Genomic DNA, 72,089 nt, shown 5'->3' on the forward strand with positions numbered 1-72,089 from the left:
CCAAGGACTCATCAGATTTTCACTTTGTAAAAGCCAAAAATAGAAAAAAAATTCTTATTTTATTTATTTATTCTTATTTAATTTTATGTTAAAGTAGTTAAGGATAAAATTAGTAAATTCTATGTAGATAAATAGGGCCTTAATTTACTTAGGAATGACACATCTAATTTTACATTCTGATTTCAATTTGGATTTGACTAGAATTATTTTCTTTTTCTTCCAATTTGGGCGTGAGCATACTGTTGCTTCCATTTACATTTCTTTGTTCTTTCCAAAATTGGTCTAATTTCTTTCCAAGTACCTTTCTTTCCCATTCTTCACCATCATCATCAAAATCACCTTTCAAAACCTACAAGCATGATTAAATCCATGCTTCACTAAATTCCATCTTAGCTTTAGGCCGGTGTTCTTTCCGGTCGGGAATCGTGAGATACGTATCCATGCTAAAAATCCTTTAAATCAGTACTCACATTTTTCCTAAGTATCGGGAATGATAACTTATCCCTTAAAGTTAACTAGATTTCAAGTCAAAAAGTGCACGTTGGATTGGAGTTGTGTTTGCTGACAGTTGGAGAAATGAGTTAGTCGTGCTGTATTCGAATCTCCGAGAACAAATCGAGGAAGAAGTGAACGAGTTTAAATGACCCACGCAGTTGAGGCCATTAATTCAAGTTGGGTTCTTTAGAGTGCAAAGCTGGCAGAATCTTGAATCGAGAACGCGTGTATCTCGGTTAGATAATCGGTAAGGGTTGGTTTGCAGGTCGTACTAGGACTAGCTACGGGAGGAAGAATTAGTGGTTAGGAAGTTCTTAACTGCTATAACCAACTTATCGTTTGGAGGAGAAGATTAATTTTCGAGGATCGATTCAAAAATCTAGAATCCACCGAGTCTAGGGCTAAGGCTTATTATCTTTGATTACCAAATCCGAGTTGAATTTCCAATTTAATTTCTAATTTATTTAATTATTTATTTATGTTGTTTCAATTATTTAGTTTCTAGACATTTCAAAACTCCGCTAATTTATTTGTTTATTTTTCAGCAGGTCCGTTTGGAGTCGTGGGCACAACTTTTGCCATGAATTTCGACACGACAAAAATTCTAATCACAAGTTAAACACGAAAGTTGATTATAACATCCAACCTTGTGGAATCGAACCTACTACCATTATTTACTACTATTTAAAGTTACTTTGTATGAATTATTTTTGGTGGTTTTGATGCTCATCAAATTTTGGCACTATTATCGGGGATTGGAGATATTTTCTAATTTTTGTTTGTTTACCTTATTACCATATTAGAATCAGGAACTCTAAAGTTTGAACCAGAAATTGAGAAATTAACCTGACAACAGCAGAAAGAAGCCATTCGATGCGGTAAATGACCAAATCCCAGATTCAAAACCATATCTTACATCGAGGAAATTTTCTCATTTGACGAACCAAACGATTTGGCCGAACAGGCGATACGCCAACTTGCAACGGTACGAATGAACAACAACCCTTATGTATAACCTATTCAGTGGGAAAAACGTTGTTTGAGTTAAAGTCAGGTTTGATCCATTTATTACCCACTTTACGTGGAATACAGAACGAAAATCCGCACTCCCACCTTAAAGAGTTCCATATGGTGTACACCAGCATGAAGTCTCAGGGGTAACCAAAGACCAAATCAAACGTTGTGCTTTTCTTTTCTCATTAGCTAACTCTACGAGAGAGTGGCTATTTTATTTACCTCCAGGATCTGTCAACACATGGTCTGACATGTCTCGTTTGTTTCATGACAGGTTTTTCCTTGCAACTCGAGCGGCCAAACTAAGGAAAGATATCGTGGGAATCCATCAAAATGAGATTGAATCGCTCTACGATTACTGGGAGCGATACAAAAAGTTGTGTGCCAGTTGCCCACAACATGGAGTGACAGAACAGTCACTCTTGCAATATTTCTATGAAGGATTGCTCCCGATGAAAATGAAAATGATAGACGCTGCAAGTGGAGGGCCTGTAGTCAATATGACTCCTTAAAGAGCACGAGAGTTGATTTCAACAATAGCTGCTAACTCTCAACAATTCTGCCCGGCCACAGAACCCACAAGATGGGTTCGTGGGTCCTTAAAAGATAAAATTGATAAGCTAACTAACGTTGTTCAAACTTTGCTTACAGAGAAAATAGGCCTAACACAGTTGTGCGAAATTTACGCTAAGCCAGACCATCTGACGGGCTCATGTGCGATTTTACATGAGGATTTGACAGAACAAGAAAATGTTGTCGGGAACTTTTTAGGACCGCCCTAAAGGCGATTATGACCCTTACTCGAACTCGCATAATGTGGGGTGGAAAGATCACTCGAATCTAAGTTATGGGTCGAATCCTCGGTTCAATTAACTTTACCAATAAAGGCTGCTTCCGAATCAACAATTACCTCCCTCAAAGCCATCTTTGGAAGCCATAGTGAAAAGGTTAGCCAATAGTACAGAGAAGTTTTAGCTAAAAACTGAAATGCATTTGCAAGAGTTAGATAAGCAAGTGAGCAAGCTTGCACCCACGGTTGGTCATTTGGAATCCCAAGGTAAGTTGCCGACCCAAACTGAGCCTAATCCTCGACACAATGTAAGTGTTATAACGTTGAGGAGTGGTAAGGTTTTGGAGCCCATACCTGGCATGAGTCGTGCCTATTACGCTGGTCGAGATAAGAAGAGACTTGACACAGAGGCTCCAATAGAGTCAGCACCACAAGAATCATTTGCAGTACCACTTCCATTTCCTGGAAGAATTATCCAATACAAGAAGGAGCGAGAAGAGAAGGAGATCCTCAACACCTTTCGAAAAGTAGGAATTAACATACCTTTTATTGATGCGATTAAGCAAATTCCACGGTATGCAAAATTTTTAAAAGAATTATGCACAGATAAGAGTAAACTTCTAAGCAATGAAAAGGTGAGTGTCGGAGAAAATGTCTCTGCCGTTTTACAAAGAAAAATACCACTTAAATGTAAAGACCAATGTATGTTTTCCATACGTTGAAAAATAGGTAGTCTCTGTATTAAAAAAAGTCATATGTGACTTAGACGTATCAATTAATGTTATGCATTTGTCAATTTATAAACTACTTAATGCGAGTCCTTTGAAGGAAATAGGTGTAATTATTCAACTTACAGATAGATCTGTAGTGCATCTGAAAGGAGTGCCGGAGGATGTTCTTGTTAAGGTAAACGAACTGATATTTCCTACAGACTTCTACATTATCAACATGGAGAATGAAAACTCTACTAATTCATCTGACAGACTTCTTGGGAGGTCATTTTTTAGTACCGTACAAACAAAAATTGATGTACGAAGTGGGATACTCACTATAGAGTTCGATAGGAAAGTGGTGAAATTCAATTTCTATGAGGTCATGAACCGCCCTAGCATGATTTTTAATGTTTCTAATATTGATATAATCGATCCTTTAACTGAATTACATTTAGAATATCATGACGAGGATGAATTACGATCAGTTCTTTTTAAAAGTCTAGACTTTGATGCCATAGAGGAACTAGAGGAGTAGATAACCTTTGAAGAGTCTGTTCGCGAAATAGTGGCTTATATGGAGGCACTGCAATTACGGAAAAATTCAGGTAAAATTCTTGAATTTTCTTGGTAAAAGAAATACCTTACCGGTAATAATCTCGAGTAAACTCTCGAAGGTAGAAGAGGAAAACTTGGTACGAGTTCTTAGAGACTATAAAGAGGTAATTGGATGGACGATAGCCGACATGATGGAAGTGGTAAGGAAGGAGGTTCAAAAGTTACTTGATACTGGGATGATCTATCCTATTTTTTTTACAGTAATTGGGTTAGCCCAATCCATGTAGTACCGAAAAAAATTGGCGTGACCGTAATTGACAATTCGACAGGTGAGATGGTTCCCACTCAGGTCCAAAACAGGTGGAGAGTTTGCATCGAATATTGGAAGTTGAATTCCTTAACTTAGAAAGATCATTTTCTACTTCCTTTTATTGACCAGATGTTAGAACGTTTAGTTGGGAAGTCTCATTATTGTTGTCATGATCGTTAATCAGGGTTTTTCCAGATTCTAGTGGCACCGGAGGATAAATAGAATATGATGTTTACGTGTCCATTCAGTATGTTCGCTTACAGACGGATGCCGTTCGGACTTTGTAATGCACCAGCCACGTTTCAGATGTGCATGGTAAGTATATTTTCTGACTACGTCGAGAAAATAATTGAGGAGTTCATGGACGAATTTACTGTGTATGTTGAGTCTTTTGAGGTGTGTTTGTCATTTCTTTCAAAATTTTTTGAAAGATGCTTAGAATTTAATCTTGTTCTAAATTATGAGAAATGCCATTTTATGGTAGATAAATGATTAGTTTTAGGTCATATCATTTCTGCTGAGGAAATTTCTGTCGATAAAGAAAAAAATTGACATCATTAACTCACTGCTATACCCCACAATTGTGAGAGAGATTTGTTCTTTCATTGTTCATACAGGTTTCTATAGGCGGTTCATTAAGGGTTTTTCAAAAATTGTGCAGCCGCTTTGTAATCTCTTATAGAAGGACAAGGAGTTCGAGTTTGACCAGTCATGCAGAGATGCGTTTGACACGCTCAAACATAAGCTCATTTCGGCACCCATCGTTCAACCACCAAATTGGAATTATCCTTTCGAAATAATGTGCGACGCAAGTGACCATAGCGTAAGAGCAGTCTTTGGGAAAAGAATCGAGAAAGAACCACACATTATCTTTTACGTATCTAAAACTTTGGATGCTGCCCAAAACAATTACTCGACTACTGAAAAAGAGTTTTTAGGTATACTTTTTTCTTTGGAAAAATTTCGCTCGTATTTATTAGGACTAAGATTGTTGTTTTCTCTGATCATGTAGCTTTTAAATATCTGATCAAGAAAAAAGAAGCAAAACCGAGGCTTATTAGCTAGATATTACTTTTGCAAGAGTTTGATCTCGAAATAAAGGATAAGAAAGGACTCAAAAATTTGGTAGCTGACCATTTGAGCCGAATTCCTCCATCGCATGATGTAACACAACTTAAAGACGATTTTCAGGATGAAAGCTTGCTTGCTACTTAGATAATTTTCTCTTGGTACGCAGACATGGTGGATTACCTTGCTACATGTACTATCTCTTCTAATTTATCGTGATCTGAAAAAGATAAGATCAAACTTGAATCGTGATATTATATTTGAGACGACCCCTACCTTTGGAAATACTGTTCCAATCAGGTAATTCGATGGTGCGTTGCAAAAATTGAGGTAAAATCGATTCTATCTTTTTGTCATTCTTATGCATATGCTGGACATTTTGGCCCTAAACGAACTATGTATAATGGATTTGAATATAGATTATATTGGCCACATATTTTTTGAGATGTATATTTATTCTGTAAAACATGTGAAAAGTGTCAAAGTGTAGGAAACTTGAGCCGGAAAAATAAAATGCCTCTAACCCCTATACATGTCTGTCAAAAATTTGATATATGGGCCATTGATTTTATGGGACCTTTTGTCTCATCATACGGTAGCTTTTATATTTTACTTACTGTTCACTATGTGTCAAAGTGGGTGGAAGCAAAAACCACACGTCATGCTGACTCCAAAACAGTAGTCGATTTTCAAAAGAGTTATATTATTTCCAGATTTGGCATACTGTGAGCATTGATCAGCGATCGGGAACACATTTTTGTAATAAGGTAATTGACACATTTTTTGAATAAATAAGGGGTAGTGCAACGAGTCACTACGACTTATCACCCTCAATCAAACGGTCAAGCGGAAGTGTCAAATCGAGAAATCAAGTTGATTTTAGAGAAGATTGTTAAGCCGGATAAAAAAGATTGAAGTTTGCGACTAAATAATGCACTGTAGGCGTGCCATACAGCTTATAAAGGACCCATAGGTATGTCTCCTTATTGACTAATTTTTGGTAAACCGTGTCATCTTCCAGTTGAGTTAGAACATAAAGCGTTTTAGACAGTCAAGCAATGCAATATGGAGTTGGAAGCTGCAGGTAAGTATCGTAAGTTACTTATTCAAGAACTTGAGGAAATTCGACAAGAAGCATATGAAAATGCCCAAATTTATAAGGATAAGGTCAAAGCATATCATGACCAAAATATAACCTATAAACAATTTATAGTAGGGCAGAAAGTATTACTTTATGACCCTACATTAAGAATTTTTGCAGGTAAGCTTCGGACTAAGTGCTTAGGGCCTTTTGTTGTTACTCACGTGTTTCCACATGATGCAGTCGAGGTTAAAAGCGAAGAATCTAAAAAAATTTTCAAGGTCAATAGACAATGATTAAAGCCTTTCTACGAAAATTTTCAAGTCCACATAGTTGAGGAATTAGTCCTCGAAGAGCTGGTTAAATAAATTTGCAGGTTTTCGAGCGTCGTTAAACAAAAGCTCTTTTTAGGAGGCAATCCAAGTTTATTTGCATTTATTTAATTTTAAGTTTTAGTAAGATTTAGGTTGTAAATAAATAAATTTTTATTTAATCCAGTTAATTTGATGTTTCTAGGAACATAATGAATTTTTTCCAAAAGTCAAATAATGATGGTGGCGTGGGCACAACATTCTAAATGGTGACGATTATTTATGTACAAATAAAAAAACTAATACCCTTAACCTTTATAAAAACCCCCAAAACCCAAATCAAATAAACACTCCCTAACCCATTTAACCCACTTACCCCATACCCAAATACCAACCCAAACCACACAATAAACCCAAAATAAGCCCAACACACAAACTAACCCAAGAAAAAAATGAAAAGGAAGAAAATGGGCCGAATAGCCTAGCTGGCCCAAAGTGAAGAAAAAAAGAAATAACCAAGGAGGCTTAACTAGCCACAAAAGAAAAAAAAGGAAAAAAAGAAAAATAAAACACCAAAATCCCTAAATCCTCAAACCCTATTTTTTTCCCTTCATATTCTTCAAAACAAAAACAACCCTAACCCTAGACCAAAGCTACGCCGCCGTCGCCGCCCCTCATCACCAATTCGTCACCATCGACAAGTCACCACCAACACTCCTCATCACCAATTCATCGCCGCCCTCACCGGTCACCATGACCCTTTTTTTCGACACCATCGACAAGTCACCACCAACACTCCTTTTTTTTCCTTTTCCTTATTCCCTCTCCACCCGAAACCATAATTCAGTGACTGTCTTCACCACATCAACGACGCGCCGCTGCCGATTGGAATTGTCACCCCACGCTTTGATACTCCTCTGTCCCTAAACACCATCTCATCTATTTTTTCTTTTTCTCCATCACCAAACACCCAAACCACCCTCCCATTACCTTAACTGACACCATACCTCAAATCCCACAATTACCCTTAAAAAAATCAACCAAAATCGTACCGTCTGCGATTCGTCGCCACCGTCATTGTCTTCCACCGCCGTAGCAAGAAAAATCATTTATTCGTGCAACTTGTAAGGAAACCATAGTTGGAACTCGGAACCAAACAACCGATAATATTCTGGTTTCACTTAATCGAAGTCGACATCGATTTTCAGCACCTACAATCTTCGATTTAGACGACGATAACTCAAAACCTTCTCCACCTCCTACAAGACGTATGACCGCACCAGTGAGGACTTGTTGCTGACAGAGTCCAACTCCGGTCGAAACAGAACACTTGAACAGCAGCCCCGTTACTCCCGAAAGGTCGACTCCTGATCCTCAACCTATTTTACCTTTACTAACGTATTATACAGGTTACTCAGAAGAGGTCGGGACCTCTAACGACCATGTAGAAGGTCCCTTAACTAAGAACAAGTGTGTCTCTCAACGTCGAACACGATCATCTAGCACTCGAGCCCGTCGACGAACGACACATGAGTCAGTGACACCCCCACACAGCAGTACTGACGCTGCTGAAAATTCAAGTCTACCACTCGACTCGCCTAACGAATATGTTCAACCATCACGAGACGATCAACGTAATAGACGAGATCGTACAAACACTATTCCTACAGAAGGAAAATTATAAGGGTTTCTAAACTTTTTAACTTGGGAGTATCGCGCAAGATACGATAACATCCGACAACGTCCGCTCTTGGTCTGTAAGTAAATCGATCTCTCCACTCTTCATATGCTAAATATTCACGACGCTGTGATTGGCTATTTTGAAGCTGTTGGTTGGAATTCACTTACAAATATTTCATGTAGTGCATATTATGAGTTGATTTATGAATTCTACACTACATTTAGCTTCAGTATTAATGCATTATGGACTGTTGAAACACAAAGCATTATCTATTTTCGGTTACTTAGCAAGGACTTTAGGATGTCGATTTTTGAATTTAACATTGCCATGGGTTTCGTCGACCTTTACAAAATTCAATCCGATTCCTATCATACTGCTTTGTTAGATATTCCAAGTAACTTTGATGCTCAAGATGTATATTGTGCTTTAACTCATTCTAATCAACTTTATAATTCGAAAACCACAAAAGACTTATTGGTGCATTAACCCACTTTAAGATATATCCATCGATTTTTAGCCTTTAGTTTTTCAGGACGAAATAATTCGTCATCTGTCCTAACTAAAATTGAATTTTTTTTGTGGTGTATGCATTCTGGATTTAAAGTTAATTTAGGATATTGGTTTGCACAAAACTTTCATGATGTGTTTGTGATGTAATTGTCCACTAATACTTGGGTCGTATGGATAGCCTAGATAAATATTGTGGTGTATGCATTCTCAACTTTTTCCCTCTGAAGTCGATTTCTCATCTTTAACATGTGCAAATAGTATGGATAGCATAGATAAATATTGTTTGGATTCTAAAGGTTTGCTTGTCGGCACCCCTACTGCGTGTTATTTTGTTCCTCTAGGTACACGGGCTACTCGCGGAAATATAGTTTTTCGCCAACGTCCACATTTCAATACTAGGGAGTAAGAGGAGCAACCTCTATCTGTGGAGGAACGTTTAAGCTGAATCAAAGCTCGACTTGGAACAATGGAAACCTACGTCTTCACAATCCTCGACATCTTGCAAAGTCATTACCCCCAACACCGTCAACTTTATTAAAAGACACATGGGGAGTATTCTTAACTTTTCTTTTTACCTTTTATTTGGGCTACTGTCTTTTATTTCATATGAAACATGCTTGAGGACAAGCATAGTTTAAGTGGGAGGGTTGAAATGGTAAGTAAATGGTAAATGTAATGTCCTAAAATTTTAATTTTGGGTATTGTGAATGTGTGACACAAATATCTATCTCCTTTAGTGGTTATGTGTTCTGAGTGTGTATGGGAGGTTCCAAGTTCAAGCCAGGACTTGGGAAAATTTTGGTATTTTTATGAATATGCCTTATCTTTGGTCAGTAGGCTTTTAAGTAAAAGTTGACAAATAATTAACAGAATGGGCTGCTGGTTTGGTGGATAAGTCGACTGTTGGTGTAAGGGAGCTCATGGGTTCGGATATTTGGGATGAGATTGTATTTTTACTCTTAATTTTGGCAAGAGTTGTGCTGAACTGGCTATCTGAGTGGTGGATGTGTAGTGGGAAGTGAGGGAGCGATTTAGGAGTGAATTAGGGGATTATGGGGGAGAATATCTAAAATCTAATCACCTTTTCCTTTTTCAAAAAAAAAGTCATTTTTCTCTCAATCTTTCTGATGTTTTCTCTCCCTCATCTCTACCAAAATTTTATTCTTCTTTGCTTCTTACTCGATTATCTTTTCTTTTCTTTCCTCTACTACTGTCGAAATTCCCTTGTTTCCCCTAAACCATTCTTTCCTCTTGATTTCGTAGCATTAAGCAGAACTTGTGCAAATTCAGTAAGTTGTTGGGTATCATTTTAAGATATTATTTTGTGTTTAATAGTCTAATTCTGGGGTGTTGGCAGTAGTATTTCGCGAAGATTAAGGCTCTCATTGTGATTTTCGTAAACATACCGATTTGAAGTTTTGCAGTAAGTGTTTGTCGTTTTATGGGTAAGTATTTGGTTTTGGGATTTTTATTAATCGTGAGGTAAGACTGATTATGGTGTTATTTGTTAAAGACTAATTATGGTGTTATTTGTTCAATTATAGGCTTTGGAGTGCTCGGAGACTGTTTTAACATCGAACAAAACCAGGTGTGTACCCGAAACACAAAAATAAAGGATTCGGCAAAAAGCTGAAATTGCTTGCTATTTGGACAGCAGTAGTCGGCTAAATTTGAAAAATCACCATAAATTGTGGAAATCAAATTATAGGATTAAAAAAAACATGAGATTAAATATATTTGAGTCTAGTTTCTCATAAAAGAAACGAAGTAAGTAAAAGAATTTCATATTATAAGATATTTGATTTTTAGTGAGACAGAGTTAGAATGATTTCGGAATCCCCTGTCTTGACTTTGGAAAATTATTAAAAATTGTATAAAAATAATTATAGGTTAGAATTTGTATGTTTAAAATCCTGAAAGAGTACTTTCAATAGAAACAAACGAGAACATCATCCGAATTCTGTACGAGAAGATAATTAATTTTTAGTGCAGAAAGGTTGAAACTGTTAGATAGTAGAATGGGGGAAACTTTAAAGAATAAATTATACTTATTGGCTGAACCAATAATTTTAAAAATTTTATGGTAAGAAGATATGTGAGTCTAGTTTTAGGAAAAATTTACGGATCTTAATTTAGAATTTTGTAGCTTAAGATACAAATAATTTAGTAACAGTGACTCAAGTAGATAGCTTTGAAGGATCATATGAGTAATTGTGGAAACACATATGAATAATTAACTAGCACGGGTTACATTAAAATGGATCATGAGGCCAATGCCAATTTGGGTCATGTTGGTCACACGGGCGTATGGGCCCACACGGGTGAACATTATGGGCTTGTTGGCCCATTTTCACTATTTGACTGATAAGGTTGCATGGGTCGCCCAAGTCGACTGTGAACCTACTGTAGGGTCGGTAAGCTTACCTAGACCCCTAATTGACTGAAATGATTGTATGACTGATATGATAAAGCCTGATGATCCCACTGATTTGATACTTTATGCCATGTTTACATGCATGATATTATGTTATAGCATGTCATATCTATATATTGCATTGCATTGGGTAGGGGGATTATAATGTTCGGAGGAAGTGTACTGAAAGGCCTCGAGCTTAATTTACTGGCAGCTTAGTTGCAAGCTACTGTCTCGTGCCGTATTCGGTACTACTTGGAGTGTAGGGATGGGTGGGTTGATTATATCCTCACATAGAGTGTAGTGTTGGACGGAGATGGTGTGTAGAGGCTGGATGGGTAGGATTTTTGTGACTGCATATATGTTATTGCTACTGATAGTGTGATGGGCTAAAGCCATACTGCATGACTGTTTTTGTACTGGGATGGGCTAAGGTCCAAACTGGATTGATACTGATACTGAAAAGTGTTAAAGCCCAAACTGTGATTATCTATTTATTATTTGTTCATTTGTATGAGGATTACACACTGAGTTTACGTAAACTCACCCCTTCTGCTTAATTTGTATGGGTAATCCCCAAATATAGGCGGATTAGTGCCGGAGGACTCATTGGTGGCCACACGACTTCATTTACGCTGTTTATTACCTATTTATAATTTTACTTTTATTTGGGAGTATTTTACTATAATTATGGCCTTTACGGATTTTGGTTTAAATTTGGTTTTTATACGGTTTTATGATTTAAATCTACTAGTGTTAGGTAAAACTCAGGTTTTCAAATGAAATTAATGTTTTATCAAAAAATACTACGAATACGCAAACTATTTAAAAGCTTCCGCAATAAAAAAAATTTGAAATTGAATAACGATTTGTAAATGAATAATGTTTTGGAAACGAACAACATGATTTGAAATTAACATAAGGTAATGAAAAAAAATTGTTAAATAGAAAAGGGAATTTAGCGACGACATATTTTTCGAAAAGCACTACACTGTAACATCGTCAGATTCGGCCATAACGTTTAGGCTGGGTTTGGGGTGTTACAGTAAATATGCATGATTTTTGCTGCATGTCCCTCTTTTGCATATGTTCAATCTTATGTTAGAATTATTCGATAGTTTATTCTGACATTTAGCATCTAATCTCATTACTTAGTCAATTTGAACAATTGGGCAAATTTTGAAAGTGTTCAAGTATTTAGATTAGTCGACATTTGTGTTTTAAGATTGATATACGTAACTAGATTTTTCATATAAATTGATTGTCTGGAAAAAAAATATTTGCTTGTACATAAATAAATAAATAAAATGAAAAATAAATAAATAAATGTTCAACTTATGAGTGGAAGTTTCGAAAACGTGACTGAATTTAGTAACCGGGGTGAGGTGTTTGGGTTATCATTTCATCTCGCGTAAAAAGGTTCAAGTGACAAATCGAGAACGTACAAACACTCCGCTAACCAAGCCTCAAAAAAAGAAAAGACTGTTTGAATTGAGTAACCGAGATAGGGTGCTTGGGTTGTCATACTAGTTCTCGTAAAAAGGTTTGACCGTGTCTAATTTTTTTATTAATGCGTAAGTAATTTATTTATTTTTTCCTTACAAATTTTGGATTCAAACTCAATTTAGTGAAATGATTTAGTTCACATATTTCAGTTTTATGACACTTGTTGATCAAACTATATATTCTGAGCATTTATTTATTTTTTCCTATATTGTTTGCATTGATTATGGATGCGGAAAAGAGACTCAATTTTTAATAAATTGTAGAATAATTTCTAATGTTTAAAGGAACAATATGCTTGAGGACAAGCATGAGCTAAGTAGGGGGATTTGATAACATGTTAATTTGCATGACATTTTGTGTTTAATTCAGTTTATTTCTGAATTGATCCCTGCTAAATTAGTAATTTTATGTTTTAATCTTGTCAGGGATGCAATTGGGACGCTAAGAGACAAACGAGCAGAAAATGACCAAATTGAAACACAATCAATGAAATAAGGCCGAATAAAAAATGTGGAGAAAACCAAGGACTCATTAGATTTTTTGACTTTGTAAAAGCCAAAAATAGAAAAAATCTTATTTTATTATTTTATTTATTTTATTTATTTAATTTTATGTTAAAGTAGTTAAGGCTAAAATTAGTAAATTCCTTGTATATAAATAGGGCCTTAATGTACTTAGGAAAGACATTTAATTTTACATTCTGATTTCAATTTGGAATTGAATAGAATTATTTTCTTTTTCTTCCAATTTGGTCGTTAGCATATTGTTTCTTCCATTTCCATTTCTTTGTTCTTTCCAAAATTGATCTAATTGCTATCCAAGTACCTTTCTTACTCATTATTCACCATCATCATCAAAATCACCTTTCAAAATCTACAAGCATGATTAAATCCATGCTTCACTAAATTCCATCTTAGCTTTAGGCTGGTGTTCTTTCCGGTCGGGAATCGTGAGATACGCATCCATACTAAAAATCCTTCCAATCGGTATTCACATTTTCCTAAGTATCGGGATTGACAACTCATCCCTTAAAGTTAACTAGATTTCAAGTTAAAAAGTGCATGTTGGGTTGGAGTCGTGTTTGTTGACAGTTGGAGAAACGAGTTGGCCGTGCTGTATTTGGATCTCTAAGAACAAATTGAGGAAGAAGTGATCGGGTTTAAACGATCCACGCGGTTGAGGCCGTTAATTCGAGTTGAGTTCTTTAGATTGCAATGCTGCCAGAATCTTGAATCGGGAACGCGTGTATCTTGGTTAGATAATCGGTAAGGGTTGGTTTGCAGGTCGTAACGGGACCAGGTACGAGAGGAAAAATTGGTGGTTAGGACGTTCTTAACTGCTATAACCAGCTTATTGTTTGGAGGAGAAGATTAATTTTCAAGGATCGATTCAAAAATCCAGAATCCACCAAGTCTAGGGCTAAGGCATATTATCTTTGATTACCAAATCCGAGTTTAATTTCCAATTTAATTTCTAATTTATTTAATTATTTATTTATGTTGTTTCAATTATTTACTTTCTAAACATTTCAAAACTCCCCTGATTAATTTGTTTATTTTTCAGCAGGTCCGTTTGGAGTCGTGGAAATGACTTTTGCCACGACTTTCGACACAACAAAAATTCTGATCACAAGTTAACCACAGAAGTTGATTATAACATCCAATCCCTATGGACTCGACCCTACTACCACTCTTTACTACTATTTAGAGTTATTTTGTAGAAATTATTTTTTGTGGTTTCGACGCCCATCATTAAGGTTTCATATGTTTCTGATTTAGTTCTGGATCGTTCCTAAAGTGTTTTTAAGGCCTCAAGGGCTCGAAAAAGGGACGATATGCATGTGTTTGAATGGATTATGAAATGTTTAAAAATGAATGTTTTTAAATTAATTTTTTATGGTAATGCTCCATAACCCAATTCCGGCGACGAATACGGGTTAGGGGTGTTATAAATAGAACCTCAAAGAAAGTGACATTGATACACACCTCAAAGCCTTCATTAATTTCTCATAAGTTTATTTTTATCCTCACGCACCAACAATTTTAAGGTTCTATTTTCGCAATTTATAAGAAATTAAAGAAGACTTGTTTGTTTACCACGCATTCACATGCCACTATAAGCATGGTACTATGAAGATGGATATCTACAATTATGGTTGCATGAAGATCAATGATTTTTTCAAATTTTGATTTAGAAAAATCTTTCTTGCAAGAAAAGGTATGTCAATTTTTTTCTTGGGGTATGTCAATTTTTTTCTTGTTTTACTCTTATTGCATAATTAGATTTCAATTGTTATGTGTTTATTGAATTACATTATGCAAAAGATGTGTGCCTCATGCATCAATTACTTGGCAAAAAAAAACAAATGCTAGTTAATTGTTTGCATTATGCTAGTCTATTAATGGATCGAAAAGTTACTTTCTTTTTGAATGGTGATTACATTGTCCAAAAATTAGTTGAACATGCTTCTATTCAACAGAAGCATTATGACCATTCGGGTGAGCCTTTCCAAATCGAAAAGTTCATCACTAAGTCCAAAAAATACTTTTAAAAGGTTGGGTGAATAGTTTCTTAAAACCAAAAGGTGCAACTTAAAAAGCAATATCTTTTTAAATAATTACTTACGCACCTATCAATGCTTTATAAATAGAAATTAAGTTAGGAGAAGTGAAATATAACTCGTTCCATCTAATTTGTGAGTGAAACTTTTATTATTTTTTCTTGTTGATATATATTTAACTTGAGATATGAAATTATTTGTTTATTCAAATCATGGTATTAGTAATTAACATTTGGATTATATTGATGAAACATTATTTTCATTGCTAAAAATGAAAGTTTGTAGATGATTATATAATATAACTAATTTTGGTTGTTGTTTTTTCTAAATAACCATAAGCTAAATGGGTTTTATATATGATTACACATTTTTTTTATTCTATTTATAAAGTTTGGACTAGAAGTGGTTTTCACTAGAAATGAAATAAGTCATATGCATATGCATGGTTACTTTTTCTAGTCAATGCAGAATAGTGAAAAAAATCAGCTTATATAATAAGATCACTATTCTGGTATGAAATCTTATAGTGAGAATATATAACGTGATAATCATATCTTTGAAATCGAGATCATACTGTGCATATTTACGATTATGCATGTGGTTTTTTTATATATGTCTTAGATATGATCTATAATCTCGTGGTTCTATAAAATTTTGGGATGTAGTAAATTTTGAAATTTACTATGGAAGCCATGAATTAAAGATCTCGTACGTATGAAAATAGTAATATGAATGCTATTTGACCCATTTACGTGATGGACATGATTTTGATCATAGCTAAAAAATAATTGATAATGTTCATGGTGAAGGGTGAATAAATGTGTGATTTTACAGTCATGTGATTGGACAATTGATGGTCCTCTAATATGACTATATATGTTACACATTTGTATATATAAGGTGTGTGGAGAAAAATAATCTTATAGGACTATGAATGAAAAAAAAAGTTTTAAAGTCATATACTAACTTTGAAAAGAAGCTATGACAAATAGCAAATATGTTGTTTAATTTCACCAAGAGATTTGAGGCATGTTTACAACAACTTACTTGGTGAAAAAGACATGATTTATGGTTTCAGATATTTGGTGATTGTGAAATTAATTTCTTGGATATTAATAAATAAATAAAGTAGCCAAATATAAAATTTTCATGATAAGAAAATATAAAGTGATCGTTGTGATTTGACAATAGTAGAAAGGATATCCTTGATAACATTCTTTTGTGAAAGAATGGGTAATTGAACATGGTGGGGATATTGGTCTTGTGAACTTTGAAGACACAAAAAAATATAAAGTTTCATCATGTGGTATATATAATTAACAAAACTATGTTGAAATTTTGGAAATTAAGGGATGAGGTACAAGCCTATAATATTTGAGTCACTCATGATGGAAACTCAACTCAACACTTAGTATAATGTCAAGTCTTAAGTTCAATGAGATAAAGTACATCATTAGTATGTGATTGCTAGCACTATAAAAAATATATCATATCATTCCAAGGGAAAAGTGCTAGTTACTCGTAATGATAAGGGGAAGGATGAGTATTTTACTCTTAAATGACCCATAACATAAATATGCTAGAGTGTTATAATTACGGGAACACTCTCGATGAGATCTACCTATGTGAGTGGAAGTGTGGCCGTTTCTAAGAGCTCAAGGGCTTGGCTCTGACAACACTCATGAAAAAAAGTTACAGACACATAGCCATAATAGTGTCATTGGATGCTGTGCATTGTCTGGTGTTGAAATCATTGTGTGGAATATGTTCGATTAATCAAATGGAATAGTTGGTTCAAAGTATAGTCTACCATGCAATTTTGATTAACTTTAACATGTTTTCACTAAGAGAAGGTTCAATCGTAAGACACCTTCATTTATGAAACTGATTTCCAAGATTATCAAAATCTAGAATGTTTTGAAAATGGGCAGAAATTGTTGGAATATTTTCAAAATATATGGTGTTCCAATAGTTGCAAGTGAAAAGTTATGTCACTTAATTAATAACAAATAGCTATAATTATTCAAGTAGATATCTATTGAATAATTATGTTTATTGCTAAATATATGACTATCCATTTGAGTAGCAATGCCTCTATGAAGAGACATGAGGCCTCCTATAAATAGGAGTGAAGCTTTATTTGCATGACAACCCAAAAAAATAGAAAAACAAAAGTTTCTTTTTGATCTCCCACCATTTTTTATATCCTAGATTGTACTATAAAGAATTACTGCAGAAATTCTTTATAGAATTTGATATCCTTGTTATGCTCTGCCCAGTGCTTAGTGGATTGTTTCTGTTAGTGTAAAACATAGACAATCATCGGGCTTCATTGTATCCTCATGGTTTATTTGCCAGTAACTTTTTTGTACACCATAATATAGGTGGGGGCGAATAGAACCTCAAAGAAAGTGACATTGATACACGCATTAAAGCCTTTATTAATTTCTCACAAATTTATTTTTATTCCCATGCACCAACAAAATACACTCATATTTACAATTTAATCTATGCCAAATTCAAACAGACATTTAACACCTGAATTAACAACTATGCTAACGAAAGGATCTAAATAATGTTAATAATTTAAACATTTAAATACAACTTTTTAAAATTAGAAATCGGGAAATGGTTTGGTGAACTAAGTAACCCTTCTTGATTTATAACGCGTATTGACAGCCTTCTTGAATTCTAACATGTGTTAGTTGTCAAATTTTGATATTCCAATTTCCAAGTTGACAAACCTCATAAAGATAGTTTTTATTATATTCAAGCGAGTGAAGCCATAAACATTTTTCACGAGAAGCTGGAGGGGAATTGAAAATGAACAGGGAAGGCACTCATTACTGCATGTGTTTCACTCACATGATTCTAGTGGACGCTTTAATATGTGTGTGTGTAGACCCACCTACTGCTGAAAAATTAATTCACACTATAAAGTCGCAAAATGTGTAAACTAATATTACTTAGTTAAGCACAATCAGTCCAAACCAGCTTTAACGAGCCATACATCAGTATCCCATCCAATTCAAGGCTGCAAAAATCATGCTTGGATTGGGCTGTTTAAACGTTTATAAGCCATCTCCTAGTCCTTTGAAACAGCGGAGAGAAGGAAAAAAACAATGAAGAACGTATTAGAGAACTTGTCCAATTAATGGGCTTATTTAAATGGATCCCGTTGCCGTTTTATTCATTTACCTGGTCCGTATTACCAAGATTTCTTTTTCATACTCGACCCAACTAATTCTTTTATCCATTGGAAACGTGATGAAATGACTGATATATTAATATAGTGTTTGGAAAGATGGTTAATAATTGAATCTAAGTGTAGTAGTGGTGTTATGTTTGAGTAATCATTGTAATTGGTGGGTCTTGCTAAAATGTTGTAATTGGAGCACTCATTTACACTTTCCGATTCTTAGGGGAGGGTGAGAAATGGAGTATTTATGTAGGTAATTACACCCAAATTCAAATTTAAAAAAATTACTTTTATACAAGTTATAAAAAATTTATATTTTAACCATGAACACTTATAAGTGTTTGAGATGATTGTGGCAAAAAATTTATAATATTATAAATCCTAAAAAATTAAATTATTAAAATAATTTGTGTATTTTATAAAGCTATAACAAAAATATATATTATTTAAATCTTAAAAAATTTCTAAAATTATTGATAAAAATAATTTATATGTTGCAAATTTGTTATAATATATTTATTTATAAAAAAATTATGGCCAATAAGTATGGACATAACTTATTTATGTGTCCATGCAATATATTATAAAAATAATATACTTATTCATAAAACCATGTTACTACTTATTTATAAAAAATAACTTTCTAAAGTTATGACAAAAAAAATTGTAAGAAGTGTTATGAAAGTTTTGGGCAATTTATAATTTTTTTTATAAATGTTATATATTATAAGTTTTATATTATTTTGACTTAATTTACATATTATAAAAAGGGATATAACTTAGCATAAGTCTTTTCAAATTAAGTTTATATAATTTTGTATAATTAAAGCTACAAACTATTTGGACCGTGAATCTAAAGATTAAAAGGTTGATGCTAATTATGCAAATAGAAAATATTTTCTTGCACCATATCGTGGGGTATAATACAATTTGAGAGAATGATGTCAAACAAATGCATTATAGACAGCTCACAAACTCTTTAATTTGATACATTCAAAGCTTTGAAATGTGGTTGAGAAAACATTTGTTGTTCTAAAAAGATATTTCTCATATTAACGACATCACCTTAATATGACATAAAAAACAAGGTTGGGTCGTACTAGCATATTTCATATTTCATAACTTCAATCATAGGTGGAATTGAGATGATCTATACTTCGAAGAGTATATGAAAGAATGAGATCTTGCTAATTTTAATGATGTAGGTTCAAATTCAGATGATGATGATGAACTCGATCAAAGACCAACATATAATGATAAGAAGCATATGTTAAATATTAAGAAGGGAATAATCCAACAAATATGCACTAAAACAATTAGATAAAATTGCATATTATGTTTATTTTCTTGCTATTTTTATTAGTAATCGTATTATCAACTACATTTTTAGATTAACATAATACATATGATGATTTTATTTTAATTTTTGTTACTTGTTTAGAAATTATTTTTATCATATTAATAATTTTTATAGTAATTAATATTTTTAAAAAGATATAAATTATATAACTGTGTAATTATAATTTGTACTACCAAACGCGACATAGAAAATTACGATGTAATTACACTCTATCAGCCAAACACGTCGAGTAAATTGCAATTCTTTATAATTATAAAAAAATGTAATTACTAATTTATTAATTACACTTTCATTCAATTACTTTTTTTAAACGTTAACTTTATCACTTTATTAAAACAAAACTGTTATACTTTTTAATTACACATATTATAAATATGTGACATGTACATGCCATTGAAAATATTTTTGTATCTGCTGGGTTGGTGTATAAATATTGTTGGCTGAAGCTGAACCAATTTCACACATTAAATAATGATTTAGGGTCAATTGACACTTAGGGCCAGTTTAGCATTATTTCTTAAAAGTATTTTTGGGCTAAAATAATACTTTTGAACAAAAGTTCAAATTTTTTGCTCAACATCTTTTTGTTCCAAAAATATTTTTGAAAAGCTCAAAAACATATTGCTTAGCAATATTTTTATCTCAAAGGTACTTTTTGACTCAATAGTGCTTTTGAAAAGTAATGCTAAATTGACTCTTAATTTGTTTGATTGGTATCGGCGTTGTTGTTAGTACAGGAGGACATGGGTTCGAGTGTGTTGATAAAATTTTATAATGAAATTAATATTTAAAAAAAAAAACAATGATTTAGATTATGGAGATTTTAGCTTATTGCTACCATGATAAAAGTAGGGAATTAATAAATACTTTATCATGTTATTATTTAAAAATTAATATAATTTATAGATGCATTTTATAAACTAAAATACAAAGTTCCATTTATAGATGTATTGTCATTGACTGTAACTCAATATTTTTGTGATTAGATTGTTTCCTTGTAGGAAAATGGCATATGTTTGGATGGAGTTGGCAAGAGAGGAGGAGTAATGGAGGGTCGAAAAGGGAACTATCAAGTTCGAGGGTATATGTGTTCATTATTTACTTGTTTGTTCAAGTAGGAGAAGTAATTTTTATGTGTATCAAGTGAAAGATGAACCACCATCTATTTTGATAGCTCTTTATTTTAATTGCCCAAACTATGTTTTAGTGTTTCTAGCAAGGAGATTTGTTAACTTTGTAGTTTTCATGTTTCAATGTTTTTTGTTGACTTCTACTTTATTAACATAAAATATTTGCTTTGTTTTTCTTATTGCTTTTTTTTTTACATTATTTTACTTTTAATATTTTATTTTAAAAATAAAATTGTTAAAAGGGAAAGTTTGAAAATTTTAAAATAGAAATTGTCAAGAATAATGCACACAAAAGAAAATACGTATTATTGTTACAAAGGGAAATCTGAAACAAATCAAATAAAAAATTGTCTACAATAATTCATTAAAAAATAAATAACTTTTATCGACGGAAGAAACGTCAGTGTAGATCAAAAGCCTAGGTATAAAGGGTTTGGTTTTTTCAACGAATCCCGCAGTTGATAAAAAGATATGTTGATGGAAAATTTCCGTCAGTATAACCTTATGCTGACAAAACTTATAATGACAGACACATTGTCAGGATAGCACATTTTCCGTCGATACAAGGTTAAAGGTGCTATACTGACAGGTTCTTAAACATTACCGTCACTATATGCCATTTTTTTGGTAGTGAAGCTCCTATATTTTGATTTGCATTTTAATTAGTCTTATTTCAAATAAAAGAATGATATTAAGAATTTTATTTAGATATAAATTTAATGATAAGAGGTTATTTGAATACTTGTTAAAGTTTTTTTTTTAGGGTGGATACATGCTAAAGGTTAAGTGCTTTACTTCGGTACCAAATAAAGTTTAGGGACTTATTTGAATGTTAATTAAATTTTGAGGGTTTTGTACAAAATTCTCCAAAAAAGCCTTTCACCTAATCTAACTAGTATGATTTCTACTCATGCTTCATTGGGTTAATTATTATTTATTTCTTGACTAAATTATAGAGTAAAAGTTTAAAAGTTACAATTTGCTCAAAGTTCTTGTACTCTTTGTATGTTTAGGATTTAATCTTCGTACTTTTATTTTCAAGAATTTAGTCCCTCTACATTTTGAAGTTAAAACTTTAGGTCAATTTGTTAATACAATTAAAATTTCTTTGTTAAATTTGTTGGTGTGACATTTTGAAATAAAAAAAAACTCATTTGGTATCCATGTAACAAAAAAAAACATTGTAACAAACAAGAATTTAATAAAGAATTTTAACAATGCTAACAATCCTTAAAAATTTGTATCACCATTTTAATTAGAATAAAGTATTTAGACTAACAAACGACACTATAAAAGTTGAGGTACACCAAATTTTATCAAAATTAAAGTACATAAATTAAATCTCAAATTTGAGCAAAATACAGGGATCAAATTGAAATTTAACCATTCTTATAATCTAAAAAAAGTAGAGGAATTGGAATTGAAATTTACCCATTATGTTCTCATGTAAAAAAAAGAAGGAAAATCAAGGAAAAAACAATGGACAAGTGTCCATTGTGGAATGCCATAGGGCCTTTCGTTTATATATACTAGTATGGGGAGTTTTGGGACCCCATTCTCATCAACCAAGTCCATAAATATTAAATAGGGATATTTACTTAGTGTATAGATGAATTGAAATTTGGATAAGTAGTTTAGTCAAAATTGTTATTAATTACCCATGGATGCATAGGGTTTGAGTCTGCGTAATCATCACACTTTGTTGTAGCCTATGTTGGTTTGCGTGGAAAAACTCTGGCGAACTCTTAACGATGGATACGTATTTGCAAATACTTTGAAGGAACTACCCCATTCTTTTCGCACATACCCGTTTTTAACACGCTTCTACCAATTTCTCTTACCCCTTCAAATTTTTGGCGAATCCTCTTATTGACAAGCTTGCCAGCGTCTCTAAACACACCCTAATTATCATGTCAAAATGCTCACCATGTGAGCCTTACAGGGACTTCCCTTCTTTATTCCCTATCAGGTTCCTGTTCACTATACTAACAGACTTCATTTTTGTCATACTGTGTACCTATTTGCCACTAGATCATGTCATGGTTAACCATGGATTTTTTATTCCAAAGGACTTATATACCGTCGTCATAGTGTTGCTCTAAAAGACCAGTTGAATACTGTTTCACGATGTTGCCAAACTCCCTTGAATCCCATAACAATCTGTCCATTCCTCCATTACTCCAAATTTTGTATGATGGCATGTTAAAGGTTGCAAGGTGAGGTAAATTAGTTAGCCAAGTGGATGAATGGTTTAGGAATGGTAAGTTTAAATGCTATGCTTGAAAAATAGTTAGTTATGCTTTATTTTGGTTCATGTCAAGGTTACGTGAGTTTTTTATATTCAAATTGCTTAGGTAAAAAGGTCATAAGCTTGAATTGGTATAAATTGGGATGGAATGATGGTATCATGATTGTGGATATATGTAAATGGTATTAATCATGCATGAAAATGATGTTGATTGAGTTGAGTTTGTATATGGAGCTATTTCAGGTATGGGGTTAGTCAAGTTAGGGCCTTATACCCAACCAATGTAGTCTTATGTAGCTTGGAAGTGTATGAAAATTTGACCATAGTGGACTGTTGTGAATGTCGTGGCTTCACACCCTAATTGTCGCGACACCAGGCTATCGCGTCGTGATGTCCCTTGTATTGATGTCACGACGTCGGCTCTAAAATGTTTGAAAGTTTTATAAATTGGTCCTTAGGTTGGAAAGTTGGCTATTGTCTTCAATGTCACAACACCACCAATTGGATGTCCCGATGCCAACCTTTGAAGTTGCAACGTTGAACCCCAAGGTCGCAATGTCCATCTAGTATAGTTTCTAAAAATTTATAATTTGGTCTTTGAATAGGGAAGCTTGTTTATTGTCTGGGAAGTCACGACATTAACTTGAAAACTTTTAAAATGTTACATTTTAGTCCTCCAACGATCCCAGGTTATTAATAGAGCTTTCGTAAGCTCGTATGAACCCCAAATTTGGAATTTGATATGGCATAACAGTTTGATGATTGTTTATTTGGAATATATTATTGTATTTATGGAATATACATTTTGTTTGATTGTAGTTGCTCCGATAACGATTATAGCATCTCTAGCTCGGACCTGGCGACCGGGTCAAGTATGGGGTGTTACAGAAATAATTAACAAAAGTAACTATTTAGACTAACTTCTTTTTTATTAACCATATATTTAGCTATTTGTTTATCAATTAATTTAGTTTAATTTTTCACATAATGTTATATTATCCATGTAGACTTTGATGTGTTATATTATTGTATTTTCATTGGTTGGTTTAATAATTCACTAACGATGTTAAACCGATGTACCATAATAAAGCACATATTAATAGTTTAAGTACTACATATGATACTTTTAAAGTACAAGTACCACATTGACATTTATGAAAGAACATGTACCATAATAAAACACATATTGACAGTTCAGGTACTATATTGAATATTTTCAAAATATAGATACTACATTGGACATTTATGAAAGTACAAAAACCAAATGTGATATTATCCCTATAAATATTATTTGTCGAGTAAATCCTAATTAAAGAAATTTAATTTGTGTTACACTGGATAGGAAATAGACCATTTATTTTGAAGATGTTGATCATTTAACGTACGTACGTACTTATAAAAGAAACTGCAGTTGTATTTTGCTTATTATTTCAACGTCGGTCCTTCTCGGCCTTCCACTAATAACCAAAAAAAAAATCTAACTTTAAATTTATTCCCCTAATTTGTACATGAAAGTAAAAGTATACAATTCAACAAATATAATCTTTTTTTTTTTATTTCGGCTTTCTCTATTTCTGTATATCACTATTCACATTTTCTCTTAAGAAAGGGACGACGGTTCTTGCACGATCCCCCTTGCATGCCTCATGCTCTTACATTTACGTACAACAAGCCTTCACCTCTACTAATCTCCCACCTATTTTATGCTTATTCGACGACGTCCCAATTTATGCAAGCTCCCGTATATAAAACTAAAACAAATTGAAAATAAAACCCAAAAAAAAAAAGATTATAATGAGCCAATAACAGGATTAAATGGGGTAAAAAATGGAGGTTCTGCCCAAAATTTTCTATGTGTGGCTTTGGGTAGAGTTGAAAATGGAAGATATAGTTATTCAACTTGGAAATCAAGGAAATTAGGGAAAGAAGATATGTTATCCATCAAACCCTCTAATTCCCATTCTCCCATTCTCAAGTTTTCCGCTTCCCAATGATGATTTTCTAACCCAAACGCCTCCCCTACTTTAAAGCTTTGATCAGTGTTGTTGAAGCAAGTATTATTATTATGGTGGTGGTGGTGGTTGTTGTTATTGCTTTTCCTATCAATGCTGTTAATGGCAGCATTGCTCTCTTCAATGCTTCTACTCTCAAGTGGAGGAAGTGAAAAGTCCCCTTCCAACGCTATTTTCCCTGGCTCTAAAACCCCATAATCCCCATATAATGCCTCTCCCAAACCACCTTGTGTCAAGCATGTGGGCAGATCCAATAAACCTGCTGCACCGCCCGTTTTATCGTAACGGTTGATGTTGAGCAGGGGGAACGGATCGAATTGGTTGCCTGTACCCATCGGTGGCATGGATATTGTTGATGATGAGGATATTGAGTCCATGCAAAAGGTCATCGCGTGATGTTCGTGCAGAGGGAAAATCCCTCCTACGACATCCCTGGGCTCCGATGAATCACTGTTGTTGGGTGATGAGGATGTGGATGTGTTGTTTTTCAATCTTTTCTTTAGTGTTGAGTTCCAGAAATTCTTTATTTCATTATCAGTCCTTCCTGGAAGACGAGCCGCGATTTGAGACCACCTGCAAATTTCGGAACCAAATTAAACATAATAAGACATCACATGTATCTATCTATAACCAGTATATAATATAAATTTTTCAACAGAGATGTTAACATTTTTTGCATTAAACATGATTTGACTCATATCTCAAAGTGAAAATGAAAATGAAACCCCAGAAAAATGAGTGGTGCACATGGTGGCTGGTGCCGGTGTGTGGCCGGTCACTGGTGATCAGTTTTTTCAAATGCATGAAGTTTTCTGGAGGGGAAGATTATAGATCAGAAGTGCCATATTCCATGGGATTGAATAGCCCTTAACTATCTTAGCTTAAACAAAGGCTATATAAATTTCGAATATAATATTCATAAGCGATTCTAAATAATGAACTACACCAAGATACATAAATATGCGTATGACATTGGCCTTTTGGAAGAGAAATGGAATAGAAATAGAACCTGTTTCCAAGTATGGAGTGCAAATGTATGATAAGCTCTTCTTCTTGAAGAGAAAAGGCGCCACGTTTGAGATCAGGTCTCAAGTAATTAATCCAACGAAGGCGACAACTTTTGCCACACCTTTGCAGACCAGCATTCTTAGCAATGTCACTCCAGCAGCCTTGTCCATTGGTTAACATGTACTTCATGAGTTTCTCGTCCTCTTCTGGTGACCACAACCCCTTCCTCAGCTTCATCTTGTTGGTGGTGTTGGTGTTGGTGTTGGTTTTTGGCATATTAGGATCAGGCTTCCTCATTGCACAGCTGGGTGTCGATCTGATGTAGTGGAGCCTTTTCCAATCTTTTTAACTGGTTGGATGGAGATAAGAGAGAGGTATAATATAGGTGAATGATGTTTGCAGCGGAGAGAGAAGGGGGAAAGAAGGCTTGATGGGGTGGTAATGGTGATGATGATAGTGATGGGATTGTGGGGTTCGTTTGCTTTGGAATATGAATATATTTATATATGTGTTGAGGGAAATGGAAAAAGGGAGTGTTTGTTAGTTGATGGGTAGAGTGGAAAACGGATTGGAGGGGGACCTCCCTTACCCTCACACATAGGATTGAGGGATGGGATGGTTGGTCGTCTTGTCTTTGACTCTATCTTGTCTTTTTCGATGCATTTTTCTTCACTCACAAGGTAATCATCATATGCATACGAGACACCACCAGTTTTGCTTCCACTTCACATAATGCTCTCTCTCTCTCTCTCTCTCTCTCTCTCAAACCACACGTGTTTTTGAAGGATAAGCCAATGCCCCATTAATTCTCCCCATGGAAAGAGAGAGAGACTGTCTGCAACACAGACCAGATGAGACTTACAGACAGACATATAGAATAACAGCACTCCAAAACAAATGGTCAAAAACTGTTTTTAGTCCTTATACTATGCATAAGTTACAAATTTAATTCATATACTCTAATTTGATCTATTTTTTTTTCTATTTTAGAAATTTCAATCTTGGGTCAAATAGTAACAGTTAAAATCATTATCATTAAGTTGTGGATTTAATGCTTGTTTTCTATTTTAATCATTTTTAGTCCGTATTCATTAACTAAAATAGTATGGCATTTTTTGCACTATTTTCAGAACTGAATTAGACCGAAAACTAGTTAGGGTATCGATCTTGAACAAAGGGTTGGATCGGTTGACCCACAAATCATTCGAATTGGTTGAACCGACTTTTCTCTTTTTAAAAAAAATTTTAAAACAATTTATTTAATTGAGCTAACAAGCCGGTTAGACCTATTCGACTACAGTTCGATTCTAAAAACTTTACTTTTTGTGGGTATTATATAAAAATAGCAATGTGACATACCATTACGCATGTACAATATATTTGCGTCATAAGATTTTAGAAATGAAAATATTTAACTTAATGAACTTAACAACTATCATTTAGTCCATATTGAAATTTCAAAATTTTCAAAAAGTATAAGGAAAAAAAATATCAAGACTAAATCTGTAACACACCATAATTTTAAGGACTAGTAGAGGAATTTGACCAAAACAGAAACTACTTTTACCCTATACAATAATAATGTAATACCTTTTAGCTTTTAGGATCCTTAGTCTCCCTCCACATATATGTTTTCCAGATGAGAAACGCGAATAATATAATCTGGATGCATGGTTCATAGTATTTGGAACATGAACCAAATAATTAACTCAAATATGCCCATATCTACGCCACCCCGGTCCCTCCTTTCTTCTCTCATTCTTTTGGTCTAAAAAGCATTCTTTTCCTTCAAGGGATCTTTCTGTTAATAGTAAAGTAGTCCCATTACCATTACTAAAAAATATATATGTGCAAGTACGATACCTAATAGCATATCTAAATTAAGCAACTGATCCAAATGATATGATTATCATCGAACCAGCAGTTAATATTAATTATTACTTCAGTTGAGACTATGTACGCAATATATGTTATACAGCGGTTTAGGTTTAGGTTTAGGTTTAGAGTCGGATTTAGGGTTTTAAAATATTATAACAATATTTATTTAATTTTCAGAATTATATACATTATAAATAAAAATAATCTATTATTAAATCTAAAAAAATAACGACTTATATTTGACAGTAAATTTGTATTGACTGTTAGGGAAGTCTTTCCCTAATACAAAATGCCTATATATTGTCCACGTTGGCTTTTTTTTTTTTTAATGCTACCTTATATTTTGACACACACAAGATGATATTGACAGGACAGCCGTTCACAGACCCAGGCATTATCATTATTTGATATTACTTTATCAATCAGTTTTCCCTTCACTTGATCAACTATAATCTTCCCAAAACCTTCATTGTCCTTTTCTCTTTTTTATTTGTTTCCCTTTGCTTACCAAATTGCCTTCCTTTCCTGCATGCCAAGGAGAAAATTGCATGTAACGTTTCCACTCAAGTTTATCTGATATGTATGAGAGGGGTCTTAGTCAAATTATTCAAAGTATATTATATATATTGTATTTATGTATTTGGACAGCGATTGCCACAAATTGTGGCAAAAAGTGAGGGGAAAACTGTCAAGCTACTCAAATGTTTCAAAAGTATCCTCTTCATCATATCAACAGCTGTCGAGGGGGAAAAAAACCCAATCTTTTTCATGCTTGCAAGGATGTTCCAAGCAACAAACTGCTTAGTTAAAAAGACAAGAAAATACACCTAGCTAGCTCTAGCACATTAATTGTACTACATTTATAAATGAATATTAATGGATCAGTGAATGTGAAAGCTATAGTACGTTCTTACAAGCGAGAAAAATATGAAATAGGGTACCTGACAGTGCGACCAAAGCATGGCCTGCAAAACAAGTTGGCAAATTATAAGGTTTTGGCATCGAAAGGTGGCTAATTAGATATGAATTCATACTTAAAAGAACATATATAATGGTTATTTGGGTCTGCATGAGTTTAGCTTAGACTTTTCTTCTTCTCTTGATAACGGTTGTTTTATGTTGCAAATCCCTTGGGGTTGACTTTGATACATATATGGTTTGGATAACATGCATGCAACTTGTTACCATTTATATTTTAACAGTATTTTGGGCTGGGTATTGCACTTTGAGATAGTGAATGCAACTTGTTACCTCTTTGGGCTGGCTATTAGGCCTTTAAGAGATCCATAGTAACTTTATCTTATCATCCATTTATCAGGCACTGGCGGCCCATGTCTTTTTTTTCTCTCTTATAAAATCCCCGCCCAACTTATGTAAAGTGAAAATATAATTTATTTTTAATTTAATACTCAATCTTTTTTTTTAATAATTGATAACATATAAGAAAATGAAATTAAAATAATATTATTTCCATACATATCTTTTACTTTGTATATTAAAGACATCATTTTTTTTATTTCATAAATTTACTTTATATATTAAAGAGATAAATTTTTAATTTATAAATTAATTTTGTATATAATTAAAAAAGATAATATATTTATCTTAATATATAAATTAATTTTAATTATAATTTAAATTATTCAAGAGATAGTATATAAATTATATATATTTAAATTAAAAGATTTTGCCAACCCATGCATGTCTTGAAAAAAATTAATTAATAAATTGTAAAAGTTACTTAAGATTTTTAAAAATAAATAATATAAAATTTATATAAAATTTGAAAATAAAATTACAAAAGAGAATGATTTTTTAAAAATTTTTAGGTTTATTTTATTTTCATATTTTTGAAAACTTTTATATATTTTCTTACCTAAAAAATTAAATGGATATTTCAAATTTTAATTAATATTTCAATTTTATTTTTTTTTCTAAATTTGATATGAAAATATAATAATTTAACATAAAATTTTTCCATGTGTCATTAAAATAGTTTTAGACCTTGTAGTATATTATATACTAGTTTCTTTTTTGTGTGATGCACGAATTAATTATATGTATTAATTAAAATATTTTTTCAATTTAATAATAAAAAAAATTAAAAGAATCAACCACACAGGGAAAAAATTGAAAGTAACATAGAAAAAATATGTTGAAAATTAGAAAATTGAAATATTATTATTTAAAATAATTCTATACAATAGTTTTAGTACATATCTTTTAGAGATTTTTTTTTAATTTATAAATGAATTTTTATATATATGTTAATATAATTTTTATATATTGTAAAAGAGATAATATATTAATTTTAATATATAAAAATTATCATTATAATTTAAAATATTCAAGATATAATATATAAACTTTATATATTTTTTAAAAATTAAAAAAATTACTAACAGTAGCATCTCCTGAAAAATTAATTAATAAATTATAAAACGTACTTAATATTTCTAAAAAAATGTAAAATGTGAATAAAATTATAAAATTTACTTAATATTTGACCGAGGAGTTTAGAGGTTTTTGTACTCGAGTAAATGATGTGTTTGATTGAGTTAATAATAATGTTAGTAATCTAGATTCAAAGATGTTTAGGATGGAGGAAAACATTACTTTTCTAATGTCTCAATTCCTTCTTCCTCCTTCACCTCGAGAAGACTAGGGTGCATTTATTTTTTTCATGCATTTTAATCATTTTCATTGCATATTCACCTATCCTTATGTTAGAACATTCATGCTTATATTTGGTATCTTGCTTGCAGATACTTGACGGTTTACTTTGGTTTCTTAATGTTAGCTCTTTGTTTTCATATATTTCAATTTCTATTTTTGGACTAACAACATTTCTCTTTTAAGCTTTATTTGGTGATTTTTTTTATATAATAAAAAGGGGAGAAGAGAACAATCAGGTAAATTAAATTGGTATTTGGTTGATTATGACTAATCTTTTAATGCCAACATTTTAGTGATCAAAATTTTCAATCTCAAGTCTCTGTTTTTAAATTCCTAAAATTAAGTCATTGATCCAAATTAAACTTTAACTAGGGGAGTAACAAATTCAAAAACAAATTTACCAAAATGTTTTGTTATATAAAAAAGGGGAGATTGTTAAACTAGCTTTATTTGATAAATTGTTTTAATATAACAAACAAAAGTGTTTTTGAATAAAATTTGATTTTGAACATAGAATTTATAAAGTTCAAAGCATACAAAATATTTCAAGACTTCCAAACATCTTAGAAAATGTTTTGAACTCTTAAAATATTTTGGACAAAGTTCAAAAACGGTTTTAAACTCTTGAACTTAATTGAAACAATTTTAAATCAATTGAAAAACTGCTCCCTACAAAAATTATCAATGTTTTCCAAAAAAATCAATACCCATATGATTATTATCGATACCAAAATTGCTCGTTGACTTTAATAAAAAAATTGAACAAAAGCAATAAGTATCGATACCAAAATTGCTCATTGACTTTAATAAAAAAATTGAACAAAAGCAATAAGTATCGATACTTTTCTAAATGTATTGATACCTATTGAATTTATCGATACCATTTTTTTTATTGATACCACTTTTGCATATTGTTTCTATGATTTTTCAAACAATGACAAAAAGCATCGATACCCATTAAAAATATTGATACCAAAATTGCTCACTGACTTGAGTAAAAAAATTGAAAAAAGCAATAAGTATCGATACTTTTCTAAATATATCGATACCTATTGAATTGTATCGATACCACTTTTGCATTCTATTTCTATGATTTTTCAAACAATGGCAAAAAATATTGATACCCATTAAAAATATCGATACTTTTATCAGATATCGATAAATCATCTTTAGTATCGTTGTAAACTAACTTTAATGGTCATTGAATCATGCATTAAATGCTACTAGTATCGATACTCAGAAAAAATATCGATACATTTTGTTGCAGGTGAATTTAATTATCTGGCACTTTCATCCCCAATGGTTTTATTTATTTTCTCAACAACCACAACAATTGAAAATCAATTAGATGGTATAAATACCAACTTCTAAAGGTTCTACCAGAACAAGTGAGATTACAATCGATCAAATGCTTCAAGATATATCAAAAATCCATTACCAATCACTTTATGTTTTAATTCTTTATATTCTTATTGCAAACACTTGTGAACATTCATTGTATTTTCTATTAGCTCAAGTGTTTTCCTTGTATTTGTGCTTAATTGGCAAATATCCCAATCTTGTGAGGACTATTTCTTTGTTTGCTTATTTGTTATTCTCTTTCATAGGGTTGAGTCTTAAGGTTTGGGTAGAAACCTTAAAGGAATTGCAATATTAAGATTTGGATAGAAATATTAAGGGAATTGTAAGGTTAAACCTTGTCATCAAATGTTGTCAAATTAGTGAATTTGAGAAAATCCTTAGTTGTGAAAAGCTAAGGTAGTGGAGTAGGCAATTGGAGCTAAACCACTATAAATCATTGTGTTCAATTTTTCTATCCTTTCTTTCAAGCTTCCACAAAATTTTTAAAAGGCCCACCCCCTCTTGGCTATTTCTAATGATCAATCGAGCTAATAGAAAGGAGTGTCATTTGTTGTCTCAGCACCAAGAGATAGGCCTTCAACATGTGGACCAATAACCAGAATAAAAGTTATGAGACTCGAACGGAGATTGAAAGCCTTAACCTTGCACAATGTTTTGGTCGACAACAAGAAAAAAAAATTTTGTGGCCACTTTGTGCTAATTTGTTAGCCAAATGAACAAATGGTGTAATATGGTCAAGGACAAACCATGGATACATGCGATGTGAAAGGTTTTGGTTGCCACAACTGATATATATGTGTCTTATTAAATTGCTCCAAAGATACAAAATTTACTAATTAAAAGATAAACTTGAGTGCCTTAAATGCAATCCTATTATACCATTTCTTGAAACTTACTATGCTATCCTTTTTAATAACTATGCCTAGATAGTTTCTTGGTTACTAATGTTTGAAAACCTTCATAGAAAACCAAAATATCCCTAAATTTTTAAAGTGTTTGCACCCATAGTAATGATATTTGTAAAAAGAAAAAAATATTCGATTATTTGTTAAACTTTATTTATTACACAAATTGATACTAAGATATGTGTTAAGAGAAACAATTTTTTTTTGGTTTTACAACATGTTTAACCGATTAGTTGATTAGTTAAGGATATATCCTTAAGTTATAGTTGCATCCATTTACACTTCGTGAATGCCATTCTATCAACAGGTGGCTGATGGTCGGCATTGACTAAAGTCTGATGAGTAGAAGGCTGTGTATACTAACAGAGACAAGTAGGAGCTAAATAAATTCATTCTATTTTATCGTGATAATTACAAAACAAAACCGATGAATATATACACACAACTGACTACGTAATTGCTATTAACCAACCGCTAACTAACTAACTAACAGTTCTTTAACACTCTCCCTCAAGTTGGAGAATGATATGTATATCTTTCATTCCCAACTTGGACATCAAATATTCATGCTGATAGATCCCTAAACCTTTTGTTAAGATATCATCTTGTTGGTCCTTTGTAGGTATATGATGTGTTTTTACAAAGCCTTGTTGAATCTTCTCACGCACGAAATGATAATCGATTTCTATATATTTTGTCCTCTCATGATAAACCGGGTAGGCTGTTATCTGCAGTGCTACTTGACTGTCACAGTACAACTCTGCTGGTTTATGAAGTTCAACCTCAGATTCCTCGACCAATCTTTTTAACCATACTAATTTAGACACTGTGAAAGCCATACATCTATACTCTACCTCTATTGAAGATCGTGACACTGTGTTTTGTTTCTTAGATTTCCAGTATACCAATGAATCTCCAAGCTTAATGCAGAATCTTACTGTTTACTGTAAGTAAAATTTTATACCTTGGACACTTCCGTATGTACCTCACAATACGTAATTCAGCTTCATAATGAGCCCTTTTAGGTGCTTACATGAACTAATTAAGATGTTGAACAACATATGTAATATCTCGATGCATGTGTGTTAAGTAGAGCAACCTTTCAATTAACCTCTGATATACACCAGCATCTTCTAAGGCTTCACCTGGTATAGAGTCACTCACTCTCTCATCATACTCCATTGAGGTAAGCCTTTGATTTTGTTCAAGTAGAGTTGATGCACAATTAGCTCCCTCTAAACCTGAATCGGCTGTGAGTTCCAGGGTATATTTTCGTTGGTTTAGCACTATTCCTTCTTTAAATCTAGCCACCTCAATTCCAAGAAAGTACTTGAGATGACCAAGGTCCTTCATTCGAAAATTCTGATGAAGAATGCCCTTGAGTTCAATTATAAGATCATTATCTTTCCTTGTGATTAAGAGATCATCAACATAGATCAACATCATCACCAATTTACTACCTTCTCTTTTTGTAAACATAGAACAATTATGTAAGCTCTGCACATAACCATTGAAAACAAGTGCCTCAATCAGCTTCATATTTCATTGACAAGAGGCTTGCTTTAATCCATATAAGAACTTGAGTAACGTACAACCTCGAGGCTCCCATTGGTTGTGAAAACCTTCTGGAAGAGTCATATAAACTTCATCATGGAGATCACCTTGCAAAAAATCATTGAACACGTCCATTTGAAACAAAAGGCCAACCAAACATGGCTACTAAAGCAATAATTGTTTGAACCATAACCTACTTTGCTACCGGAGAGAACGTATCATGAAAATCAATACCTTCGTGTTGATTATAACCTTTAGTAACCAATCGAGCCTTAAATCTTTCAATCGAACCATCAAAATTGTACTCACCTTAAAATCCCATTTACAGCAAATAGGTTTCTTACCAAGGGGTAAATCCACCACTCTCCATGTACCATTTGCCTTTAAAGCTTGAATTTCTTGTTTCATAGCTTCTACCCATCGTTCATCAATAATTACCTCATGATAGGTACGCGGTTCAACAATAGAAGATAAAGAAATAACAAACTCACGTGTATGAGAAGGTAAATGAGCCTATGAAATGCAATTAGAGATAGAATTCGTACCTTGATACAGTGAAGTTGATGAAGAGGATTGAGGATGGAAAAAAATTTAGATAGCCAAGTTGGTGGTCTACTCACCCGAGAAAATTTTCTCAAAGGGGCAAATGGTATTATAGGAAAAGAGGAGACAGTCGTGTAAGGGGATAAAGTATTAGGTGTAATAGGCAACGGTTGGGTTAAAAAATTCTTATGAGGAAACAATAGGAATATGAAGAAACTCATGGTCAAAATCATTTAAGGAATGTGGGAATAAATATGAGCCTTTAACTAGAAATTTAAAGGGAAAAATGGTTTCATGGAAGATAACATCAGGATTAATAAAAAAAAGTTTTGGATTGAAGGTTAAACAAGAAATAACCCTTTTGAACTGAAGAATAACCCATGAATATGGAAGGTATGGTTTTAGAGGTGAATTTGTCATGGTAATTGGTCATTGTGGCATAACAAGGACAACCAAAAATCCTAAGGTGAGACAAATTTAGAACCTTATGATAAAGCATGTCAAACGGATACTTCCAACTTAAAACTAATAAAGGCAATCTATGATGATATAACACGCTGTTAACACACACTCACCCCAAAATTTGATTGGAACATGAGATTAGAACTTAAGGACTTGAGCAATGTTTAACAAGTGTTAGTGTTTACGTTCATCTATGCCATTTTGCTGTGGAGTATAGACGCAAGAACTCTGATGGACAATGCCATTAGAAGAAAAGAAATCCTTCCCTTCGATGGTAAAAAATTTTGAACCATTGTCACTTCTAATTGTTGAAATAAGTACAAAAAAATGTGTGCACTTACATAATGAATTGTTGAGGATAACAAATGCATTACTTTTGAGTCTAAAAAGATAGACCTATGTCATTCGAGTGTGGTCATCTAGAATAGTTAAAAAATACTGATGTCCACTATGTGTAGAAACACCATATGGCTCTCAAAGATCAATGTGTATAAGGGAAAAAAGTTTGTCTTCACGAGAAGTACTAACAAAAAATGGTAAACGAATCTGTTTTGCAAGAGGACAAACATCACAATGTTGAATATGATCATTATGGGAGAAATTACAATGTAATTGAGACATTTTAGATAGTGTGTTCATAGATGCATACCCAAGCCTCACGTACCACAGTGCATTACCATTAGAATGTAAAGAAGATGATAAATATGCATGTGATTGTGTGACATGTGATAAGGATTTTGAAGAAGAAAACTTTGAGAAGGGTGATGACTACAAGATGTATAGACCTCTTCTAATTTTACCAATCCCCTCATCTCGCCATTGTAAAGGTCTTGTAGAAGAAAAAATTATGGATAAACTATCACACAACATTTGAGCTCTTTGGTTAATTTTGAAATAAACAACAAATTGTAGTGAAAATCAGGCACATGTAAAATATTGATCAAGGTACGGGTAAGAGACAAGGTATATGTGCCAATGTGTGCAATTTGGGTGGTTTCACCATTTGACAACTGAATGAACGATAAAGAATTGCATGCAACAGGGGAATCCAAATGCTGCAAGTCAAACGTCATATGGTTTGTGGCTCCTATGTCAAGAATCCAATCGTGACTAGGAGAAGCAAGATTTATACCTGCCATATGAGCAGCAGCCTGCACTATCGACTCCTTTCCAAGCAAATTAAGAATCTGATCAACTGTAAAGAGAGATGTCTAACCAGGAACAGAAGAGGCACTACTGTTGGACGATGACTCATTTGAGGCAAGATCAAACATACTTGTTGCCACAACATTATTGACAGAGGATTATCTTTTTTTAGTAAGCTTATAATCAACTGGATAGACCACAAGTTTATAGCATGTCTCCTTCTTGTGACCCTTAATATGACAATAATCACATACACTATTGAAGTGTTTCCTTGGCTGAGAAGCAAATGAATTTGTGTATATGTTGTTGGTTCAGTAGCCAATAAGGATTTACTAAAATTATGATGTTGTCCCTCCTCTTGAACTAGTATGGAATATGCTTGGTTAACAGAAGGTATTGGCTGCATTAACAAGAGTTGACTACGTACCATAGAATAGGAGTTATTCAATCCCATGAGAAATTGAAACAGACGTTTTTTATTTACATGCTCAGTGTTTTTCCAAGATGCTTCACAATTGCATAATAAAAACGACACAATCGCATCCAATTCATCTCAAAGCAAACGCAGACGAGTATGATAAGCTGAAATCGAAGAAGTACCTTGAGAGAGCGAGATAATTTCCTTGTACAAGAAGGACACATGCGAGCCATCAATTTTATCAAATTGTTCTTTAAGATCCTACCAAACCAACGTGGCGCTGAAAGCAAACACAATCCCTGCAAAGAGCTATTGAGTAACAGTTTTTAAGATCCAAGAAAGAACAATGGTGTTGCATCGATCCCACTGAGCCAAAAGTTCCAGTGGCAAGGCATCATGAGAATAAGAACCATCAATAAATCTTATTTTATTTTTGGCAAGAAGGGTTATTCGGATTGATCGACTCCACAGATTGTAATTTTCAATCCCAATCAACTGATAAGACACAAGCAGCGTCCCAGGTGTATCTGACGGGTGAAGATAAAGTGGATGACTAAAGTCAATTTGGTGTTCTTGTGGAGTAACTATGATTATGTGGAAAAAGGAAAACAGAAAAGTACAGATCTAGAGAAGAAAAGAAACAAATCTGAAATGAGGTATAAGAAGGAACTTGAGCAAGCTGAACCATTATTGACTAATGGCAGCAAGTTGAATGGAAGCAATCACCGACGGTGGCTCTGATACCATGTCAACTAGTGGCTGATGATCGATGTTGATTGAAGTTCGATGACTAGAAGGCTGCGTATATTAATATAGACAGATAGGAGCTAAATAAATCCCTTCTATTTTATCGTGATAATTACAAAACAAAACCAATGAATATATACACACAATTGACTACCTAATTGCTATTAACCAACTACTAACTAACTAACTAACAATTCTTCAACACATTCAAACTGTTTGATCAACCTATATATATAATAAATTAATTTTGGTCATGAAAAGTTAGCTTGCTTTCATTAATATGTTTAAATTTACTTATTTGATTTTAGTACTGACAATACCACAAGTTCCTTTATCCGCGATTCTAACAAACTTTGTTCATTGTGAAGTAAAAGTAAGGTTCCAAAAGTCCTACTTTTTATTCTTCTTTTTTTAAAATTGTTTATTTATGATTGTGGACTTGAGTGTAAAATATATTATTTATATGTTGTTAATTTGTTAAGGAATAATATTTGGTACTACAAGTAGGATTAAATGATTGATAAATATTTTATAAAGGTATAGTAAAATATTAAAATTTTTAAAGTTTTTATGTGGAATAGAAAAAAATAAACCATAAGTATACCAAATATTAACCTATTTTTAATTTATTTATTAATAAGGTGATCGATAGTAAATAATACTCATACACGAATGATGTCTTAATTGAATACTTAATTTAAAAGAAAGAAAATTTTAAAATATCTTTAGCCTAATAAATATAAAAAGACAGCCTAGAAACTTGGTTTGAAGTAAAAACTGTTAATCCTTATCCCAATCCCAAATCACTTTGACTAAACAAATGAAAATCAAAATAAAAACTGGTTTGTCCACTTATGCAAAGTAGTTGAACAAGTAAGAGGCAGACCCAGCCCATGGTTTCTTTTTTTCCAAATAAAGATAGGTGATTCTGAAATTAAAACTTCTCATTGGCCATGTTATGCCCCCATAGAATTACGCCAAGTAGTAGACACTAAAGATATCACATGATGTATGCATTTCCATCAAAAAGTCATGCTGACTAGAAAATTCTAAGTTAATAAAGGTTTAGGTCTGCCTGCCCCCCCTTTTTGTTTTGTGGTTACAAATCATATATTTTTTTATTTTAATCGCAAAATAAGTTAGTGGCAGGGTGGGGAATCATTATCCGCTCGCTTCTGGAGCTTGGAACGCTTTCGATCTAAGCCGACGGACCCCTCATTTATATATATATATTATAATAAACAATATAAACGAAATTAAAATAAAAAATAGTTTAAATTAAAAAAAATTAAAAAGGTAAATATATTATATTAAAAATATTAAATATCATATTTCAATAAAAAAGATTACCAGATAGAAATATCAAAATAAAATTTTGGTTGAATTAATAAAGAAAAAAATTTATAAATATTTATGACATCATTAAAATCTTAATATCCGTAAATTTTATCTTGATTTTATTAAAAATGTCCTCGTGAGAATATAAGTAATATCAAATATGCAAGAATACTTTAGTAATTTAATGAAAAGTTTAAATAATAATAATAATGTGAAAGATGTACTTACTATCCGTACATTAAATATTGAACTTATTTGTGTTTTCTCTTCATGTTTCCAGAACCCATTCGCTTTGCATACCTTTCTTCCATCCAATTACTTCTTGTTATACTTATATATGATAACCACCATCAACAACTACTATAACCAAACCCTACCTAGTTTCTTCTTTTTCTCTGTTTTCTCAACCAAACCAACCTTTCTGCACTTCTTTCTTTCAGTCTCCATACCACTCTGCTCTTCAATTTAGTTTGGGGGTTTTTTTGGAGGCTCTGCTTCTAGGCCTTGCCTGCCCAAAAACATAATAAAGGAATCCATTTCAATCGCAACCGAGACGGGGATGTTGCAGCTGTTCTTCACAATTGCTTTCTCTGCGGCGCCGTTGACTCTATATGTCCCGCCTGTGAGGAGTTTGAATCTCTTCGTAGAGACCATGGAGGATCTGGCAAGGGAGTCGCGGGTGTATACCCACAGGCTTTACCCACGTGCACGCTTCGTCTGGTCTAGGCTCTTGGATTGCATGCTTTGCAACTTGAGTTTAGATTAGAGTTGGCTGTGTTGTGCTGTGCCATCTCCTAACCCTACTTTAATCATTAGATCTCTTTCAATGTACATATGGAATTTTGGTTTCTTTTGCCTCTCTGGCCATGTGACAAAGGCTTTTCTTATTGCCAGGAATAGAAGTCAAAAGCATTCTTTTGGTGGTTCCATATATGTTTCTTTGTGTTGTATATATATCTTCGCGGGATCCATAGAGTGATTGGTGAGTGTTATTTAAAGTTTATGCTATCAACCCTTTTTATTTTAATCACTAGTCTATATGAAATTCCCCAGGGTTAGGGTTTTGATGTAATTTTTGTATCTGCTTGTGATGGGATTCTGAAATTTGATAATGTATCTGGGTTTGTCCGTTTCCTCATTAACCTTTGTATCAACTTCAATTATCAATCTCACTTCCAACAATAGGAAACCCCTCCACTTGACTTCAAATTGGACGCTGAATCCCCATTCGACGCTAAATTTGCAGTCAAGCTGAGATGGATTCATTACGGTTAAGTTGCTCAAGCTTTATTTAGCTCGATCATAGGTGATGTATTGTTGCCTGCCTAAGGCTTTTGATGTGGTATGTATGTTAGCAGAGTATGGCAGTTTGTATGTGTTGTTGGGTTTTGTTGCTTACTCTGATCTATGAAGAATTAGGTAGATAAAGATGATGGGAGAAATTGTCTGGACGTTGCTAACAGATATGGAAATGCAGTGGGAGGACAAAATTGAACACAGAAAAGCCGTACTCATGTATCTTGTCATAAAGACAGAACTTTCTTTAGTATTAACATACAATTAATGCTTCATTAGTAGTGTTAAATGTTGATTTGAGTACAAACTGATAGTCAAGAAAAAAGCGAGAGAGAAAGAAATAAAGAATCATGATGTTGGCTTTTTATTCACTGAAAAGGGTTTTCAATACAATTATTAAACGCTTTGATTTCAGTTTTCTTTTCTATGTCGTCAACAAATGAATCAAGTAAACTACAACTAAACAGAGAGAAAGCTACACAGCTTACACTCATATGAATGAAAGAATGAAGACATTTGAGTTTTGTTTACTCAGACATTGTGCAAGGCTTGAGGAACCAAAATACATCCAACGCTCTTGCTTGTCTTCCATCCGTAACATTAACATTATTAACAACAGAAGAAGAACAAGAAGATACACTGCTTCCTGCTTTTTCTGTCTTCATATCCTTGTTTTGCTTCACTTCTTGAAGGATCCCCCTCTCCTATGGACACATCATATACAAATATAAACTAAACAAATCATACCGAAAGCAAAAAGCATGCATACTGAAGAAACTAGTTGCATACCATAAGTCTGGATCTGGTAGGGGCAGAAAAGCACTGAGGAGAGGGTGGATTGGTCCGTATTTGCAGCAACCTTTCTTCTCCTTTGTTTTTGTGCTTCACATCCTCCAAATTTAGTGAGATATTAGAGGGTGTCATGTTCTCTGCCTCATCACCATGTGTTCTGTTTCTGTTTCTGCAACAATATCATCCAACATGAATCAAACTTAAAGATCTTTTAAAATTAGTTTTTCACATAAGTGATACTTACATTTTCATCTTTTCTTTCTCGTTAGCAATGCCATGTTTCTCTTGACCCAATTCAAGCAATGGTTTCCTCTCTTTGTCCAACTCACCCAGAACCTGGGTCTTTTCATCTTGAGTGTTTTCCTCTCTCTCTCTCTCCCTAGCCCTGCTTGCCAACTTCTTTAACTCGTTGCAAAACTCACTTATATGACTCAGTATATCCCTACCAGCAAACAAATTCCTAGCTGACGCACTACTTTTCAGAGGCCGTATCTCGTCACTTTGGGACTGGAGTATACCATCTGTTATAATGGGTTTATTTTTTTCACTGCTGGACTTGATTGTCGCTTTCAAAGACTTAGCTTGGTGATTAGGAAGAGGAGTTGATAAATTTGGGTTATGGTTTTCACTATCGTCGAACTTTGAAAAACTAGAAGATTGAGTTTGTTGCCCTCTTCTCTTCAATTTGGCATCTCTGAAAACAATACAACACCCAAAAATGGAAATAAGATGTAAAAAAAAAAAACAGTGGATCTTGAAACCAAGACATGTTGTAAGGTAATTAAGTTGCGTTTAGTAAATACCCTTGATTCAATTCCCGAAATGGGAAGTTTCCAGCTCCACCGCCAGGAACTGATCGTCGTGGAAGCTTCAAAAGATTAACAAAACAAAACAAAAAATAAGACAAATGGTCCATAAATACATGCAGCAGCATTGTAGTGTCTGGAACTAAATGGAAAGAGGCATAAAAGCAGAGAATAAAAACCTTAGAAGGAGGAGAGGGTTGAAGGAAATCCTCAGCAGTCTTGGGATGGTTACAGTCTGCAGTATCCAGATAAGAAAAAGTTTACAAAAAAAGAAATGAAGTGAGAGGGCAGAGGAGAAAAGGGAAAAGAAGAGAAATGAAAGGGTACCAGGAGTGCAGAACCAGGCATCATCGTCGATGGAAGGTTGGTGAGGGTCAGGGGCCAAGAAATCAACCCATTTAGGGGCGTTGATGTGTTCGTAAACGCAGTCCTCAACGAAGCGGGAGTCTATTCTGGTCCAGTCGATTTTTGCTGGTTCCATTATGCGAAAGCCAAAAAAGTATGGGATTTGCAGGAGGGGAGAGTGAGATAGGAAAATGCGTGAATAGGCTGAGTTTCTATTCTTAAGTGTGAGTGAAAGTGAACGTTATTACGTTACGTTAGTGGGGTCCTTCTTCTTCTTTTTTAATTAGTATTATTGTTTCTTCTGACCGTTGGGGATCCCTTTTTTTTTTTAGTTTTTTCAATCATCGGTGTGTAGTTTACTTGGTCTTGATGGCAAACCACTTCCAGTGTGGGTTTGTGGAATAAGAGAGGCTGGGTAGGGCAGAATGATTTTTTTTGGGGGGGGGGGGGTACCAACTGCCACCACTTATTCCATTCCATTCAATATATGAAATTAACATTTTATTATTTTTAATTATTAAAAATGTAAATAAAAAAAAGCATATTATAATTGAACCGACTGTTTTCTGATCCCTACGTGCCAAAGAGAATGTGATTTTCTTTCTTTTATGCCAGAATCTTACTTAAGATTCAATCTTTTACTTCATTATACAGCATTCCTCACTATAATTACATTACTTCTTTTTAATAATTGAAGATGCTAGGGTTTCATCATTGACTTTATCTCTCCACCAACAACAAACACTTGTTTTTTTCTATGATATTCAACCTTACTCTTTTATAAGATAATTTCAATATATGTTGGAGAAAAAAAATTTATTTGGCTATATATGTTTTTTTTAAAGAAAAAATAAAACGCGTTCCACATTGTGTGCTTTCAGTCACATCAGCTGAAAACACGTTCTGTAGGATACGTTTTCACTAAAAATAGATATAGTTTCTTTTGGTCAAGTGGTTAAATGTTAATATATTTGTCCCTGAGTCCCGAGTTCAATTCCTCTCCTACTTACATTTATATTAATATTTTTGACATACTAGTTTTTTTGGTTAGATAGTTAGATAATTGTGATTTCATCTTTGAGTTCTAAGTTTGATTCCTCTTATAAACATTTAAATATGTATTTTTTTATTTCATACTGTTTCAAACTTTTTTATTAATTTTAATTAATGTTTATAATTAATAAATATATTATTTTTAAGTTTGTTTATTTTTAATTAATCTTTTTAACTAATAACTCTTTTATTTATAAAATCAGATAATTATTGCAAATATCATTATTTTTAGTAAATATAATTTTTATATGTGTAATATTTATATTTCAATCCGTATAATGAGTGTAAAATATGGACATTTTATATATTTTCATATGTGTATTTGACATAATTATTTAAAATATTTCACATATAGGTATAATGATATTTGAAATATTTTACATATTTGAAATAATTATTTGATTTTATAATATTAGAAATCTCCATACTCCCACAATATAGGTGGAGAAAATAAATCTTTGACATATAAATTTTCTGTATAAAAAAAGATATATCTAAAAATTAGTCAATGTTTTTTAAAAAAAATTATGTATTTATTATTTGATTTTATAAATAAAAGAGATGAATTAAAAATAAAAAATTTGAAAAAAATATATTTATTAATTATAAAATTTAATTAAAAATAATAAAAAAACCTTGAAACAAAATTAAAATAAAAATACATATTAAAATACTTATAAAAGGAATTGAATTTAGGACTGAAGAATGAAATTACAATTATCTAATAATCTAATTAAAAGAGCTAATGTGCCAGAAATATTAATTAAAAATAAAAAAGCTTAAAATAACATGAAATAGAAAATACAAATGTGAGTAGGAGAGAAATAAAACCTAGGACTCAAGGACAAAAATACTAACATTTAACCATCTGACCAAAAGAGATGAGTTATTTTCAACAGACATGACTAAAAGCATACCATATAGGATGCGTTTTCATTGTTTAGACGCATTTTCCTTTCTCTCTAAAAAAAATATAGATCGAAAAATTTAAAGAAAAAAAACAGCACATAAACTCAAATGAAATTTTTTTCAGCATAAATTGAAAAATTAGTTCTTTTTTATACGAGGGTTAGATTTGCTGCAACTATGAACGTATAGATAAAGAATAGCTTACAACACCTCCAGCCAACAATATACCAACTTAAGAACAGTGTTTTTTTTTTCTCCACTAACCTAATATGAGGACATTTCCACCGGTTGCACCGTATTGCATTGTAGCTTAGCATGACATTACATTTGTTACATACATACAGACAGAGAGGCTTATGGTTACAAGCACTTACAATTTCAATTCGATTGAAAAATTAATAGAAATTATGTTTTTTTAAGGAATCATATATATTATTATGAAAATATTTTTATCTTTTTATATTTTATATAAAATTAAATAAAAAACGTATACATAATAATATTTCAATAGTTCTAATATAATTTTTTTATACAATACTTAAAACTACCTATAATCTTCCTATTCTTAAATAATATTTCAACAATTAATAGGACGATAAATGGGCTTCGACGCATTTGAACCCACCTCCTCCTGCTCTAGCAATAATAATGTTCGATATCTCACTTAGGCAACAAAGAAATAAAACTAAGCTATGAACAACAAATGTGAAAACAGAAAACAAAATAAGGTCTACTTCTTTTATTGATAATGACTCTGATAATCTCAAAATGATGAAATCGAGTCTAGGATTTATACAAAGAGATTAGGAGCTACAAATAGTAGTTAATGCTAACAAAAATCCTGCACTGACTTTCCCTACAACTGACTAATAAAAAATACCAAAAATACAATAGCTTAGAAACTAACTACTTGACTAACTGAAGAAACTGAAATACAGTTTACCTAAGCTAATACAACACGTGCTAAGACATTTCTCTAATATCCACCTATCTACCCGTCTTTTGAAAGCTCTTCAAACCTGTTTTCAACCTTTAGTTTGCTTCAAAATTTGCAGAAAAGTAACTCAGACAAAGGTTTTGTAAAAGCATAAGCTATTTGGTCTTTATTAGGCACCTGGCCAACAACCAAATTTCTAGTTGCTACCTTCTCTTGAATGAAAAACAGATCCAATTCAACATGTTTAAATTTGAAATGCAGCACGAGATTGGTTGCAACAACTCCTCCTGAGTTATCACACCAAAGTTGAGATCACCAAGTAAAAACTCGAGCCACACAATCTCTATTGTGGCATGTGTCATACTCCTATTTTTCGCCTCAAAACTAAAATGTGACATAATATGTTACTTCTTAGAGCGCCAAGCTATTTGATTCCCACCAAAGAACACACAAAATCCAATTGTTGATCTTTGATTGTTGATATTAGCTCCCCAATTAACATCAACAAAGCTACCCAAAGACAAACATGAGGTAGGTTAAAAAGACAAACAATGATCCATTGTTCCCTGGAGATACCTTAAGATGCGCTTGACAACTTTAAAATGAGCATCTAAAGGCTTTTTGCATGAATTGTTAGACCTTGTTGACAACAAATGCAATCTTTGGCCTTGTAATCACTACGTATTGAAGTGCTTCCACAATGCTATGATATTTAGACTCATTTTCAATAGGGATACCAACTTGAGCAGACAAGATATCGTTGCTAACCATAGGTGTAAAGAACCTTTTACTTAATCTATATAAAAGAAATTTTAACTTAGTTCATAAATTAAAGATTAAGCTAGAGGCGTACTATGCATAAAAAGGTGTGACACAGCCTTTAAGTTTCTGAGAATCAACTAAACCTTGACTCTGATACCCGACTTGATACAGAAAGAGTGTGAATGAATGTGGAAGAGGATTGTAAAGTTTGTCCAAGTTGCAGATTTGACTTAGGGCTCTAGACGTTCAGAAAAAAAAACTTGGATTTTGACACAACCTAAAACGCAATTAAATCCAAATTAGATAAAAACAATTAACTAAGATAAATAAAATAGAACAATAAATCAAAGATTGGAGCAATAAAGAAGAAAATAAAGAAGATAGATGGAAAAGATAGAACGTGACATGTAGAAGTCCTAAGAAGCCTTAGAAACAAGAAGAATCCACAACCCCCTTCAAGTGACTCTAATTTCCCCCTAAGAAAGAAAACTTGGCAAGAAAAAGTTTGAAGATTATCCCCATTATCTGAAAAGATTATTAAAACTCTTCTAAAAGAAAACTCAAGAGAAATTCTTGAAAAGAAAAACTCAAAGAGAACTTATTAACTCAAAAGAGAAGTTGTTGAATAATAATGAACTGATCTTTGTGTACAATGTAAAGGCCTTTATATAGGCTAGCTAAATAAATCTAAATAAAACTCTTAAGTATACTAAAACTTTAATTAACCTAAACAAGAAGTAGTTTTAAACTAAACTTTCTTGTTGGCATAAAACTCCTAAATAACTTAAAATACTTAATAATTATAAAAAGTTTGGAATCAAAAATAATAAAATAATAAAATAATAAGAGCTGATAAATACCACATTAAGCTCACATATAATAAAAATTAAGCTTAAAACCCGAACCTAATATGATTTAAACTCGAATTAAATGCCCAAAACACATCATTCTCGTCCAAAAATTTTACTCGCATAGTCTTCACTAAAATAGTTATAACTTAAGCTCCTAAACTCAAAACTGAGTGATTCAAAGTGTGTTTCGAATCTAAGAGATAAATCTTCAAACTTCATGAGACATATTAACCAATATGTAATGACCCAATAGTCAGGGGTGTCGGAAAGTGCATTCCTAGGACTCCCTTCCCGTAAATCAGACTCGTAAATATTTATTAAAAATATTTACAAAGCTAGTTGTGTAGTTAATTATGTTTTGGTTAAGTGAATTTGCATGAATTAAGAATAATTAGGTATAAGAACTAAATTGCATATAGGGTGAAAGTTTAATTATAGATTAAAGAATAATTAAAGGGACTAAAGAAGCAATTATGTCATTGTTCTTTAATGAGGCGACATAAGTGTAAAATTATTATATATATTATTAATAAATTAAAGTTAAAATATATATTATAATATTTTTTACTTAATATTTAAGTAAATATATATAATATAATAATAAAGTAAATATAATAAAACAAATAAGTAAATGAAACAAAGAAAGACAAAAGCAAAATCAAAATTGAGAAAGAAAAGAAAGAAAGAAAAAGAAAGAAGGACTACTAGTGTTTTCAAGTTTATTTGGTTAGTCAATTTAGTCCATTTTCTTGTAATCTTTATGTTTTTGGAATCCCGATGTTAAGCACTACTCAACCTATGTCGAAATTTTAGTAATTATTGAGTTTTTAAATATTATTAATGTTGAAAAATTTTAGTATTAGGGACTAAATTGATAGATTTTTAAGTTAGGAATGAAAAAGGATTAAATTGTGAAAGGAATTATAAATTTTGAGTAATAGGGACTAAATTGTGAAAAATTTGAAATTTAGGGATTTAAGTGAAAATAAGGAGTTAAATTTAGTTTAAATTGGAATTTGTATAAAAATATAGGATTAATTGTAAAAAAATAAAGTTAGTCTCGGTTTAGGGACTAAATTAAAAATTAGGCAAATATTGAATAAAAATTGAAATATACAATATGAAATTGAATTGTGTTGTATTGATAAATTTTAATTGTTTTAATTTCGTAGCTAATGTCATACTGAAATCCTCGACTAAAAAGGGGAAAGATAAACGACATCAAATAGCTCGGAATTTTTTGGTTTGTATTTCTATAATTCGAACTAAGTTGTAAATTATTGCATTTTGATTTCTTGCCTATGGTAAGCATTGGAGGTGAGAACTATTGTGTTTTACAATTGAAATGGATTGACTTGGTATGTGATAATGTGCTTATATGAAATTTGATATTGGTTGTATTTGGAAAATGAATTGGAACCTTATTAACTGTATCGGGTTGAGTCGGATATAGATAGCATGCCATAGGATTAGAAGAGTTTAGGGATTTTTTTTGACTTCGAGCCGATGAGGCATTGGGTGCCAATTTACTTCAGTTTAACCAATGAGACACTGGGTGTCAAATTTATATAGCGCTAGGCGCAGTTATTATTTTGAATTTATCTGATAAGGCACTGGGTGCCAAACTGGTGTGTTGGTTGGATCCGTGTATCTGTCAAAGTCCAAGTCGTGTTAATAGGGGTGATTAAATAAAAAGATACTATGATTGATCTCAGATGATATTATATGTGAATTGAAAATGGGATAGTGATTTGAAACATGAAAATGGGACACGAGTTGTGTACTCATGAATTGGTTATGGAATGGATAATATTATTGTTTAAATGATATGTGTATCAAATTGTGTAAAGCCATTATATAGTAAGTGATGAGAATTGTGTATGATACAAAATGTTGTATTTAAGAATTGAGTAATGAATGGCTAATGTCATTTTATGAACAAATGTGTTTTTTTTAATATTCAAATGTGCATTATATATTATTTTGTCTTTAATTATTTAGATTATAGAAATGCCACTGAGTTTTACTCAACGTAAGGTCTTATTTTCTGTGCGCAGGTTAGCTACTTAACTTTTGGATCACCGATTCAGCATCCAACAACGATCCCGAACTCAAACGTGGTGATGATTACTCTTTTATGTCGGCATGTACCTAGGGTGTCTAAATAATAGTTATTTTATGGTTTGATTGTAAATGAGGTTTTAAGTTTAATATTGGTTTGGTATATACATATGAATATGTGTTTGTGTTTAAAGTTATATTATGACATGTTAAATTGATGTTTAAGTGTTCATAAATTAGGCAAAATGGATTAAATTATGTATGTTTATAATTTGGACTTGAATAATGTTTAGATGATATAAATGTGGTACCAATGAGGGTACATTGGTTAGACACCTAGGATGATTATTTTGACATGATTTGAATGCATTTAATCGTGTTTGCAACTAGTTAAATGAATGATTTTTAAATTACTTAGTGTCCAAGCTTACCGGGAATGGTACACTTGATGTTTAAGGTACATTTCGAGTCCACACGGGCGTGTGACTTGGCTGTGTGAGACACACGATTAGCACATGGACGTGCGAGGCCATTTCGAAAGGGCACACATTTTGGCACACGGGCATGTGGCTTCGCCGTGTGACCCAAGTTAGAGAGTTACACAGGTACAGACACAGGTTGGGATACGACCGTGTGTCCCTATTTTGAATGCCTACATGGTCTAAGACACGGGAATGTCTCCTGGCCGTGTGAACCCTACATGAGTTTCTGAATTAGTCTTGACTTGTTTCTAATGCGTATTTTGGGCCTCGAGAGCTCGAATAAAGGACAATATGTACGAGTTTAATTGGTTTCTGACCTAAATATTATATGATACGAAATGTTTAAAATTTATGTCTATTTGATCGGTAAACTTTGTTAATGCTTTGAAACCCTATTTTAGCGATGAATATGTGTTTGGGGTGTTATATTTAATGGTATCAGAGCTTTGCAGGTTTAGTCGATTCTCAGGCTAAATCAAGCTCACAATTGAGTCTAGAGGTACATGTCATAATTGAGTCAAATTGAGTCGGGATTTGAATGCTGATATATATTTGTTTTTGTTTTATAGTTAAAAATGTCGGATGAATATAATGATGATGTTGATCAAGAGATGTATATCAAAGATGATGTCTCCAATGAGTTAGATGAAACTGAATCAGCAACACCGAGTGTTAATCCAGTTAGTACTCAACAACCTAACGTTGAGCGAGGTAATATTGAGGAAAGAGATGATTCACAGTTACTTAGACTTATTGCTAATGCTCTTCAGCATGTGGCGAGAACCACATCCGTTACAACATCTTCACCTACTATTCGTCGAGCTCTGATTAAAGAATTTCGTAATACAGTGCAACTGAATTCTTAGGACTAAAAGGAGTTGGTCCTTCTACAGCTGAAATTTGGATAGAATCCATTAAGAGAATCTTGTAACAACTTGAATGCAATCCGCGAGAAAGTGTAATATGTGTTGTTTCTCTACTGCAAGGAGAAGCATACACCTAGTGGCAGTCAGTGACACGTCATGTACCCGTAGATCAGGTAAATTGGGAATTCTTTCAAAAGAAATTTCAAAAGAAATATGTGGGTGAATTGTATATGGAAGACAGAAAACAAGAGTTTTTTTTATGTTGAAACAAGGTGAAATGTTTGTGGTTGATTATGAACGAGAGTTTTCACGACTTAGTAGACATGCTATTGAATTTGTGCTGACTGAAATTGATAGTTAAAAGTGATTTTTTCGTGGTTTACGTTGCTAGTACAGTTAGTATCGTACAAAATCATTGTGTTTACAGATCTAGTTGAACCGGAAAGAATGGTAGAACAAGTTCTAGGTTTTGATAAAAAGACTGAAAATACTTGTACTGTTGGAAAGTGCCCTAGAGCTGCAAGTTCAAATCCATAACCGAAGAGATCAAAGGATTTTGTGGTAGATGAAGGTCAAATTTTAAGTCAGATAGAACTGATAGAAATCCTTATAGACAATCGACTGTGTTTACGGGTAGTTGCGAGGTCTATCCCAGGATATTGATATTCTGAATTGTGAGCATTGTGGGAAACAACATTGTGATGAATGTTAAAAATTAACTCGAGGCTATTTTCGCTGTGAATCTACGGAACATTTTGTTAGAGAGTGTCTGAAGAATGAAAATGCTACACCTGTTGCTTCTCAGAGATCTATGCCTGCTTCTAGGGGTCACGGGTCAAGTCGAAGTGGTTCACTTTTTAGAGATGGTGCTAGAAAGGGAAATGATGCTGTTACTCAATAGTCGGAGGCCAGAACGCCAGCTTGAGCTTATGTTGTACGGACTCATGAGGATGGTGATGCTAATGATGTTGTGACAGATATATTTTTATTACATTCAAAACCTATTTATGCTTTGATAGATTCAGGATCTTCTCATTCATATGTTAATACTAAATTGGTTGAGTCAGAAAGTTTAAAATCTAAGATGTCTAGAGTATAAATAGTGGTGTCTAGTCCATTGGGACAATTTGTGTTAACATATTAGGTGTGTAGGAGATGTCCGCATGATACAAAATACAACCTTCCTTGTTGATTTGTTGATAATGTCGTTTGGTGATTTTGATACGATTTTGGGAATAGATTGGCTTACGGAGCACGAGGTGATTCTGGATTGTTGTAAAAAGAAGTTTATTGTTCAGAATGAAAGTGGTGATATGATTGAGGTGAATAGTATTTGAACAAGTGGTTCAACTCATATCATTTCCGCAATTTGAGCTAATAAACTTCTTAATTAAGGCTGTGAAGTTTTTCTAGCCTATGTTATCAATTCGAATTATGTTATAGTCAGTGCAGTAAAATTTGAATTGTTTGTGAATTCCCTGATGTGTTTTCTGAGGAATTACTGGGATTACCACCAGATCGGGAGGTTAAGTTTACAATTAAAGTGTTTTCTCGTACGGCTCTGGTGTCAATACCCCTTATCGTATGTCACCTACGGAGTTGAAAGAATTAAAAGTACAATTGCAAGACTTATTGGATCGTGGTTTTATGCGCCCTAGTATATCACCTTGGGGAGCTCCAGTGCTTTTTATAAAAAAGAAAGATGGTTCGATGCGGCTTTGTATTGATTATCGGCAAATAAATAAATTAATGATTAAGAATCGATATCCTCTACCCCGTATTGATGACTTATCTGATCAACTAAAAGGAGCTTCTGTCTTTTCAAAGATAGATTTGAGATTGGGTTACTATTAGTTGAAAGTGAAAGAAAGTGATGTACCGAAGACGGTATTTCGTACACGATATGGTTATTATGAATTTTTAGTGATGCCTTTTGGATTTACAAATGCTCCAACAGCATTTATCGATCTCATGAATCATATTTTCCAACCGTATTTGGATCAATTTGTGGTAATTTTTAGTGATGATATTTTATTCTATTCGAAATTTAAGTCCGAGCATGAACAACACCTCAGAATTATTTTGCAAGTGTTACGAGAGAAACAGTTATACAGAAAGCTTAGTAAGTGTGAATTTTGGTTACCAGAGGTTGTATTTTTGGGTCATGTTATCTCAACAGATGGAATTAGAGTTGATTCAAAAAAGATAGGGGCAATTGTTCAGTGGAAAGCACCGAGGAATATGTCAGAGGTTCGTAGTTTTCTTGGACTAGCTGATTATTATCGAATATTTGCAAATGGATTTTCGAAGGTAGCTTTGTTGATGACAAAGTTGTTGCATAAGAATGTTCAGTTCGTTTAGAATGATCAATGTCAAGAAAGTTTTGAGAAATTGAATCAGATGTTAACTGAAGCGCCAGTTTTGACCTTACCATAATCGGGAAATAATTTTATCGTTTATAGTGATGCTTCCTTGAGCGGTCTTGGTTGTGTTTTGATGCAAGATGAGAAAGTGATTGCTTATGTGTCTCGTCAACTAAAAATGCATGAACACAATTATCAGACACACCATTTAGAGCTAGTTGTTGTGGTTTTTGCTCTAAAAATTTGGAGATACTATCTGTACGATGAAAAATGTTATATTTATATCAATCATAAGAGTCTCAAATACCTCTTATCTTAAAAGGAGTTGAATTTGAGACAGCATTGTTGGGTAGAGCTATTGAAAGATTTTGATTGTGTTATTAATTACCACCCTGGTAAAGCTAATGTTATAGCTGATACGCTGAGTAGGAAAGCAGCAATTGAATTGCAAGCAATGTTTGCTCAACTTAGTATCAATGACGATGGAAGCTTATTGGCTGAACTAAAAATCAAACCGGTGATGTTTAATCGGATCAAGTCAGCGCAATTAGGGGATGACAAGTTGGCGAAGAAAAGAGAAATGGTTTAGAATGGTATATTAGAAATTTTCAGCATTGATGATTGTGGTTGTTTGAGATTTCATAACTGAATTTGTGTTCCAGATGTTTCAGATTTGAAAAAGTTGCTACTTCGTGAAGCTCATGATAATTCTTTTGCTTTGCATCCTAAAGGAACAAAAATGTATTACAATTTGTAAGAATCTTATTGGTGGACAGGAATGAAAAGAGATGTGGTCGAGTATGTGGCTAAATATTTAACTTGTCAACGAGTTAAGGCAGAACATCAAGTTCCCACCGGATTACTTCAATCTATTTCTATTCCTGAATGGAAATGGGATTGTATCACAATGGATTTTGTAACGGGGTTACCTTTATTGGCAAGTAAGAAAAATGATGTTTGAGTGATTGTTGACTGACTTACAAAATTGGCTCATTTCATTGTGGTCAGGACTGATTGGTCACTTCAAAAGCTTGCTAAAATTTATATTCAATAAATTGTGAGATTGCACGGTGTCCCTATGTCGATAATCTCTGATTAAGATCCACAGTTCACTTCGATATTTTGCAAACAGTTGTACAAATCTCTTGGTTTGCGACTTAATTTTAGCACAGCTTTTCACCCGCAGATTGATGGACAATCTGAGCGTGTTATTCAGATTTTGGAAGACATGCTTCATACTTGTGTTATTAATTTTGAATCAGGTTGGGAGCGTTACTTACCTTTGGTCGAATTTGTATACAATAATAGTTTTCAATCAAGTATTCAAATGGCTCTGTTTGAACCTTATTTGGTTGTAGGTGTTGATCACCTATTTGTTGGATGGAATTGAGTGAAAGAAGAATGATCGGGCTGGAATTAATTCAAGAAACGGAAGACATTATTAAGAAAATTCGAGATAGATTGAAGACAACTTTTGATAGACAGAAATCATATGCAGATTTGAAACATCGAGATATTGAATATTCTGTTGGTGATAAAGTATTTCTTAAAGTTTTTCCTTGGAAGAAAATTTTGAGATTTGGCCGAAAAGGGAAACTGAGTCCTCGTTTTATTGGACCATATGATATCACAGAAAAAGTAAGACCAGTTGCGTATCGTTTAGCTTTGCCTGCGGAACTACAGAAATTCATGATGTTTTTCACATTTCAATGCTTAGAAGATATCGATCGGATCCATCTCATGTTATTTCAACAGAAGATATTGAAATTCAACCTGATTTGTCATACGAAGAAGAACCTGTTGAGATTTTGGCACGTGAGGTGAAAGAGTTGCGTAATAAGCGAGTTTCGTTAGTGAAAGTGTTGTGTCGTAGTCATAGTGTTGAATAAGCGACTTGGGAACTGGAAGAGATTATGAGATCTCAATACCCCCACCTCTTTTTAGGTAAATTTCAGTGACGAAATTTAATTAGGGGGAGAATTGTATCGACCTGATAGTCAGGGGTGTCGGAAAGTGCATTCTTAAGAGTCTGTTCCCGTAAATTAGACTCGTAAATATTTATTAAAAATATTTATGAAGCTAGTTGTGTAGTTAATTAGGTTTTGGTTAAGTGAATTTGCATGAATTAAGAATAATTAGGTATAAGGACTAAATTGTATATATGGTGAAAGTTGAATTATAGATTAAAGAATAATTAAAGGGACTAAAGAAGCAATTATGCCATTATTCTTAATGAGGCGGCATAAGTGTAAAATCGTTATATATATTATTAATAAATTAAAGTTAATATATATTATAATATGTTTTACTTAATATTTAAGTAAAATATATATAATATAATAAATTAAACATAATAAAACAAATACGTAAATGAAATAAAGAAAGGCAAAAGCAAAATCAAAATTGAGAAAGAAAAGAAAGAAGAAACGCACGGCCTCAAGGGCTTCAAAGTTTCCAAGTTTATTTGGTCAGTCAATTTAGTCCCCCTTTTCTTTAATCTTTATGTTTTTGGAATCCTGGTGTTAAGTACTACCTGAACTATGTCAAAATTTTAGTAATTATTGAGTTTTTAAATATTATTAATGTTAAAAAATTTTAGTATTAGGGATTCAATAGATAGATTTTTAAGTTAGGAATGAAAAATGATTAAATTGAAAATTTTATTGGGACCAAATTGTGAAAAATTAAAAATTTAGGGATTTAAGTGAAAATAAGGAGTTAAATTTAGTTTAAAATGGAATTTGTATAAAAATATAGGATTAATTGTAAAAAAATTAAGTTAGTCTCGGTTTAGGGACTAAATTGAAAATTAGGAAAATATTAAGTAAAAATTGAAATTGAAATTGCAATATGAAATTGAACTATGTTGTATTGATGAATTTTAAAAAGGGGAAAGATAAAGTCGACATTGAATAGCTTGGGATTTTCTGGTTTGTATTTGTATAATCCAAATTAAGTTGTAAATTATTGTATTTTGATTTCTTGCCTATGGTAAGCATTGGAGGTGAGAACTATTGTGTTTTACTATTGAAATGGATTGGCTTGGTATGTGATAATGTGTTTATATGAAATTTGATATTGGTTGTATTTGAAAAGTGAATTGGAACCCTATTAACTGTATCGGGCTTAGTCAGATATAAATGACATGCCATAGGATTAGAAGAGTTCAGGAATTTCTTCGACTTCGAGTCGATGAGGCACTGGGTGCCAATTTACTTTGGTTTAATCGATAAGACACTGGATGTAAAATTTATATAGCGCTAGGCCTAGTTATTACTTCGGATTTATCCCATGAGGCACTGGGTCCCAAACTAGTGTGTTGGTTTGATCCGTGTATCAGTCCGAATCCGAGTTGTGTTAATAGGGGTAAATAAATAAAAAGGTACTATGATTGATCTTGGATGATATTGTATGTGAATTGAAAGTGGGATAGTGATTTGAAACATGAAAATTGGACACATGAGTTGTGGACTCATGAATTGGTTATGAAACGGATAATATTATTATTTAAATGATATGTGTATCAAATTGTGTAAAGTCATTATATAGTAAGTGATGAGAATTGTGTATGATATGACATGTTTTATTTAAGAATTGAGTAACGAATGGCTAATGTCATTTTATGAACAAATGTGTTTTTTTTTAATATTCAATTGTGCATTATATATTATTTTGTCTTTAGTTATTCGGATTATAGAAATACTACTGAAACGTGGTGATGATTACTCTTTTGATCGTCGATTCAGCATCCAACAACGATCCCGAACTCAAATGTGGTGATGATTACTCTTTTGTGTTGGCATGTACCTAGGGTGTCTAAATAATAGTTATTTTATGGTTTGATTGTAAATGAGGTTAAAAGTTTAATATTGGTTTGGTATATACATATGAATATGTGTTTGTGTTTGAAGTTATATTATGGCATGTTAAATTGATGTTTAAGTGTTTATAAACTAGGCAAAATGGATTAAATTAGGTATGTTTATAATTTGGACTTGAATAATGTTTTGATGATATAAATGTGGTACCAATGAGGGTGCGTTGGTTAGGCACCTAGGATGATTGTTTTGACATGATTTGAATGTATTTAATCATGTTTTGAACTGGTTAAACGAATGATTTTTGAATTACTTAGTGTGCAAGCTTGCAGGGAATGATAAACTTATTGTTTAAAGTACATTTCGAGTCCATACGGTCAAACACACGGACGTGTGAGTTGGCTGTGTGAGACACATGGCTAGCACACGGGCATGCGAGACCATTTCGAAAGGGCACACGGTTTAGCACACGAGCATATGGCTTGGCCGTGTGACCCAAGTCAGAGATTTACACGGGCATGGACATGGGTTGGGATATGGCCGTGTGTCCCTAATTTGAATGCCCACAGGGTCTAAAGCACGAGCGCGTCTCCTGGCCGTATGAGTCACACGGCCTGGCCACATGGTCGTGTGAAACCTGCAGCCTTGAAAATTTTTAATATTTTTTGAAAAATTCCCTAAGTTTCCGAATTAGTCCTGACTTGTTTCTAACGCGTATTTTGGGCCTCGAGGGCTCGAATAAGGGACAGTATGTATGAGTTTAATTGGTTTCTGACCTGAATATTATATGATACGAAATGTTTGAAATTTATGTATGTTTGATCGGTAAACTTCGATAATACTCTAAAACCCTATTCTAGCGACGAATATGGGTTAGGGGTGTTACACAAAAATGTCTGGATCCCATCCAAAAAGTTGTTTTAAGTGTATTAATTCCACAAACTTAAAAACTGCCAACTTCGGTGAATGGAATTTAATAAATTTCACCCATTTCATGCATGTATCATTCCTCGTTTCCTCAAAAAAGATTCATCCTCAAATATTGTCTTTGATCAAATCTTAGTTTGATTTGCTTAGCCTTTGATCTTATTGTTGGGCCTTGAGTAAGTGTAAGCCCATCACATCCATGGGTCTGAAATTGGGCCTTGAGACTCGCATTATTCCCGCCTTACTCAATAAGATTCGTCCTCGAATAATTAGCTGCATAGGAAGAAAATGGATTAGAATTAATAACAATAAAATTAAAAAAATACTTGCCTAAACTTTATTGGATGCCAAAACTATCTTCAAGATCAAAGACATTATTTCGATCCTTCAAATCAGCTTCGATCATAGACGTCTCCTTTAAAAATAAGGTATCAACACTAAACAAACAAAATGTTAGGCACATAAGTGTTCAAGTAAAAAATAACCTGTAACTTTCTTTGAATATGCATGGTCATCCATAAGAATTTCCAACGACATAATTATAAAAATTAAGAAGATTAAGATTATGTAAAATTTCATCGTTAAAGGTCAAGAGAGAAAATTTTGTTGCTAGACAAAATGTATAAAATGCTTTACTAAACCTATTTAATGCAACAAAACTAATATTTTTAACCTTTACAAATCTAGATAAACCCATAAAATTAATTTAATCTGACAAAGGTTTATTGAAACTTGACTAACGAGAAAACATGTCATAAGAAAATTTAAAATTAGCAACATACTTATCAAACACATGCAATGCCTTCTTAATTCAATTTTTAATGTTTCCTTATCTTTCTTACCTTGTAGCACTTGTGGAGAATTATCAATGTTCAACTTACCTCTCTCCCACAAGTAAAATTGTTTATCGATGGTAGAGTAATGTAATTGGAAGTCTGTTAATAGATCCTTGAAATCCTATAACAAGAAAACACCACTAAACAAATTCGAGTTATGGTTAGTTAAAACATAATCATTCCTTACTTTTGCATGAATATTTTCTTGTTTTTCATTTTCTTTTCCCACTTGAGAACTCTCCAATTTTACCTCATATATATTTTCACTCACCAAAAGTGGACCACCAAATAGATTTTTATCACTCAGGGTATCTTTTCCATCTATCGTCTTTATTGTTCTAATCTTTAATTTATTGTTTTATTTTTTTTATCGTAGTTAATTGTTTTATCTTTGATTTACTTGTAACACACCAAACCCGATCCCTTAGAAAGACCCAAATATGATGTCTCATTACTTAGAAATCATCCTTATTTAAAACTATTTTTGGCGAAAACTTTGTATAATTTGTAGTATTTGGATTAAACATTTAATAAAATACTAAAGTAAAGTATAAGCCAAATGATGCATAAACTTCAATAAGATAATTTCATTATTGAAATATATAATTATGAAACCATTCCAAAAACTTAAATGAAATTTCATTAAAGCATTATTTATCAATTATAAGTTTCAATTACAATTTCATCTCAAAATACAACTAGACATCACCCTTATATGTCATACATAGTATAAATAAGCAGATGTCTCATAGCAGTAGATGTCCTCTGCTGTAGTCCTTCAAAAAGTCTTCCTTCAACAGTAGACTTGAGAAGGAAAGGGAAACGGGGTAAGTTCAAAAGAACTTAGTGAGTTCCATGAAAATCTAAAAATACAAATAACATAGTTTAATCTTCCAAAGGATTCACTCATAACCACATAGTACGCCTACTAGCATATACAAAACTCAGACGGACTTAATACGCTAATGGTTTGTCACATGGGTGAATTCTATACACCAACACAATCATAACACCAACATTCCATTTTCATGCTAGCCACATACACAAAGTTCAAAGTCAGATTCATATCAGATGTTTCTATTTCATTCATATACATTCTCTCATTATAGCTCCCCATTTCAGAATCATTCAGTAGCATGTTTAATTGTGTTATGCCAAAGCGGTTTGCAAAATATATTTCCCCTACTGGAGGCTACACAACATATTTCCTTTAACTCTATTTCCGTAGACCATTTCATATCATATCATTTATACTAAAAGTAGATGGTAGTGACTTGACATGAAAATGACCCACACTTCTTATCCTAGACATATAGAACTCGGTCTAATGACTCTGGACAGACAACTATTATTCACACACACACATACATTGATCATCCTTACAATATTATAAAGTAAATATAATCACAACACATGGAAGTAAGAAGAAACTCACCAAAAAAATAACAAAGTCTAATAGCAGGTCATTTACCTTTGTCACATCACTCTGACCATTAATAGCAGTTTGACCTAAAAATAAGGTTATTTAAACATATCAGATTACTACTTCATCGAATTTAAACATGCATGCATGAAACATTAACACTTAGCCCAAAACTAGGAAGTTTCCTTCCTTACACATTAGTTTGACACTGATGCATGCAGAGTCAAAAACACGTAAATACCCTTAAGAATAACCTAGAGTTCATCAGTAAGTACTAGAGAGGTATGAAAAATGTATAAGTTGGTTGACTAAGCGAACCCAACTTCGTATAGGTTTTGTGGACTTTGGTTTTCAGAAAATACAAAGAAGATTAATGAGGAAGATGAATACAAAGAAAACACAAAGATTTTCAGTGAACGCAATACTACCCTTATATACTTAAGCACAAAGACAAGGTTTAGTAGAAAAATCAAATAATTCCACTAACACTCTTGATTCTCGTGATTAAGTGCGTTTATCATAATTTGTTAGCTCCGAAGGATCAACTTGAGAACACTGATAGGGGAGTTGAATTAGCATTTGAGATGTTTTGGTGGAATTAATAAAAATTGTGCAACAAAGAACATAATGATTTATAGTGGTTCGACCCCAATTGCCTACTCCACTACCTTAGCTTACCACAACTAAAGATTTTCCCAAATTCACTAATTTGGAAACCTTTGAGTATAAGGTTTAACCTTATAATCTCCCTTAAGATTTATACCCCAAAATATTAAAATACAACTCGCTTAAAGTTTCTACCCAAACCTTAAGAATTAACTCTCTCTCAAAGAGAAACAAATAAGCAAACAAAGACACAATCTTTACAAGATTAGAATGTTTTCCAATTAAGCATAAATATAAAGAACACTTGAGTTAAATGAATACAATGAAAGCTTACAAGTGTTTACAAGAAAATTTATGAAAGAAGTAAGCTCTAAGTTGTTTTTATTGATCTTTAAGCTTTTCACATGTCTCTTGTTGTTGCTAAACCTTAGGAAGATGGTATTTATACCCTCTAATTGATTTCCAACTGTTGTGGTTGTTGTAGAAGTGAATATAGCCGTTGGGGATGAAATACCAGGTCATTAACTTCATCTGCAGCAACGAGTACTGATACCTACTAAAAGGGTATCGATATTTTTTTGTAATTAATGCTAATTTTAGTGACCGTTGGAGCAGGAATATCAATACCTGAGGGATTTATTGATATTTTTATGAAAAGTATTGATACCAGATCGATACCTAGTGGAGGCTACAAATTCTAGAATGTCAATTTGGTATCGATTAACAAAGGGTGTCGATATCTTGTAGAATATCTTTACTTTTTGTCCTGCAGCAATTCTAACTAGTTTGAAAATGATTAAAACATATTTGAAAATGTTTGACTCAATTGAAACCATTTCAACTTAATTTTATGAAATTGCTAAACTTTACTTTTATTCAAAAACACTTTAATTTGTTATATCAAAACATATTATCCAATAAGGCTTAGTTTAACAATATCCTCCTTTTTGGTATAACAAAACATTTTGTAAATTTATTTTTAAATAGATTGCTTCCCCTTAATAAAAGTCATTTTCAATTTAAGTTCGCCCTATATAAAAATCATTTTCAATTTAAGGCATAAAAATTTGGGGCATAAAAATTTGAAATAAGCTCAAATTTGACATTCATTTTACTTTGAAAACATAGTCGCTAAAATTGGCATATAAGCAATCAATCAACCATAAAATTTACCTTTCTCTTTTCCTCCTTTTTGTTATATCAAAAAAAAAGTCAAGTAAAACTTAAGAGGAAAAGAATGTGGCTAGTCTAAATTAAAAATAAATAACAAATGAACTAACATACCAATCAACATTAAGGTGCAATCACATAGAATTTGAATTTGATCACCCTAAAGTAATGCACCTTACCTACAAACATAGAATTAAGTTTTTGGTACCCAATATCTTTTGGGTCCATAATCATTAGTCTTCAAAATTCTAGTCCCTTTAGGTATCCATTTTGAAAGAGCTTCCTTATCTTGAGTAGCACTAAGTCTTTTAAGGACCCATGCACCCTTAACAAGTTTTCCCTTGTAAAATCTTGAGGAACCTCTATGTTTATAGAAAATAAAACTATTTTAACAAAGTTTTGTTTTGAATTTTCTCCTTTTTCAAAAACTTTGTTAGAGTGAGCTTTTCCACTCTTAATTCAAACTTAATAGTAATTGGACTTTTACAATTTAGTCTTTGAGCTTTAATTAACTATTTTATCAGCTAAATTACTGATCCATTCTTTATTATATTCTCATATTAACTTTATAAATATTCTTACTTTATATTTATGAACTTCTTTTATGAAAATAGTGTTTCAAAATTGCATTTTTCGGTACCATTAAAAACTGATTTGTTACAATTCATAGGTTGTTCACCACTACACTAGGGAGCAATGCCAGAAAATGTGTGATCAAATTGATAACAATATTTCTACACTAAGTGCCCAAATTTGCATTTCTACACATAAAGAAGGAACAATTTTACCTTTGAGGGAAACACAAGAAAAGATGTTGAATCACTCTCTGCTTGAACACCATCTAAATTACATGATTCTGTCATACTATCTCAAGAAGGCTCGACTTATAAATTCACCATGATGAAATAACAAGCAAGAACAACAAATCACCTGAAATTAGCAATGAAACCACTTGAACCTACTCAATTTTAGCTAGCTCTGATACCATGTTCGATATCTCGCTTAGCCAAAAAAGAACTAAAACTAAGCTATGAATAATATATATGAAAATAGAAAACAAATTAGGGTCTACTTCTTTTATTGATAAGGATTAATAATCTCATAATGATGAGATCAAGTCTAATATGTATACAAAGAGGTTATGAGTTGCAAATCCTAGTCAATCCTAACAAGAATCCTACACTAACTTTCACTGCAACAAACTAACAAAAAATACAAAAAATACAACAACTTAGAAATTAACTACTTGACCAATTGTAGAAACTGGAATGCAATTTACCTAAGCTAATATAACACGTGCAAATACATTTCCCTAATGAATACCGATGCCAACCGAACTAAAACTCAATTGCAATTCTAATACAAACTTTTAATAAATATATATTTCTTAATATAATATTTTTTTCACCATAATCTAGTGTTTATTAAGACTGAATACCTAACCTGAAAATTATTAATGTCAAAATTACAACAAAATAACCGTAAAAAATAAAAAAAGTAAGTTAAAGTGATTCGTCTTGAGTAGAGTATATGCAAGGACAATGACACACAATCCTTGAAACAAATTGAATGCAAATGAAGCAGAATATCAGGGCAACGAAGAAAATCAAATGTCTCAAAAAGCACCTTAATACATATATGATGTGCCAATTCAAACTTCATAAACAAGGGTAAAAATATCATTAATATTATGGATGTCCATCAAGATCAAGATAAGTTTTGACGTACTTTAAAATCTAATAGTCATTAGAATTAGATCTCTACTTCATTTAATCAAGATAAGTTTTGACGTACTTTAAAATCTAATAGTCATTAGAATTAGATCTCTACTTCATTTATACTTCTTATGCCTATAAATAGAGACTTTGAAGAAGCATTGTGATTATCCCATTGAGCAATAAAATACACTCTCTATTGTTTCCCATATTTTCTTTATTCTTTACTCTCTCTATCTCTCCTTATTTTATAACACGTTATCAACATAATACTCTATTTTTTTTCATAATTCTAATCCCATCTTGTCTTTATTTTTCATTTGATAACCCCCAAAAAAATTGAAACCCATAACCCAATTGCTTTCTATCCCATTCTAATCCCCCGTTGAATTACTTTCATTATTTTTCTAACCTAGCATTCAAATTGGTTGCTTGGCTACCCCAAAATTGATGAAAAAATAGGGTTTCAAACTTGTGCAGCGATTTGCTTAAAGTTCTCGGAAGGAATCAAATTTGATTTTTCTTTTGACTTAAGAATATGAATGATCAACAAAATTTTTTTGGATCCAAAATCAATGGAGACATGTCTTGTAGATAATGCTACAAAACATGCGATACTCAAAGACAAAAAATATTTTTCTTATTTAACAATAAGTGATGCTCATATTAATACAATACTGAGTAGTTCAAACCTTATTGAAGGCTCTAGACGAGCTATTATATTATTACCTAAAGGTACAAAATTTGTCATTAATGATGCTTTATTTTCCACTAAGTCGCAAAGAAATTTATTGAGTTTTAAAGATATTTGTATTAATGGATATCATATTAGGACTATGAATGAGAAAAATATTGAATATCTATATATTACAAATGTTGAATGTAGAAAGAAATATATTTTGGAAACACTACCTTTTTTTTTCATCATGTTTATATTATAGACATTAGTGCAATTGAAGCACATGTTACTACAAACCAGAAGTTTGTAGAGCCACATCCTTTTACAGTTTGTCATAACCAGTTAGGTCATCCCGGATCTATTATGATGCGAAGAATAATTGAGAATTCAATTGGGCACCCATTAAAGAACCAAGAGATTTTTGAATTTAAGGCTTTCTCTTGTAGTGCTTGTTCTCAAGGTCAACTGATCATTAGACCATCACCAGCTAAAGTTGGGATTGAATCTCCTGCATTTCTAGAATGTATTCATCGTGATATATGTGGGCCTATTCATCCACCATGTGGACCATTTAGATATTTTATGGTATTGATAGGTGCATCTAGTAGATGGTCACATGTATGTTTATTATCAACTCGCAACCTAGCATTTGCAAGACTACTTGCTCAAATAATTCGATTAAGAGCAAAATTTCCAGATTATGCAATAAAAACTATCCGTCTTAATAATGCTAGTGAGTTTACATCTCAAGCTTTCAATAATTATTGTATGTTAATTGGGATAAAAGTTGAACATCCTGTAGTTGATGTTCACACACAAAACGGTTTAGTTGAATCATTTATCAAACGCCTCCAACTAATAGCTAAGTCATTGCTTATGAAAACAAAGCTCCCTATTACAGCTTGGGGATATGCTATTTTGCATCCAGTAGCACTTGTGCGCATCAAGCCAACAAGTTATAATAAATACTCCCCATTGCAATTGGCTTTTGGTCAGGAGCCAAATGTTTCCTATCTTAGAATTTTTGGATGTGCAGTATATGTTCCAATTGATTCACCACAACGAAAAAATATGGGCCCTCAAAGGAGGTTGGGAATATATGTTGGTTATGAATCTCTTTCTATAATTAAGTATGTTGAACCATTAACTGGAGATTTATTTACTGCACAATTTGTTGATTGTCACTTTGATGAAACAATATTCCCAACATTAGGAGGCGAGAAAATATAGCTTATAAAAGAAATTACATGGAACGAATCATCATTATCTCAATTAGATCCTCATACAAGTCAATGTGAACAAGAAGTTCAAATGACCATACATTTGGAAAACATCGCAATCTGCTAGATTCATTTATTGACCTAAAGAGAATTACAAAATCTCATATACCAGTTGAAAATACTCCAATACAAATTGATATCTCAATATGACAAATTGTTAGTGCAAAAGAAAATAATCCACGCCTAAAGTGTGGAAGACCAGTTGGTTCTAAAGATAAAAATCATCGTAAAAGGAAAGGAGCAAATATTCAAGGTGATTATATTATGGAGACAAGTTCCCAAGAAGAGGTCAAAGATATAAGTCATCATAATCATAAAACCCTAGAAGGGATTCAGGTACTTGAAAATGATGATAACGAAGAGATCTTGATAAGTTATGTTGCTTTAGGGAAAAGAAAGAACCAGAAAAATATAGTTGTCGACAACAATTTTGTATATAATGTTGCTATTGAAGTAGATAAAGAAAATGATGATCCTAAGCCTAAATCTATTGAAGAATGTAGAAATAGAAAAGATTGGCCAAAATGGAAAGATGCAATTTAAGCAGAATTGAATTCACTTTATAAACGTGAGGTTTTTGGACCTGTAGTCCAAACACCCAAAAATGTAAAGCCGGTAGGATATAAATGGCTATTTGTGCAAAAACAAAATGAAAAAAATGCAGCCGTAAGATATAAAACATGACTTGTAGCACAAAGATTTTCACAAAGGCTTGGTATTGATTATGAAGAGACATATTCTCTTGTGGTGGATGATATCTTATTAGTCTAGCAGTACGTGAAAAACTTGACATGCATCTAATGGATGTTGTTACAACCTATTTTTATGGTACACTTGATAGCGAAATTTATATGAAAACCCTTGAATGACTTAAAATTCCTAAAGAATTTAAAATCCCAGAAGGATACAGAGTTTCTCGAGAAAATTGCTCAATTAGATTAAAGAAAAGTTTACATGGATTAAAACAATCAAAACATATGTGGTACAATCGTCTTAGTGAATATTTGGTAAAAAAAGGATACAAAAACGGTCCAATTTGTCCATGTGTCTTTATAAAGAGGTTTGGATCAGATTTTGTGATAATTGTTATTTATGTTGATGATATAAATATTATTGGAACTCCTGAAGAGCTCCAAAATACAACAAATTATTTAAAGAAAGAATTTGAGATGAAAGATATTTGAAAAAACCAAAGTTTTCTCTTGGCTTATAGATTGGGCATTTAAAAGATGGAATTCATGTTCATCAATCAACTTATACAAAAAATATATTACAGAAATTTTACATGGATAAAGCGCACCCATTGAGTACTCCGATGGTTGTACGATCGGATCAATTTCGTCCTTGCGAGAATGATGAAAATTTTCTTGGTCCTGAAGTGCCATATCTAAGTGCCATAGGGGCATTGATGTATCTTGCAAACAACACAAGACCTGATATAACTTTCGCTGTAAACTTGTTAGCAAGATTTAGTTCTTTTCCAACACGTAGACATCAGAATGGAATTAAACATGTATTTAGATATCTCAGAGGGACCATTGATATGGAGTTATTTTATTCAAATGATTCAAAATCCTTATTAGTCGGCTATGCTGATGCTAGATACTTATCGGATCCACATAAAGGTCGATCTCAAACAGGATATTTATTTACATGTGGGGTACTGTCATATCATAATGTTCAACAAAGCAAACATTAGTTGTCGCTTCTTCAAATCATGCAAAAATAATTGCAATGCATGAGGCAAGTCGAAAGTGTGTTTGGCTAAGGTTATTGACCCAATATATCCAGAAGATATGTAATTTGTCTTTGCAAGAAAAGATGACAACTATCTTATACGAAGATAATGTAGTATATATAGTTCAATTGAATGGTGGTTACATTAAAGGTGACAGAATGAAACATATTTCACCAAAATTATTCTTTACTCATGTTCCTGAGAAAAGAGGTGATATAAATGTTAAACAAATTCGTTCTAGAGATAATTTAGCAAATTTTTTTACTAAGGCATTACTAACTTCAACATTTGAAAGACTACTAGACAAGATTGAAATAAGTCAACTCAAAAATGTAACGTAATGTTGCCATTAGGGGAGTCTAAAAACAAGTCCCATTAGGTTTTACTAGAAATTTTTTTTAACGAGACAGCTTATAACAAAAGATTGTGTGCTCTTTTTTCCTTATTAGGATTTTATCCCAGGGAGTTTTTCCTAATAAGGTTTTAGCGAGGCACATAATTTATCAATAAACATTTAAGAAAGAGTGCTATAAATATTTTATTAAGTGGATGTCCATCAAAATCAAAATAAGTATTGATGTACTTTAAATTCTAATAATGATTAAAATTAGATCTCTATTTCATTTATAGTTCTTATGCCTATAAATAGAGATTTTGAAAAAGCATTATATTTATCCCATTGAGCAATAAAATACAACCTCTATTGCCCCCAAATATTTTCTTTGTTCTTTACTTTCTCTATCTCTCTTTATTTTATAACAATTAAGATTATTATGATAAAAATTAAATTACTATTAAAAATAACATACAAATTCATCCCTATTTATTAAATCAAAGAATAAATTAGTCCTTCTATTAAAATTATCATCAATTTCTAATGTTAAAAATTAATCACTGAACATTAACATAAAATACATGTGACATATCATGTACCACTATTTAATGGTTGTCACCCATTTCCTCTTGGTACAACACTTCGTATAAAAACCTTCCCATAAACAAAGTGTTTAACAACTTGAAACAGAAGCAATTATTGAAATTAGAACTTCAAATATAAAGTACCCCTCAATTCATAAAAACCAACAAATCAGAGAGGCGGCAATGGCATTTGTCACTGCTCTTTTTATCAGCTTTTTTCTAAAGCAAAACTTTCATGGTAAAATAGAAAAATTGTTTGGAGAGCAACTCCCCACTAAATCTGAATTATTTTTAACGAAATCTTTGCCAAAATAAACTTCTCCGGACCAAGAGTTTTTCATCACCATCTAAACCTATAAACGGAACCAAAAAGGGAAATATACCCAAAAGTTTAAGCACCACCCGATCCATATTTCTTTCCGAACACAATGAGCTGCAACTTGTCATATCCAGCAAGCACACCAGCACCGGCAATAGCACGAAGAATGTTAGCTCCAGCACCCTTAAATAGAGACTTGGCACCCTCATTTTTCAAGATCTGAGAGAATGCATCAAGTGAGCTCTTGTACTTCACTGCTTCACCAGAGGTCATCATCATTCTTCTACGAACGGTGTCAATCGGGTAGGATGCAAGGCCAGCACCATTCGTGATGAGCCAACCAAGGGCAAAGCTAGCAAAGAAACTATCCTGCAATTATCAGAGAGGGAAACACAAAGCAACTTGTCACAACATTACTTACAGAAGTAACATTTACAAGCTCAATGAGTGAAAAAAATAATAATAACTTACATACAAATAAGGAACAGTTTAACTAGATAATTTTGTCATATAAACAAACTGCAATCAGAATTATTTAACCACACAGGATAAAAACAATTTTATATTCACATAGCTATCAAACAACAAACTAACCTGCATCTTTCCAGTCAAAACCACTGGCTTCAGGGAGTCGTACATTCCAAAGTATAGACCACGGTAAACAATGATTCCAACACATGAGATATTGAAACCACGGTAAAGCCCAGCAATACCATCAGATTTTAAAGTCTTCCTGTAGACATCAACAAGGCCATTGAATTGCCTCTCTCCTCCCTTCTTTGCAGCCTTTGCATCATTGGCAAGACGGGTTCGCGCATAGTCCAAGGAGTAGACAAACAGAAGGGAAGAAGCACCAGCAGCTCCTCCAGATGCCAAGTTACCAGCAAACCATTTCCAGTAACCATCTCTGTCTTTCTTAAAGTTGAAAAGCCTCTTGAAGTAGTCCTTGAAAGCAAAGTTCAAGGCCTGTTGCCCAAGGAACAACGCGATAGGTGTAAAACACAAGAGCAAATCAAATTAATTCAACACAAAAACAATAGTTACAATTGCTATGCTAACCTGAGTGGGGAAATAACGAATAACGTTTGCGGTGTTTCCTCTCCACAAAGAGGCAAATCCTTCATCTTTAATCGTTCGCTTGAAACAATCACCAATACCCTTGTAGGGTTCAGAGAGCCTACCACTTTTAATCATTTCATCCTGGTTCTGAATCAAAAGCTTAACACGCTCAATTGGAGCAGCAGCTGTCTTAGATACAGCAGCAGAAACTCCACCCATAAGGAAATCAACAGCAAAGCCGGTAAACCCTTTCTCAGCAGGAGCTTGAATACAAATAGCAGATGCTGTTGATGGAACCATAGGCATGTCACTGGTAACTCCACAAGCTCGGACAATAGGGTACTGCAGTGCAGCATTGGAGCAATTTTGATATGCAACATTTCTTTGGTAGAGAGCAGGCCTACGGAAAGACCCATCATACCCTTGAAAATCTTGGGAATTGCTAAAACGAGTGAGCTGCCCTGCTACCTTCTGCATGACAGTTGGGTGTTGAGCCTGATCCATGCTGACTTCCCTGCAAGAAAGCTGGCGAGTCAATTAAAAATGAAAAGAAATGTCTGCTACTCGAAACAAACATATCAATGCATCAATTGTAAAAATTGACAACACAGTCAGATGTAAGATCATGGACACAAAAGTGCTATAACCATGAAAACTACCTAAAACTCAAAATATCTTGCAGAATGAAAATTTTGTAGCAAGCACAAGCAAAAGATGCAACAAGGTAAACTAAAGGGGATATACATCTAGACGAAAATAATACGAAGCAAAATGACAAGCAAAAGCAACCCGGTCACAAGAATTTAATCATCACACTAGCATTATGCAGAAAACAACTATTTACAACTAACAAAATAGCAAGTAAAAAACCGTAGGATCAAATGAAATACATGGCCATTTTAAAAACATCCCAACCAGTCCTAGATATAACAAATAGATCAGGTAAGCTGACATTCATAGATTGCTATATTACTATCTTTCAAAAAATTAGAATAAACATCAACCACAGTCTATCACCTGACTAACATAAGTAAATGGATTCTAAATGCAAGTATTGCACTATGAGGTGACAAATCTCTGAGGAAAAGGTTTGAAAATGTTTAAACTACAATTACATAACATGTTGCCTCCTATTAAAGTAAGCAGTAGCGCCTGAGCTTAAGGGAGTGAAACGATCCATTTTAAAAGGTCAGAAAGAATTAGCTTAAAAGTAACGCAAAGCAACAAACAAGAGAAATATAAGATTCGCAACGCAGTACCAATAACCGAAAGCAACAGGTCGGAAGAATCCAACTACAAGTGAGAGTCAGATGCAGATCGGACAGATTTTCAGGCCACCGATTGCACTCAAAGGCAGTAAATACCAATAGATCTAATGAATCAATACTAAATTTTACAGATAACATTGTATTTACTGCTGAAAACATATCAGATCAAACGTGGACAAAATTATTTAAAATTCATTTCTCGGCAAACAAAATTTATAACATATCTACGAATAATGACGAATAGTAGAACAGTAAGCTAACAGTTGAACAGTAGTATAGATCTATGAGAAAAGTAAGGAACTAGAATAAGTAAACAGCAGAAAGAACGAACATCGGATCTGATATGTTGGGATATTTTAGAGTAATAATATTTTACCTTAAGAGTAGAGCGTGATTGGTGGCCACAAGAAATTGTGGGAGGACTCCGCCTTCTCTTTCGGTCTGCGTTGAAAGGGAAGGACAGAGGAAAAAAGGATTTTCCTTTTTCCTTCGGGTTTTGTGGAGAGGCGAGCGAGGACCATACTGCCGCTTTTATGATCTTTATATATAAGGCTTAGTTTAGATGGGAAGGTGTATTTAGTTCCGGTGAGCTTAAAAATAATGGTGGCGGTAAGATTAATTACTGTAGCGGTAGCAGTGAGATTAGAAACAGCGGTGGAGTGTGTGTTTGGATTCAAACACAGCTGTAGCGGTGAGGTGAAAATAGAAAATGACTTTTAAGATATTAGATTAAAAATGATATATAATAGAAGTTTTTAAAATTATTTAACAATTACAAAATTAATAAATGATTAAAAATTATTACAATTATATTTATTTTCAATAATAAATAATTAAAAATGAATTATTACAATTACATAAATATGTTACCGCTGGTTTTTACTAATTCCTAGCACATAAGTTTCTGAACAGCTCAATTTAACAAGAAGGTTTAACAGTGTTACTCAATTGGACTAATTTCGTTATCTATATTTGTATGAAATTCTGCCTACATACCAGATCCTTTAAAATGTTTTACTAATTTGAACAATATTATAACACATTGGGGGTGATAAAAATTAACTTAAACTTTAAGTTTGATTTAGTTTAACGTTGGAGTTATAATATAAGATTAAAGACGTCAAAATATGACTTTATAACATTAACAATTGTTAAATCCCTGTTTAACCTACAATCAATCAAAACATTATTTCAACAGAAATTGGATAAAATATTTTTTAAAATGTAACATTCATATTTTCAAAATATTTTTATACTTTTCATTTCATTCTTACCATTTATATAATAAATCAAATTTAAATATATAATTTTTGCTTCATTTATATTGAAACCCAAAGCATACACTTCAAATCTAGATCCATGTTTCCAACATCACACTAGTGTATTTGTCCAATAGATTGGAATATTCATCACAAGAGAAAATGCAAAATGATTCACATTTGAGCTAAAGATGAAGCAATGCAATAATGAAAAATGACTCATTTCTTAATTTCAGAAGAAATCCAACAGAAACCACATGTTCAATTCTTCATCAACATATCTGATTCATTTCTTATTGTTAATGGTTCAAAAACCATCAAAAGCTTGAATGAGTCAATTATATCATTCATCATCCAACTACTATTGCATCTGGATTAATACAAGCATGCTGATTAACTGAAAAAGAAAAACTAAACAAATAAACAAAATGTGGACAACAACCCTTATTAATGTCGGAAACCCCAAAACTGCAACCCCTTTTAACTTTAAGTGTCTCAAGAAATTGCTATGCTACAATACCTGCATTTGTTCAATAACAAGCTACTAAGAGAGTGAAT

The 72,089-nt window shown here is 32.6% G+C and overlaps 5 protein-coding genes and 1 long non-coding RNA gene across 7 annotated transcripts in view; 1 reads left to right on the forward strand and 5 right to left on the reverse strand.

The window, feature by feature from the left end:
* Window positions 1–24,504: 24,504 nt before the first annotated feature.
* Window positions 24,505–26,438, reverse strand: LOC107900744 (transcription factor MYB83). The gene is made up of 2 exons (XM_016826438.2): window positions 25,966–26,438; window positions 24,505–25,529 (listed from the first exon to the last, which is right to left on the reverse strand). The coding sequence occupies exons 1-2, from the start codon at window positions 26,259–26,261 to the stop codon at window positions 24,836–24,838; spliced, it is 990 nt and encodes a 329-aa protein (XP_016681927.2). The 5' UTR covers window positions 26,262–26,438; the 3' UTR covers window positions 24,505–24,835.
* A 1,637-nt stretch (window positions 26,439–28,075) lies between these two features.
* Window positions 28,076–37,744, reverse strand: LOC121219855 (uncharacterized). The gene is made up of 3 exons (XR_005916859.1): window positions 37,091–37,744; window positions 28,784–28,807; window positions 28,076–28,367 (listed from the first exon to the last, which is right to left on the reverse strand). It is a non-coding gene; the product is annotated as an uncharacterized lncRNA (long non-coding RNA).
* Window positions 37,745–39,337: 1,593 nt separating this feature from the next.
* LOC107900743 (uncharacterized) lies at window positions 39,338–42,480 on the reverse strand. The gene is made up of 6 exons (XM_016826437.2): window positions 42,215–42,480; window positions 42,067–42,122; window positions 41,885–41,949; window positions 41,326–41,775; window positions 41,079–41,250; window positions 39,338–40,993 (listed from the first exon to the last, which is right to left on the reverse strand). The coding sequence occupies exons 1-6, from the start codon at window positions 42,366–42,368 to the stop codon at window positions 40,817–40,819; spliced, it is 1,074 nt and encodes a 357-aa protein (XP_016681926.1). The 5' UTR covers window positions 42,369–42,480; the 3' UTR covers window positions 39,338–40,816.
* On the forward strand, window positions 39,553–40,065 carry LOC121219856 (uncharacterized). The gene has a single exon (XM_041098395.1). It carries the CDS (start codon window positions 39,553–39,555, stop codon window positions 39,757–39,759), a length of 207 nt encoding a protein of 68 aa, XP_040954329.1. The 3' UTR covers window positions 39,760–40,065.
* A 25,234-nt stretch (window positions 42,481–67,714) lies between the features above and the next one.
* On the reverse strand, window positions 67,715–70,801 carry LOC107900742 (ADP,ATP carrier protein 1, mitochondrial-like). Its single transcript, XM_016826436.2, has 4 exons — window positions 70,649–70,801; window positions 69,005–69,518; window positions 68,540–68,911; window positions 67,715–68,314 (listed from the first exon to the last, which is right to left on the reverse strand). The coding sequence occupies exons 2-4, from the start codon at window positions 69,506–69,508 to the stop codon at window positions 68,018–68,020; spliced, it is 1,173 nt and encodes a 390-aa protein (XP_016681925.1). The 5' UTR covers window positions 69,509–69,518; window positions 70,649–70,801; the 3' UTR covers window positions 67,715–68,017.
* A 956-nt stretch (window positions 70,802–71,757) lies between these two features.
* The window catches only part of LOC121219857 (protein BLISTER), a 5,864-nt gene continuing 5,532 nt past the window's right edge, over window positions 71,758–72,089 (reverse strand). The window contains exons 6-7 of one of the 2 annotated variants that reach the window (XM_041098397.1): window positions 72,052–72,089; window positions 71,758–71,928 (exon numbers count right to left, since the gene is read on the reverse strand). The exon at window positions 72,052–72,089 is cut by the window's right edge and continues 48 nt beyond it. In XM_041098397.1, the coding sequence (XP_040954331.1) occupies window positions 71,925–71,928; window positions 72,052–72,089 (42 nt within the window). In that variant the 3' untranslated portion in view covers window positions 71,758–71,924. The other variant, XM_041098396.1, reaches the window with a different exon arrangement.

The sequence above is a fragment of the Gossypium hirsutum genome, chromosome D08 (genome assembly GCF_007990345.1).
Source record: "Gossypium hirsutum isolate 1008001.06 chromosome D08, Gossypium_hirsutum_v2.1, whole genome shotgun sequence".
Lineage (NCBI taxonomy): Eukaryota > Viridiplantae > Streptophyta > Magnoliopsida > Malvales > Malvaceae > Gossypium > Gossypium hirsutum.

Bases quoted from the DNA above. Each gene is read 5' to 3' on its own strand.
- LOC107900743 (XM_016826437.2), bottom strand. From the start codon at position 42,368: ATGGAACCAGCAAAAATCGACTGGACCAGAATAGACTCCCGCTTCGTT. The intron at 41,950-42,066 runs GTTTTTATTCTC...AATCTTTTGAAG, and splicing joins AACCCTCTCCTCCTTCTAAG to CTTCCACGACGATCAGTTCC. The intron at 41,251-41,325 runs GTAAGTATCACT...ATATTGTTGCAG, and splicing joins GAGAAAGAAAAGATGAAAAT to AAACAGAAACAGAACACATG.
- LOC107900744 (XM_016826438.2), bottom strand. From the start codon at position 26,261: ATGAGGAAGCCTGATCCTAATATGCCAAAAACCAACACCAACACCAAC. The intron at 25,530-25,965 runs GTTCTATTTCTA...CGAAATTTGCAG, and splicing joins CACTCCATACTTGGAAACAG to GTGGTCTCAAATCGCGGCTC.
- LOC121219856 (XM_041098395.1), top strand. From the start codon at position 39,553: ATGTTGCAGCTGTTCTTCACAATTGCTTTCTCTGCGGCGCCGTTGACT.
- LOC107900742 (XM_016826436.2), bottom strand. From the start codon at position 69,508: ATGGATCAGGCTCAACACCCAACTGTCATGCAGAAGGTAGCAGGGCAG. The intron at 68,912-69,004 runs GTTAGCATAGCA...CTTGGGCAACAG, and splicing joins TTCGTTATTTCCCCACTCAG to GCCTTGAACTTTGCTTTCAA. The intron at 68,315-68,539 runs GTTAGTTTGTTG...TGATAATTGCAG, and splicing joins TTTTGACTGGAAAGATGCAG to GATAGTTTCTTTGCTAGCTT.